Genomic DNA, 72,089 nt, shown 5'->3' with positions numbered 1-72,089 from the left:
GCCTCTGTGGAGAACCCCTCTGTTCGGGTGTCATATTATTTTTGCCTGTAGTTTGTGCGGACTCAAGTGACATTTTAGCAGATCTGATCTCCATTACTGTTGCTGAGGATTCTTTAGATGTTGATCTTGTTTCTTTTATTGTATCTCCGTCTCTACCCTGGCAGTGGAGTACCTCATACAGTTTGGTACTTTGCTGCACAATCCATTCAAGGGACTTTGAACGATCAAACTCGCAAATTAACTGTGATATAATGTCTTTCTGCAAACCATAGAAATAGACAGTTTTAAACTTATTGGAATTGGGATTGAAAGATACATAAAAGCGAGAAAAGGCTCTTTTTAACTCTTGGAGAAATTGTGGAAGTGACGTATTTGGCCCAGCTGTCATCGTATAGGCAGCTTTTTTCACATCCTGCAATGACTGAAATGGAGAAAAATGATGACTAACCTCTTTTTCAATTTCTGCCCATGACATGTTCTCCTGTTCATTCAATCCTCCGATGCTCACTGTGGGAGAATCCAGAGTTAAGTGAAAGTATTGTCTGTATTGTTCCTTGGGTATATTTAGGGCTTTAAATATATCATGCACCACTTCAAGGTGGTCATCTATACAGCACTCGCCTCCTTTTTTGAACGGTTTGATCAGGGCCTTGATTGCCTTCATTATCTTGATAGGGCTACTCGGTGCTATGTTTGGAGTTGCATTACTTTGTGGTTCAACCCTTGTCTCAGGTGTATGGGATTGGTGATAAACCCCAATGGGTGAGTCAAACCCCCCAAAGGCACAGCAACCAAGTCCAGGCACTGGCACAGCCAACGGGACACTATTTCCCCAGCGTAGAAATAGAGTTAAGCTCAATCCCATTGAATGTGGTGCCCTGTTGCTTGTCCTGAGACCTGAACTCGCATATCTGCTGTTCCAAATCTTTGAACATTTTAAGGAGCCGGTCTGCCTCCTTATATAGGTAAGTGTTTTCATCACCCAATTTATTAATGACATTCTGCATATCACTCATCTGTATTTGGCATTCATTAAACTCTTTGTCCAGCTTGTCCCTTTCTTGAAACATTTTAGCTATCTCTTGTTCAACAGCCTGGAGCTCACCTTCTTTCTCTAGAATCTCTCTTTGTAATGCTTGCATCTCTAAAATAGCCTCCTCTTTGTCTTATCTAATGTGGCTTACCAACCCTTTCAGGTGTTTTAATTATTTTTCATTGTCCTCAAATTGTTTTCTTCTTTGAGACAATTGAGTGTCAAATTCTTTACATTTTGATTGCATGTCTTTTTGACACACCTACAGTTCTGCTCTTAACTTTTTCTCCTGTTCACTAGCTCCATCTAATTCGACTTTTAGTCTGCTAATTAGCTTAGCATCATTTTTTTGCATTCACAGAGACCTATTTAAAATGAACCAGGTTTCGGCACATAGCCGTAATAAACAGTATTTCTCTGAATGTTTGTCAGCAGCATTAAATAATCTCAGAAGGCAGACCTGATTTATGCTGCCCTCGACAAAAATACTGTCCAGTGGTTCTTTCTGAACCTCCCCACAGATACGGTCATGCCATTCTATGGCATCTTTTGATGACCATGTTCCATGTGCATATAATTTTGCCTCTAAGTATTTCACCAATTCTGGGAATGTGTCATCAATTTGAGACATCCTGAGATTCACTTTCAGTGTCACACTGCTCTCACAAAGTTAGTTCCCTTTGATGCACATATGGCGGTGTTGGACACACTTGCCAAACCCAGTAGTAGCTCTACAGTCTGTTCGTACAAGGCCAACACACCATTTTGTTGGAGGTTTTGTCTTTTGGGGCAATTTCTGGATTTGGCAGTATTTTCTTACTGTAGTAATTTGGTGGTAATCTGGCCTTATCATTAGAGATAGTTCAGTATTACCCTATTTTGGTGATAATATAGTGTTAGCTTATTTTTTGTGTTATTTCTAGAATTACCTTATATTTGTGGTATAGTGGTGAGCATGGCCCTCATTACGACCCTGGCGGAAAGTGACTGACCGGACCGTCACAGCGTAAATAGCGTTTCCGCCATTGCACGAAGGAGCAAAGTGCGGCCCATTCCGACCCATCGGGAACGAGCACCACGGCATGGCGGAAGTGCAAAGTCCGCGATGGCGGAAATGACCCCAAAACGGCCCACACTGCCGCCGTACGGCGCCCTAGGTGCAATACCGCCACCCATCACAGCGGACACCGCAGTGTGCGCCTACCGGAAAGTACGGTGACCGTAAATATACGGAAACGGAAGTAAAAACATGGGCCCGGAAGGGGAAACATCCCGCCGTACACCTATAAAACCACAAAAACCACACAACCACTAAAAACACTACCCTGAGACACACCCCAACCCGTCATCCACCCTAGCGAAACCAAGAAAAATGGGAAAAGTAGCGAAGAAAGCGTGCGACCGCAAGCGGCAGGTCCACTTCTCCCGTGAGGAACTCACCGTGCTAACAGAGACCCTCCAGGAGAATGCTGCAGTCGTCTTCTCCACGCAAATGACCAGGACGGCACTTGCGAACAAGAAGGCCATATGGGCTCTGGTGGCACAGCGGGTAAGTGCGGTGGGGACCGCACCCCGCAACCCACAGCAATGCAGAAAGCGATGGGACGACCTGCGGATACGCGTCCGCAGCATACTCTCTGCCAACCGCAACATTGCCACAGCCACCGGGGGAGGTCCTGAATCACCCATCAAGTTGACCCCCTGGGAAGAAATCTGTGCCTCCACCATCGGAATGGAGAGCATAGAGGGAGTCGGAGGGATGGAGAAAGGAGTGCAGACATCCGAAGATTCAGGTAGGTGGGCCAGATAAAACAATGCCAAATCCACAATGTCCAATCATGTGAAGTGCCATGTGTCCACATAGTGCAACAGAAACACATGTCCAGGAGAACGTCCACACACATCGGCCTGATAGCGCACTTTAAAACTCACAATAAATACATAAATAATTAAAAACCCCTAAAAGACCCACTACACGTGCAGCAGGCACACCCTAACTGCAGGCTGCCAAACAACTGCACCCTCACTCCACACACAAATGAAAGCACCTCCAAGGCCCCGACCCAAATCATCCTCAGGTACCACCCCAATGCATGTGATACAATGCCATTCCAATACCCACAGACCCATTAATAACCCTCGCCCTCCTTTACTCCACCACAGGGTCCGATCCAAACGACGAGCATCAGGACACCCCTACCAGCACACCTGCAAAGAGGGCCAAGACCAACGGCCAAAGACCCTCCACCTCAGCTGCACGCATCAAGACACGGCAGCAGCACAAATCAGGTGGCAGCACAGAGGAGGGAACATCAACAGGCACCCCAGCAGCCAGCATGCCCACAACACCACCACCACCGGTCCCCCCAATGGATGCCACAGAAGGCACTGCCTCTGGTGGCAGCAGCACCATAGGTGACACCCCATTGATGGCAGCATGCTCCGACACAGAAGACGGGGATGTCGAAGTCAGATCCATCCATGACCTGTCCCAATCCCCCTGTCTGTCCCATCCCGTACAACATGAGGATACCACGCAGGGGCACCCACAAGACGACGACTGGCCATCCCCCACAAGCCCTGTGGCAAGGCAACATGAGGTCAACAGCCCCTCTGTGACACCCCCGCAAATGGCCATGGCCCAGCAGAGGCAACAGTCCCTCGACCAGTTAATCGTGCAACAGCAGCAACTGGCCACGCTCCTCAAGGACCATGCCGATGAATGTGGGGGCACTAAGGCAGACATAGAAACATCAACTGAGACACTTAGGGCAGAAATGTAGAGAAGTACAGAGACACTAAGGGCACAAATGGAGAGTAGCACCGAGAGCCTGAGAGTCCAAATGGAGAGTAGCACCGAGAGCCTGAGAGTCCAAATGGAGAGAAGCACCGAGAACCTGAGAGTCCAAATGGAGAGAAGCACAGAGAGCCTGAGGGGGGAACTGCATGCGACGTCCAAAGACGTATGTGCCGAACTTGCCGCAGTGCGCCGTGTGCTCACTGAGCTCTCACAAACCCTTAGGGACATGCATGGACGTGAGCAGGCAGAGACATCATCCGTTGCAAGTTCCGTCCAGGGCAGCCCCCAACGTAGATCTGGGAGGAACCTGCGCTCCACAGGCAGGGGTGCCCCTGATACCCGCAGAGGGGGCTTGCAATAGCGACAGCCCACTGACAATGAGCATCTTTGGACACTGGTGTTCGGGGGGGAGGTAGGAGGGTGGAGGGGGTGCGTTGGGCTCACTTGGGTGGCGGGTCGATAGGGTGTTCAACATGATATCACATATGCAATTAACAGTGCACGATCAACCAATGAGATGTGTGGACAATGATCTTTGTGTACTAGGCCATCATAGGCGTACAGTCCATATTGTGCATGTACCAGACACACACAGTGCCACGAGTCCCGTGTCCATGTATCAGCCACCAGGCGTGAGTGCTAGAAGCATGCATCAATGAGATGCTGACGAATGTCACGGCCCTCCGGTGCCTCGCAGACTCCTTGAGGTGCTGCCACATCCCCACCCTCATCATGACCATCATCAGGTGCCTGCAGTTCTGCGTCAGGGGGCATGGGCACATTTCTACGTATGCACATGTTGTGGAGCATGACACATGCCATGACCATCTTTGCAACCTTCTCATGGCGGTACAGGAGTGCCCCGCCAGACCTGCTGAGGCAGCGGAAACGAGTCTTCAGTAGGCCGAATGCCTGTTCAATGACTACACGGGTACGTGAGTGGGCATGGTTGTAGTCCTCCTCATGCTGGTCCCGTGGGTTCCGGACTGGTGTGAGGAGCCATCTCTTCAGTGGATACCCAGCATCACCTGTATGTGGACGATAAACGTATGATGTGGAATGCCATTGCTACGTACGCACCCCCCCCCCCCTTCCTGCCAGGTCATTGCCGCATCACATACCCCACATCATCATGCATGAAATGAGACTCACCGAGTAGCCAGGATCTGTTCCCTGCGTGTCGCTCCATGTAGCGTGGTATAGTAGAGTTCCTCAAGACCATAGAATCATGGGTTGATCCAGGGAATCTGGCACAACAATGTGTAATGATCCTGTTGGAGTCACACACCATTTGTACATTCAGGGAATGGAATTGTTTTCGGTTGCGGTACTGGGCCTCCATGGCATGTGGGACGACCAATTCCACATGGGTGCAGTCGATGGCACCAATGCAACCCGGTATGCCGGCAAGTGCATGGAATCCCACTTCTGTGTTGGTAATTTCCTGCTCCGAGCGTGGTAGAGAGATGTAGTCGTCTGCGTGCTGCAGGAGGGCATCGAGCACTTGCAATTGTGTCAGTGAGAACAGTGGCTGAGAAATGCCATGCAACTGTCCGACTGTGTGCTGGTAGGTGCCTGTGGCCAGGAAGTGGAGTACAGACACCACCTTCAGTAGGGGTGGGATGGCGGTTGGGCTATCTATCATGCTGACAAGGTCAGCCTGTGTCATGTCCACAATGGCGGCTATGGTGTCCCGGTCCAAACGGTAGAGGGTGTGGATCTGCTCATCAGTGAGGTTGAACGGATGTGCTCGGAGGCGTGGGATTGCGGCCTGCCTGCGTGGTGGTAGTGGCTGTGCTGGCGGCCCTTGCTGGCCCTGCCTTGGCCTCCTCCTCCTCCTGCGTCTCCTCCGTGCGGCCGGTTGTAGTTGGTGTTCGTCTTCTTCTTGGAGTTGGAGTACTTGCAGTGCTATCAGGTCCCCCAGGGCCAACATCGCGAGTCCTGCCGGTAGCATTTTCGGAGTGGGTGTGGTTGTGGGAGGAGACTGGGTGTGCAATTTATGTGTTTTCAGGCTGTATGGCCTCCACCTGTGGTGATTCATTCCACCTGTGCAAGCTGCTCTCCCCTCTGGCCGGGCACGTCCCGCACACGACGCTGCAATTCGAGGAATGGCATCTTGCTATTGCAATCATGTATTTGTACCCGATGGCCGTGTAACATTTGTTGATATGTACATTCGGCTATGGTCCCATTGTTTCACATACAATCTTTGCAGTCGCGAACAGACTTGTGATGGGTCAGTGGAACGTAGTACTCGAGTAACGGTGGGCCCTCATGCATCACTGTACCGAGTTGCAACGACGGGCGGGGCGTCCCATTTGTGGGTGAAGGCAGTTGCCATTTTCACACACAGCCGCACTAGTTGGATTAATTTGTGATTTCAAACGGCCACAGATGCCTTTTCGACATGATGTTGCAAATGAGGAATTCGAAGGGCGGCGCTTTCGGTTTTCAGCTAGCGGCGAGGAGATGCCCACAGGTCTGACTGCAAATATAACGTTCTATTGTTCAATGTCCTTGAGACAGGGGCCATGGCGAGGAAGCAATGATTGATATGAATAGTTTGGGATGCGCAATAGCGACGTGGGCGATGAGGCCGGACGTTCCCAAATACATGTTACTTCACAACACTGGAATTACGGGCTGGGGCACTGTGGATTTTGCAGGCTGCATAACGCACTGACTCAATGGATATTTCTAATGTTATGTGAGTAAATATTCAGGCGTTTTTATACCGGGATGAGGGAATGATGAATGGATGCATGGGCAGGTGATTTGATACAGAGTTTGCCATGTACAGGGCTTCTTGGAATCTATCCGCCTCCCCTGCGCTATGTGATGCAGGGCTGCCATAGTGGGACCATCGTCTATCTGGCCTTGTTGAGCCCTCCCTGTCTCGACGCGCCTTCAGACACTTGTGTCCATGCACGTTAACATTCCCATCTGATGGATTCTGTTTTGACAGACGCATGCACAGGTACACTCGTTTGTGATGGTGTTTACACCTCGATATAGATGGTTATGAGTCGCAAGTGGTTTTGGGGTGGTGATGATCCTTTGGAGTGGGCTAGCATGCATATGGCTGTGGATTTAGTGTGATCATTGAAGTGAGTTGTTCGAATGTAGTTCTGATGGCCATTCTGTTCTTTTTCTTTTCTTTTGGTTGACAGGTATCTCATCCCCTTTTGCCACTGCCATCTGTATGCCAATCCTGCAGATGGCTTTTACTCCCGACACCTGCTGCTTCGTGTTAATCAGTGGAGCAGCATTACGATCTTATGGGACGATCGCCAATGGGCCACATGCCCTTACGCAGTACTAGTGGCTCGGAGCAACATTTCGGCCTTTCAGCTGGACTAGTGCCTCCCCATTGGGACGGCCCTGCGGTTCTGTGCGCTTCCATGTTGCCTTTTCGTACGTGAATGTGGCTCTGTGTACCATGATGGAACAGGGCGTCACACAAGTAGTAGCTGGTCATTCCTTGCGGATGCAGCCCACAATGGTGATATGTGTTTTGGAGTTCATGGCCTAATGGCTGTATGGGCTTGGTGATTTTGTTGTGCATTAAATTTCTATTCTGATATGGGCCGTGTAGCGTTCTTCTTTGCGAGTGATGTAGCATATTCCTATTTGGGGAGCGATGTATTGTGAGGAGATCTGCATTGGGTTCCAGCTTCGGAGTTTAGTTGCGTGGTACTGTGCTGGGCGCTTTTGCCTACGAAGCCCAGTGAGGTCAGGGATGGGGGCTGCCAATGTGACTGTTTGAATGTTGTCATGCTCAGGGGCGGGGGATTGGGTTTTGTGTAACAGATGCCGGTCAGCCAGGTGGACTGGTGGAATGATGTGATTTTCGGAATATTGCTGGTCCCAGGTGCCTGTGTTTGCGTGCGTTTCTGGGGGGGGGGACTGTGGTCATGTCCATTGGAATGGCTTCTGTATTCGTGCCATCTGTGCCCTGCAGCTCCCATTGCCCCCTCTTGTGATTCTTTTGTTCGTTGGCATGCATGGGTGACTTGTACATTTCACTGGTTGCATTGTGACTTCATTGCACCTACGGGGAGTTGTACTTTGTGGGCAGGGAGCGGTGTACAGGCACTCAGTGGGGCCGTTTACGGTTGATTCGCGATGCCGTACTTCTCACCATGGCGGAATGGTACTTTCCGCCATGCTTGATGGCGTTAGGTACATGTCCGCTAGGGTCGGAATTCGCGTACCCTTGCGCCATGGTGGTATTTACGGTTTGGCATGGCGCGCGCGTGCGTACTTGGTGCAGTTAGCGTTGGCGTTCACTACGGTGTCGCTAATGGCTTCATACTTTGCGGTGACGGGTCATAGTCGCACCGAGCGCTATTCGATGGCGGTATTGCATTTCCGCCATCGTTTTCCGATTTCCGCCAGGGTCGTAATGAGGCCCCATGTCTTTTATACTATCACCCCATCATAGAACAAACTTTCCCTCATTACAATTGTGACCCACTTTTGGATGCCTACAGGTACTCCTTGGACCTAGTACCTTTAGGGAACCCAGTGAGTTTATTCAGAATGCCACATATTGCATGTAACTTGTGTTACTGACTTATTTACATTCAGTAACCTATGTGCTCTGAAGCACTGCCTTCTCTTCACAGCATGCAGAGACAAGCGCATGCAAAACACATACATACACCTTCGTACCTTGCAGATATATATATATATGTGTCGTGCATTTGTTTTTTGCACGATGCATTTGTTTTTTTTTACTCTGTATTAACATTAAAAGACATCAGTAATTGTTTCACTGTGTCTGCAGTGTTTCTTCAGACCCCCTACTGAACCTGGCATTTGTTTTTCTGTGCCTGCGGGAGTGCGATTCGCTTTTTCCTCCTTTTCTGCCATATATATATATATATATATATATATATATATATATATATATGCACTTTCTTGTTTACTACTTTAGCTTTGTTGGCAAAATGACAAATGCTTTAACGCTCTGTTATAAACATCAAACCCTTATAATTTCCCTTTCCCTTGAAAAATTACCAACAGATGCATGAAATGAAGCACAAAGGAAAAACCCAATCTACTTTCAGTACTCGATGTATTACACAATCATAATAACATGGTCACAGCATCAAGCCTAAAAAAGATAATAGAATAAAAGCAACAGAAACAAGCACATCGCAAATGCAACTATGCAGAGAGAAATCTGACACGTTTTATTTTTAACCCTGACTCGCAACACCATCTGGCATCCATATTTCTCTGCACCCCTAACTTGAAAAATAACTCACCCAGACATGCGAAGTCTGAATTTCTTGCTGCCAGGACCTCATCAGCGAGGCCTCACAGCTCACAGGCACAGAGTTCGGAACTCCTCTGGTTCCAATGCCAGCAACCCGTCCCTTTCTTTTTTTTTGGGCTGCCAGCTGTTTACAAAGCTGCATTCACCGAGCCCCCATCCAAGGAGACAGCGGCAGCATCCGAATCCCTGGATGGACTGTTTGCATTCAGATCCCAAACAGCTCTGCCTACTTTCCCCAGTCCAGCTGATTATAAAAACTCTCCCTTTCTGTCACTCTTAGGACAGCCTTGCATGACGTGAGCTCTTCCACCCCTTCATTTACAAATCAAATTACAAGGATGTCCTGCACTAATTCCTCACCTGTTAGAACAATGAAGGCTTCAGTGTAAAATTGTTTCATCTAGTTCCTGCTGGTCCATATTTCTCCTCTCCATGGAACTACACTAAAATGGCATGAATCTCAAACTGTGATTAATGAACTGCATTATATGTTAGAGGAACAGTTAATGGGTTAGTGGGACAAATTAGTATAGGATTAGTTAATTATATATTTCCAATGCAGTTCCACACAGATATGAAATCACCCAACCTGCACCTATGCACCCTTTCAGCATTTTAAAATGACAGCATATTGTGCTAACTGTTTCTAAAATGCCTACTATGATCAGTCCTGCTAGTCATATTTCTATTTTCATCAAGTTTGTGTTCAAGTACTCCTTTTACGCATGGAGCGCGGTGCGGAGTCCAGCTGCAGAGTCCCAGGGCCTCATTACACGGTAGGCGGTAACCATGGTGCTATTAGCGCCATGGTTGCCGCTGGTATTTTACTGTGTCCGCCTTGGTGGATGGCGGAATTACCGCCCTACTTCAAGCTGAGCGGGGGCGGTAATTTCTCATTCACCAAGGCACTTCCGCATTCACATTTTTGCCCCCATAAGGCATAATGGGAATGGGGAAGGCACTAATTACGGTACCACAAATTGTGGTACCGTAATTAGCACCAAGGTCCCGCAAAGGGAACTCGTAGTAAGGCAGTAAGGGTTTACCAGTACCAGAGTCCTTGCTGGTACCGGTAAACCCTTACCGCCTACTGTCTAATGAGGCCCCCAGTCTTTCCCAGTCTCTTGGATTCACTCGTGGTGAGAGGAGCTGTACTACGTTCAGTCCTGCTAGTCCTGTTTCTATTTTCATCAACTTTGTGTTCAAATACTCCTTTTACGCATGGAGCGCGGCGCGGAGTCCAGGTGCAGAGTGCCAGCTGTCCCATTCCGCTCCTCCGCCCTTTGCCCTTTTTGCCTTTGCCTTGCCCTTGCCCTGCCTTCCTTCTGCTCTCGTTTATTGTGTAAATGACCCTAACCGCAGAAGGCCCCCAGACTCGAAGGAAAACGCTGCAGCACCAGCGGATTATTAACCCGTGGACTGCGATGAAAGGCACCGAAGGGTCCAAGGTAAGCAAGTGTGCAATTCTACCTCCACTTGTTCTCCCATCTCCCACGCAATCATCAGTAATCCCTGATATTCACGAAACACACGAAACACACGCCGGGTTGCCACATTGCCCCGGCAAATCGGTGTTGTTTGTTTTTGGATAATATATAATAATAATAACTGGCTCTAACACTGTGTCAGAACATGAAATTGAAACTGAAATTGACACTGAATGTGCGGTTAACCAACTGGTTAAACAAATCCATCAAAGGCAGTTTGGGTCGGTCAAAGACGGATCTTTGATGAACTTGGGCCCCGGTGCTGCATCAGCAACTCTGTCATCCTCATCCCCTGTGCCTACAAAACACCACCACAACCCTAGTAATGACTTAACGCACCAACCTGCACTGTTTCCTTTGATTGAGTCTTTGTCAAGCACGACGATTTTCTCAGCCTCTACGTCCGATCCAGGTATCCAGTGTTGCATTGTGAATGCTGAACCGACCTTTGATTTGTCATCATCTCAAGAACATGTGACGTTGGGAACAACCACAGGTCCTGACCATTCCACTCATACTACAAACTCTTTATTTTTGTTCAATGATGCCAAGCTAATGTGTATTCCAAGTACAGAGGCACAAAACTCCACTAATGAATTAATGGCAAATTGGAACTTTGAATGCGCTCTTATTCAACACCATATCAACCCTCTGCAGATTCCAACAAAGCAGGGGGCAGCGATCCAAAGTTTCACCAGTGTCGAGTTGCTTCAGCTTGTCGACGTAATGGAAACCAGAAACCTCAGTGGAAATGGGACCCAAGCATTAGAGGTGGCAGAACTGCGTCTCACAGAAATTTCCGAAATGACCTCTGACAATGCAAAATTAATGACTGCTCAAACTAGCATACACAGCCCTGATCCATGTCCTGGCAATGCAGATTTAAGCTCAATTGCTAGAGCACAACGATTACAGCGTGTAGTTGAGGTAAAGTCACAATTAATTCACTCAACGAAAAAAGAACCAGTATCTCGGTCAACACATTTAAGCATTCCACATGCTAAAACAAAAAGCTCTCTGGCGGAGGCACAGGCCCCCCTCCAAGCTAGAAATCTCTCTCTAACACCTTCACAGTTTGATCTAAATTGTACGCATTCTTCATCAATTGAAAATGAATCCATAGCTCCTCCTGTCCCGCAACTGAGTATTTTCGTAGAAGCACTAACCAGCTTCACAAGCAGCTTCTAGCAGCTTCTTCAATTGCACTTGTTCCTTTCACTAAATTGTATGAATCTCTAAATGGCACAATTAGTGACCAAAGTGCAATGTTGTCTAATCTAGTGCAAAAAATTGAAAAACCTGAACTTTTTACGGCAGTTCTGCAAGCGAAAATTGAAAGGGATGCAGATATTTCAACTAGTTGGCAGGATCGTTTAAGTGACTTGGCTGCTCGGCATCACTGCCGAAATGACACCTTAATTGAAGGTCTCCTAGAGACTGTGCATTGGATGCGAAAAAATGTTAGTCACGATGATAAGAAGGGAACACTCCAATTCGCTCCTGTCAACGATGAGGGAGGGTCTACCAGCATCCTGCCACACCCCAGTGTCATCAGACTCGGAAGCTTGCAGCCCCAGTCCTCTTCAATTGAATCTGTAACATCCCATGATGTTCCGCATTCTATTTGGAACTTGGCTGCTTCATCTAGCGACAAAGCTTCACGGACGACAACCAAGAGTTGTTTGTCTCCAAGTTCTACTGCGACAGGCAAATTGATGCATCCTAACACCACCTTGGCATATGTTCAAGTACTGCCAAACAAGCCTAGTTCTAATCAGCTTTTTGCACACGATGAAACCGGTGATAAACATAGTAACCCAAAAAACTTGATTAATATTTTTAGTGGCCCCGCAAAACTATTGTAACAATTGAAAATTCATCAACACTGCAACAGGTTGACAAAAAGGCACCAAAGCAAGGACCAAAAAACTTCAAAAGAATGCCCGTCAAAATGTGAAAAAATGTATAAGAAACATCACTACTCCAAGAAAAACTGGCCTGTTTGATCGTAAAACAGGCTCAACACAGAAGGTTCCAGATTCAGCACTAGTGCCAAACCTGGCCAAAGAAAATTGTTATCAACAAAACAAGCAATCTGCAAAACGTCGTCGTCTAGAGTCGGACAAAAATGATTTCTAGTTCCAATGCTGTAGAACTTGTCAACTTATGCAATCTGTCAACTTATTCAATTGAAATAGATGACACACTTGCATCTTCTATAAATAACCATGAATCTCGAAATTTAGAATCACAAGACGAAAAGCTCAAGAATGCAAAGGTTTCTTCAGCAAACAATCAAAGTAGTGATGTTCCAAAAAAAGGAAATGGCAAAGCTCTGTCGGCTCAATCCTTAACTTTAAGTTCCAAAGTCAATCCAAAACTAACCTTGAATCAGCGGAAAAATGAAGTACAGTATCGATCTAGAGTACACTGCAACGAAAGTTTAAATAAAAACATATGCCCATGGAAACTCTGTTTACAAAATATTCAGACTGATGAAAGTGAGGTCAATTTAAACAGAGCAAACATTTTGAAACTATTCGCTTGCATACCTCAACTACGATCAATATCTTCTGATGATATAAAAATCATGGAGTATCCAAAAGAGAATACTTCCGACCAGGTACTGCTTTATATCATTTCTTCTGCAATAAAAATATGTTACTGCAAGCTATTGAAGAGCTACTTGTCTTCGGATTCCATATCACCTTGGAACCTGAGTCAATAACTCATAATGATCAACTTCCTCTTCATGAAAGAAATGATGCAGAAGTAAATGAACATCGATGTGCTACACTGTGAAAATCATTGACCTTTCCCCAGGAATCTCGAAAAAGGATTTGGAAATCAAGAGAAAGTGGCAGGAATAAGAAATGGCAATCAATCTTCCTATGGAAATCGCCACTAACCATGACTGACGCGGACCACCACTGAACAGATAGTGTTGTCATGGAACACACGTGGATTTACACATTTGTTCAATAATTTAACGGAACCGATAGATGGTGTTCTTGCAATTTGTTTGCAAGAAACTTGGTTGCATGATCCACCGACACGCAATGGTTTCACAACGTTCCTAAACCCTGCAGGAAAAAACGCCAGAGGTCGTCCATTCTCAGGTTTAATCATCTTATTGAAAATTCATAACTGGCTGACTCCTATAGCTTCATTCAATCCAAATCCGTTTGTACAAAGAATTGTTTTGCAAATCGATTCCCCTAATACGACCATGAAATTCCATCTACTATTGGTCAACAGATATTGGAATCCTGTAATGATTACATCAAAGACCTTCATTAATGCAGTAACAAATTTAATTGATGAATCTACATTGTCCTATACCAAATTATCGGTACTACAGCTGGTTTAAATACAACTCTGAAAACAACACAAATGTACAGTTACCTGAGACTGCAGTAGCTCTAAGAGGACAATCTTGGTCACAAGCTCTCACACTACGGAACTGCTATATGGTCAATGGAAACTCCAACGGTGACCAGCCTTTCAATTAAACGTGGAGAGGACTGCACAGTAGTAAAACCTTGGACTACATTTGGGCATCACGAAATGTCTTTGAAAGAGTGGTTTCACTTCATGTAATTTCGATGGAAAATAGCAACCATGATTTGCTACGTCTTGTTTGCAAATTTGAAGGAGGCAAACTTACTGATAGACACAATGTCCAACTATCAACAAATGCAGGAGGAAACCGCCTGACAAAAAACTGCATTTTAATTCAAAAACTGCGCTTTGGCCTTATCCAATCGAATAATCTTGAATATTCACCCATGCTAATAGATTTCATGACAACACGGGTAAACTCTATATTAATTGGGCATACTCCCAAGAATTTGTTTAGCTATGAAATTGCACAGGCAAAATAGGCACTAAGAAAAGACCTGCGATCGATATAGAATATAAAGTGCCTTCCGGACATTACATCAAGAAAAGTCAGAGAAAGACGCCAGGTATACCGACACTGGCTCAGATCTCATGCCGTGATAATCGCACAAAATCGCTCAGAAATTATGCTTAAGTTGTTGATCACCAAAAATACGTGTGACATCTGGGCAATCTTAAACAACGGAACCTCAAAATCTATACACTTCACTCCAAATGAAATTCCTAGCAGGACCTGGGTTGAATATTTTACAACAGCATATGAAAATCTAAATCATAAAGTTCTGGAAAAAGTACAACATTCTGCAAAAGCATGGGATATAACTCCATCAAGCAAAGACATTGAATTAGCTATACAAAAACTAAAAAGCTCGAGAGCAGCGGGCCCAGACCTAATTTCTAACATCATGTTAAACAAACACAAAGAAAAATGGGCCAAATTTATTGAATGTCTATTTAAGAAAGTGTGCAAAAGCATGACTACTCCATCCTCATGGTCAAAAGCAATTGTAGTACCGATCTACAAAAAGGGGCTTAGAGACGATCCTGCTAACTATCGTCCTATAGCCCTACTTGATACCATTGGAAAAATCTTTGGTTCTTATCTTCGACAGAATTTGGTTGCATGGGCAGTTGAAGCAAGGCTAACAGACTCTCGACAAACTGGTTTCACAGCAAAAGTAGGTGTGGAAGTAAATCTTACCCTACTAAACATCTTAAAATTAAACGCCCTAGAGTCAAAGACAAAAATATTCTTTTCATTTGTTGACCTGCGCCAGGCGTTTGATGCTATAAATCGTGAAAAACTATGGGCAAAACTATTATTACGGAATTGCCCTGCTAAACTCCTAGAACCAATCAAAGCCCTGCATACAAACACAACTATTCAAATAAGAGTGAATCATCAAGGTGACTTCACTCTGCCTCTGCCCATATCTACGTTCAAAGGAGTCAAACAAGGCTGCCCCTTGGCCGCAGATCTTTTCAAACTATTTATAGTGGACTTTCACTGCGTTCCCCCGAAGATAAATGGTACTTTAATCAATTGTCTTATTTATGCAGATGATATAGTGTTGATTGACCAAACTCCGATTGGTCTACAACTTCTTTTGAATCGTCTCAACGACTATCTTCACACGAATGAGCTGACTCTAAATACTGAAAAAAACAAAGATCATATGTATTGGAACAGGATTCTCAAATAAAGACAAAAAATTCAAACGGACAATTGAAAATAATTGTTTAAGCACCGTAAAATCTATCAGATATCCGGGAATAATCTTCAATGATTCGATTTATGAAACAGCATGGATAAACAATCTCACGAATAGAACGACCAAATTGGGCTTACAAGGAGCGAAGATTAACAAAGACTATGCGAAATTCTCTATTGCACCAATTATGATGTTTTATCTTCAGAAATGTGTCCCCACAATTGTATTTGGCGCAGAATCAGGCTGGAATCTTGATCACCGCCTTTGGCAACGATTAGAAGGCAACTTTTGGAGACGAGCTCTGAGGCTACCTCAATGCATCTCAATGGTTGCGTTGAGACATGAACTGGCAATACATTTTCTCCACATGACAATCATATGGAAATCATTATCCACCCTAAGGAAAAATTTTCTTGGCTCTCAAATTTCGGCATATTACATCGTTAAAACTGGAAATGCAAAGGTGCAATCCTCAATATTTCAATCCTGGAAATCAAACTTGGAAGCGATAATGGACTCTGCCAATATAAGTCAAGAAGTGTTACTTGAACGTCCACAATATGCTACAAAAAAGTTGGAATCCTGGGATTGGATTGCAAATAATGAACAACGTCTAACTCTTAAAATCATTCTTCCAGTATCTATAGGATCTTTGAAGCTATACAACCAACCAAAGTACTTATTAAACTGTCTGTCGAGTCATCATAGGAATCCGTTTTTAAGATTCAGGTTAAATGCATTGAACACCAAAGAAATGCTCTGGGCTCGACGAAATAAGGAAACAACTGACAACATATGCAGATTCTGTGAAACAGGAGAAATTGAGTCCTTTAAACATTTAATAACATAGTTTACTGCACTTATTGCTCAGTGTGAACTGCATTTGGGAACTTACAAACCACAAATATACGAAGCAGATGAATGGTGGTAACTTGTCGTAGCCGGGTGAAATATCAAGTTATCATGTAGCTTAATCAACTTTCTTGACATGATTCTGCGAGTTGACCCACCTGAGGCTGCGACACACGATTAAGATTCAAAAAGTGTGAAAAGCTTGTCGAGCATATAGACTGGCAAAACCCTCAAGTGAACAAAACTTGAGATTGTTAGAAAATCAAATTCAAATAAGGATGATAAAACAATGTACCAAAAGTTCGTTATTGATTTACCGAACTGTAGTTTTACAATAAAAAATAAAAAAATAAGAAAATGCTAAAAAGAAAAACATTTTACTAAATCCTTTTAAAAATACTGCTCTTCCAAAAATTAATTCTTACTGGCTTGTTGCTAAAAAGCTGCCCCTAGCACTCATTTCAAACAAAATGTATTTATATACTAACCAATGAAACCCCCACTTTTGCTCTTTTTGACTCTGTACACATGTGCTATTCATGAATATCCGTACAGCACAACAGTGGACCTTCCACAGTTTTTTTTCTAGACGGTGTTGGGTCGCAGGGAGTTTGTTGGAAGGAGATGTACCAGGAATGGTAACATGTGTCAAGCTCACGAGCAACATAGTGAACAGGGCAACCAGTGGGAACACGGAATGCATGGAGTAGGTGTCTATCATGACAGAGTGCAGTAAGTTTCAATCTTGGGATTTTGTTTCTCTCTCTCCGAATTGTCACATTCAGTTGCGACCCCAGTTGTCCAAGGTATAATGGCACAATCAGAATTACGCCCTCTATCAAACAATGTTCTTGTAATGGGATTGGTGTTTTTCTGCTGACCAAGGGGTGAGGTCATGTGGAGTGGTGGTGTTTTATTTTGTGATGAAAAGGTAACTACCAATTCCGTTCAACCAATGTATAGGATTGCTTAGGGCTTAGCCAATCACACTGTTAGGGGAATAATTATTGTTACATGCAATTTGTGGGTATAAAATGTTCAGCTTGTGTGGGCGGTTTTGCGATGGCTTTGTTCAGTGCATTCTCCTGGCAGTGATGTTTAAATAAATAAATAGATTGTTCTTTCCTGCAAGTGGTGCACTCCTTTTCTTGAGTTCTGTGGATTGCTTTTCCATTACTTTTGGATTACTTTGGGAGCTCCCCCATTTCCACACAAGCTTCACGCATGCAAGGGTTTCAATTGACAGAGGGCTTCTAGCACATGAGCCAGGCTATCACTATGCAAGTATAGAGAGGCCATGCGAAGACACGATTGCCTTCAATTTATTTTAAACCAGGTGGTGTGAAGACATACAAATGATGTGGGCATCATGAAATCCCTACCTTCATATTGACCATGAAAATTGGATCACGCACATGGTTCAGTTACACAACCCAATGGCTTCTCTGAAAACCACCGATTTGTGCCCAAACAAATTGTGCACATCATCTTGTGCATCAAACGCAGCTGGTCATGCAATGTTGAGTGACCAAACTTCATATCACAACGGTCAACATGACAATACAAGCACATTCATCCGCTAATTGAGTGTCACTTACCACTGCATGTTTCATGCACATTGCGAAGCTGACAATCCAATGGTTCATATCATGTCATCGTGTCCATGGCACCTGGATCATAACCTGTAATCCAACTTTACTTTGAGCTCTGTGGATGGTCATAAAAGTCTGTGCACAGTTGGACATGTCAACGGCACAAGTATGACTGTAATCCAAACAAACACAATCTATATGCTATGCACTAATAATGGCCCATACGTGTTGATACACCCCAACCTTCAAGCCATGTCCATTCACTCTCAGAATAGTGGCATGCTTTTATTTATTTATTTTTAAATGTTTTATTGTGATTCAGCCAAAACAAAATCAGTTTTTACACACACATAAACACCATCATATCTGAAGAAATTAACATTTTCAAATATTGATCATTTAAAAATCCCATTCATAACATACATGACACCCTTAAATTTGTTAGGAAAAACACACAAAACTAAAAATTAAAAAAAAAACAAAAAAATCAATCATCTTTCATTCATTAGAATCTCTAATAAGTAACAATCCTCTTAATACCACTAAATACAACTTGATACAACTTGCATCCTATTGATTCTTAACGTTTGCTATTAATAAGGACAATGAGAGCAGATAATTCTCTTACTTTGCCACCTCTAGCAAGTACTGCTCTTAGTGGTAAGTTTTAAAATGTTCAGAATTTGTACTACTTCTGCAGTCCAAAACAGTTAATTTCCTGATATTGTTCTTTCCCAAAACAAAAGAGAATCCAGAAAATTGGTGTTGTGAACACATCTTCCCAATTTGAAAATCCTTAGGGCCCGGGTCCCTGGATAGCTGTTCAACACATGCTGGGTTGTATGTTTTAGCTCCAACTCACACTCCTGGCAGGTGTCATTTGGAAAAGCTCATCCATCTCTCACATGTAAGATTTCCAAGCTGGGAAGAAAATTTAATCTAAATCTGAGGAAGCCAGCCCTTGTTTTTGGATCTGGCGACTTCCTCAGATAAGAGGACAGACAGGATCTAGGTTTATCGAAAGCAGAGAGAGAGAATGATAGTTTAAATGCTCTCATCCTCTCGATCGTTCTGATCCAATCCCATCTCTTCATGCTCTCTTTTGTTTTTAGTGGATTTTGCACCAAGATATAAACACCAGAATCAGCTTTAATAAGGATATCAATGCATCTATCCCTGAGTGTATGTAAACATCCATTGTCACCCTGCTGAAGCTGTATGTTCACGTCTTTGTAGAGAGATAGTGGAGGAGGTTCCAGGACAAGTCTGTATACTGATACCCATCTCCATTCCATGCAAACTAAGAGGGATGGAAAGCCCAATTCATACCGAATGGTATTTATCAGAGCTGAATTTGGGAGATTCAACATTCTCTTCCACAATTTTGCCTCAAGTTTATCCCAATCAATTTCAAAACTTTAGGTGTTACATTCCACACCAAAGAGCAGGGAGGGAACAACTTTGCCTAATAGTATTTTGTTAATGAAATGATTGAAAATGTACAGAATTTATTGTGGATTTTAATCATTTGTGAGCCTAAATTCAAAATCTTGATAGCTAGGTTATCAAGCAGAGACCTTTTTGTCAGAAATGCACTAATCTTTGAGACCAAATATGTAATCTCATTTATGATTTATGATTGGGACGGCTTGGTTATCAATCTGCCAAAGGAAGGGCTTGGTTCTTCTCAGGGGCCGTTTAAAAATCACTCTGCTGGATTTTTCTGGATTTATAGACAGATGGTTTAATTTTGCATACTCTGTGATAGCCTTAAGAAGTTGTTGCAAACCAATTTCTGTATAATCCAGGATAGTGATATCATCAGCATAGGCTAACCAATATATTTTTGTCGTTCCCAGTTTGGGACTTGTTAATATTAACTTTTGAAGCCATAGAAAGAGATCTGAAAGGTACATATTAAAAAGAAATGGAGCCACTAGGCGGCCTAGTGGACACCTCTCTTAATCAAAATGTCTTGTGATAAATCACCAGCTTTAGACAATCTGACTCGGAGAGTGGAATTGTGATGGAGTTCTATCAAGATTGCCACAAATTATCAGGCAAGCCCCAGCGCTTCAGTTTACCCCAGAGACGATCTCTGTTAATAGTGTCGAAAGCCTGGGTCAAATCCACCTATGCTCCGAACAAGGGTCTACCGTCTTTCACAAAGCACCCTGAACTGACACAGCTGAGAACCAACCCATTAAGGGAGGTAGATAGTCATCTCCTAAAGCCAGTTTGGAACTTTGAAAAAATCCCTTTAGCTTTGGCTCAGCCTTCCAGATCTCTAAGGACAAGACCGGCAAAAATGTTACCGTCTGCATCCAACAAGGAAACAAGGCAGTAATTAGATGCGGCAAGGCGGTCACCTCGCTTATATATAGGGATTATAATAGAGCTTTTCCAGGAGTCTGGAATAGTTCTTGTCTCTATTATTTTATCGAAGAGGCCTTTAAGCACTCTCGCCTATGTGCCAGGATTTGATTTCATAATCACATTGGTGAGGCCAATGGGACCTGAGGCTCGTGACGCAGATGATTTGATAATTAAATTCATAATCTCCTCTGTGGAAAAACTGTGGGCCCAGGAAGTTTCAATCTCCATCCTGGGTTCGATAATCTTAGGTCAAGCATAGATTTAACCGAAATTGTCAACTGAGGACTGTTCCTGGAATATCGCATCTTGTGATTGATTTGCTATTATATTTATCAATATGTGAATTTTTAAGGCATATGGCCTTTAGCATTAATTCACCGTCTTTCTGGAGCCTCAGGAACCTATAAGACCTCATCCATTTCCTATATGCATTATTGAACATCCTGGTCTCCTCCATTCGCTGATTAGTGCTGATCTTACAATTTATTTTAGGACCCTCAACATTTTTCTTCTCTCTCTCTTTTTTTCAAAGATTAGTAGGTCAAATTGATGTCTGTGAGGTGGCCTGTCTTCCGGGGTACATGAGACAGGGCAATCAAGGCTCCATAGAAATTCCACAAAACGCCCCGGGTCAGATTGAGATAATACGTCTTGATCAGACGCATTTTTTGCAAAATTAATTAAGTTGTCATTTAGCAATTGACCCCCTCTAGTGAACCATACCAACCTGTTATCTGCCGAGTGTAAGGCTAACTTCTGAGTCATGTGTTTGCCCCTGGGTGCCTACATGACCCCAAAGGTCGCCTCCAGCATGGCATAATCGCTGAGGAACCCCTCAATAATTTTGAACTCTGAGAAGCTCACAAACCCCTAGAAACCAAAGCATAGTCAATAATTGAGTGGAGAACCCCCTTCTCCAAGTTGGAGTGGCGGGGACGTCGTCACTAAAATTTCCATTAAGTTCCCATAGTTTCCATTCCTCCATAAACTGACACCAAACATTACCATCCATAATCTTTCGATTGCCTTGGCCTGTAAACAGAGGAAAAGCTGCTAGACAGTAGGAATAGAAGTTGTCCATGAATATTATGTTATCGTTTGGATATCGAGAAGTGAACATAATCAGTAGCTCCCACCAATTCTGTAAAAAGTCAATTGGTGACATAAGTGCAGGATTCCGGTAAATATTTGTAATTAACCAGCCCTTATCGTCATTTCTACCCTTTGATGTAGTTCTAACGGTCAAGATACCAGGAACTTCTTCAGAGAACATAGCTGAACCACCAAATACCGAATTTCTACAAATAATACATAAACCACCAGAAGGCCGCACCACACCTATTCCACTGGCCAACTGGTGGTATGAAGAAAAACCATCCAAATGAAATGCTTATCATAACCATGATTCCTTTTTGAAAAAAAATCAAAGGAGTACAATATATAACATGTCATGACATCATTACAAAATTAATTATAACCACTCGAGTTCCAGGAAAGAGATATTATCGGAGTGCTGGTTAGAGGTTCTGCTCTGCTAACCCACGTTTGAGAAGGATCTGAGAAACTAGCTCAGGGACCATTTCCAGGACTGTCAGTGGTAGAGATGGAGTTTTAGTTTTGACTTGAGATCTAGATGCTGTGACTTTAATTGAGTGAGGGGAGGGGTTAAATCCCTGAGGTCTATCAGATATATTGATATAAAAAAATCCCTCGACATACACTCGGACCTTGCTCCTAAAATGGACTCTAACCCCAATCTGGATCTCAACACGAATTCTGCAGTATCCGTGTTCGGTAAATGTGGGAATCCCACCTGTTCAATGGCTGCTGTAGTGATGTTCTTTAGACGAGGTAAGGCTTTCATCTCGGATAGGATTACCGAATGATTCAAAGGTAGTTTGTCTCCATTATTTGTGGTGGCCCGTGATAAAAAGAGATTCGAGCCTTGGGTTGCCACCTTAAAATTGCCTGCTTTTTGGGACAAAATGTGTTCCATGGAGCTTTGTCTTTGCTTTGTTTTCTGGTCTCTTAATCTTGTTTTGCAAGTTTGATTATCACCAAATATGGTGATATGATCAATGGGAGACTTAATATTGGTTAGACTGGAAATAGACTCAGCTCCTGAGATTGCACATCGTCCATTTTCAGTGTTTGAGTCTTTTTGACACCCACTCACGCAAGGTCCCCTTTATTATTCCAACGCTCTTTAATAGTCACTTTTCAAAAGATGGGGGCTATATTTAAGGGATGTTTATTTGGCACTGTTTGACTCCCTTTTAGAAAGATGGGAGCTATCTTCTGGTGGGGTTTAATTGGCTCTGTTTGGCACCCCACCGTAATTTTTAACATATTCCAGCTCTTTTATGTTTAGTTTAGGAGAACCGGGGTTACCGGAGTCTTTTTATTCTGGGCCTTTCTCCCCTCCATAGTTGATCCTTTCTTCTTCTCTTTGGGGCAGTCCTCCTCCTGTGATCCTTTCAGATTTCGATTGAAGTGATTCATGGCCCCTGATTGATTTTTCTTTTTAGCCTTGAGGCCCCCCCTTTACACTATCTTTGGGGGCCTCTGAGCAATCAGAGACCTTTGGGGGTATGGTGGATTGTTTTCTCCTTTTTATTTTCTTTTTTGACTTTCCATTTTACTTTTTTACTTTGTTGGGTTCTTGTTGATCTTTCGAGGCATCAGGGCCCTGACACCGTCGCTCCTCAAGTGCAATTCCCGGCCCTGGGGTAACCGTTTCTGATTCCGCTATTAGGGCCAACCGCATATATTCTTACAACTTTGAGGCAGAGACGAGGGTGTCTGCCATGCTCCGGTTTACTGGTATTTCCATTGGGCCTAAGGGGCAACAACCACAATGCCCCATGAGCCCTTTTACGTGATGCTTCCGAGAGCTTTAGATTCAACGTGGCCAATCCGACTTTTGCTACCTCCCATTGAGCTGACAACAAATCTATTTAATGAGCTTGGGTCTTAGACAGGAGACAACATTCTGCTAACATTTCTCGTATGGAGTCATTAACTGCAGACATTAAAGCCACCAAAGAGATTTCATTTATTTCCATATCCTTGGTGATCTCGAATACTGATCCTGAGTGTTGATGTACTTCAGATTTAAGGTTCTCAAAAACCTTGACTAGCGAGCTTAGAACAAAGTTTAATGCCACAATCGATGAGGGGTTTTGTACTGGGTCTTGAGATCCTACCTCCCTCACCTCCTCAGATGTTGATCTAGTTGTTATCTGTGTTTTTCTTTCGCGGAAGTCCTTTGCGCCTTGGGAAACTTCCAATAATGGATGTCAGAATTCCCACCGGCCTCTTCTATCAGGTCGATGTTAGATTCTTGCTGGACTCTACCCTCGGCCATAGACTTTCAGTAAGTCAGGGTTAAATGGATCTAGCTCAGTCATGCTCCCCTCCACCGTGAGGTCCTTCAGATTGGCCTTCACTTTCAGAGGGAAGTCATTTAAAATTGTATTTTTGATGGAAGTAGCGTTAAAGTATTATCCAGGTTCAGAGGCAGGCAGACTTTTAAAGATGGAACATTTTGGGTTGATTCACCCAAATCTCTATGCTCAGGAGTTCACATTGGGGCTAGCCCAGACCCCGAGGCCTGTTGGCCATCATTTGGGAAAATACTTTGAATTCCATTCAGACAGACCCTCCCCACAGGGTATGATTTAAATATTGATCTATATTGATCTATCCACCTGTAAGGGATTCAGTTCCTGACCATGCAGCTCCTCCAATTCCGGGGCTCGCATTTTGGACCCTACAGAGCCACTTTGCAGGTTATAGATTTTGGCCATTTGAATCTATCCCAGTGGATGGGCAATCCAGACAAAAAGACGTCCGTGCTACTCCTCCTGTTCCTCCAAGTGCTAAAATGGCCTTATTCGGGTCAAACGCAACAAGCCTGCAGTCCCTGATGGCCCATCAGTCAAAAAATACCAAGTGCACTATTCGGGTCAAAGGTGGCAAGCCCACAGTTCCCAATAGAACACCGATCCAATAAAGACAGAGAGGAAATCAAAAATAGGTCAAGAATAGCTTTTGGAGGCTGCGCAGCTGGGTTCGTTCCAAGAGGTCATGGGCAGCATGGCCACCATCCCCGCCCGGGGGAAAGGACTAGCGTTGTACTTATAAAAGTCAAAGACATGCAGAAATCAGACCTGGATCGGAAGGGCAGCCTTCAGCAGGGTAATCAGGGATCAGAAAAAAATATATATAAGTCACACGAAGGAAGGAGAAGGAAAAAGGCACTGAGATGGAAGAATACTCCAATTAGCCGTACAGCGTTTCCCTATCTGCGCGGGCACACTACAAAATACAAGCGTTCGCAGTTTCGTAGAAACCGGTTTTCATGCTGAGAAGCACAGTAGCACAAAGTAATTGTTTACCTTCACGGGGACCGTACCCAGCAGAATGAGAGGGGCGTGTGAACCATGTGCACCACCACGGACTGCATCAGACTGCAGCTAATACTCGGCAGCCTTTACTCGGTGGCCCGCTCAACGGCTGCAATAATGTTTTGAAGAAACGCTGTTCCTGGGGGCCTCCTCCTACTGAGTGAACAGCAAACACATCAGAAAGACTCTGGACTGGACTGCTACAGACTGCAGCTAACACTCGGTACCCTTCACTCCACTACAGTAATTTGCATGCTTTATAGTACATAGGAATGTCTGACGTAAAAAAAAAACATAAGATTCATCATACATACACCAGCTATCTATTGCCTCAGTCCAAACTCAGGAAGGTCTACTTCCATCCCCAGTGCGTCATACAAAATTTCACATCTCTTCTCCTATTCTCTCAATCCCATTTCCCACTCAAAGGACTACACAATGGATGCCTTACGGTTCTAGGTCAAAGTTTCGAATACATAGGATCGAATGACCAAAGGGTCGAATCAAAGGACCGAAAACCAAAGGGTCGAATTTGTATTTACATTTTTAAAAAATGTTTTGTTTTGTTTTTTCTTGGGGGGTCTAACCAATCCCCCTTTTTTGTGGTAAAAAACACTTTTTTTTCCAATACGGAAACCCAAAAAAAGATATTAAAAAAAAATGTTTACCCTTTTGTTTTAGGTCGAATTGAGTCGACCCTTTGGCATTCGATCCTTTTGTATTCGGTACTTTAACTAGACACCTTGCCTTACTCAGAATCCTTCTGTCTATCGTCTGAGTAGTGCATAGCAGTTGTTATTCACCAAAAGCCTGGACAGAGATGAGGAAGTGAGGCTGTGGAGGTAATGCCCTGAATTACCTGCCAGTATTCTTCATCACACCTAGTTACTTTCTCATCACAGTCCTGATGTGAGGGATGAACGGGGATGAGGAGCAATGGTTGTGGGGTCAATGGCTGCATTACATTCCCTGCCATGTCCATAAAACCTAGGGCCTCTTTTAATGTGAGGCCACAAATGGTAATGAGAATCTATAGCTGAAACAATGGGCGCATCAAGAATGCGTGCCAGACAATGGTATTCAAACCAGTAGAAGATACCAAGATCAATCTCTCACAGTATACTCTTAATGCATCTGGAATGGATCTTCTAGCAAAAGGATTATCATATGTACCTGTAGCCAAAGCTGACCCCTTTACATGCGAGATGGAGTTGCATAGATTTTTTCGCACCATCTGCTTGAATTTTATTTTCAAAGTATACTTGCCAAGTCATCAATCAGAGTCAAGTGGGGGAGGAGCAAATGTGGAGGGAATCAGGAATATCACAGGTGTAAAAGTGAAATCAAACTTTAATTCACCACCTCACGCATGCCCTCCAGAACTCCTAGCTTTCAAGAATATTGTTATCAAACAAACTTTGGAGGCGATTAAGAAGAACAATTTTCAAAAAGACAATCTAAGTCACATGGAAGGGGGCAGCCTCAAAGAACTATGTAACTAAACAGACATCACCATTAAATTTGCCAGGAAGGGCGGAGGGATTGTGGTGATGGATACACAGAACTATGAGATGAAATGTATGTGCTTACTGCAAGATGAACAATCCTATAATAAATTAGACCAAGATTCAATTCTGCGACTGCAAGAAGAAATCACTAGTCTTATGAAACATGCTAAAAATGAGGAATGGCTAAATCTGGAAGAAGAACGTTTCCTCTGTAAAGTCCATCCTAAAACAGCATCTTATTACACGCTTCCAAAAGTCAATAAACACAAGACACAACCACCAGGGGGGCGCATTGTTTCCAATCATTGTCAGTATCTACAGAATTCTTTTCTGAAACCACTTGTGGTCAATATGCCCTCATATGTGAAAGACTCCACTGACATGATTAAAATTATACAGAATGCAATTGTGGAACCAAACGACATCTTGGTCACTATGGACGTGGAGTCTTTATATATATATCTATTCACCAGAAGGAGAGCCTGGAGGTTCTAGCAAATAATTTAGACCTATGGGACATCCCACATATACCACCGAGGGGATTAATCCTGGAATGTGCTTGATTAGCCACGAGAGAGAACTTTTTTCTCTTTAAACATTAGCTCCACAAACACCAAAACGGAGTGACTATGGGGGCTACCTTTGTGACGGATGTGGCAAATTTATATATGGCTAATTTTGAATAGTTATTTATCTCGGGCAGCAACAATGCTCTTGGATACCAGAATGACTTTGGGGATCACCTGATCACTTGGAAGAGGTACATCAACAATGTTTTTTTCTGATTTGGAGGGGCACGGTCACATCATTAATGAGATTTCACAAATGGGTGAATAAGTTCGATAACAACAAAAAATGTACCATTAAGTGGAGTGTAGACAGAGTGAAATTTCTGGACCTAAGAATGTTCAAGTCCATGGATGGATTGTGGACAACCCTGTATAGAAAACCTACATACTGGAATAGCTTGCTACATTTTGCTAGCTTCTATCCATCAGGACTGAAACTAAAACTGCCCTATGGGCAATTCCTACAGATTCAGAGGAATTGCTCTGAAAAACATAATTTTGTATTACATGCTTGCCAATTGAAAGATAGGCTCATGGACAGGGGTTACCCAAAAAAGATGGTTAGAGACAATTATAAAATGGCCTTGAATACACAGAGTGAGGTCTGTTTGACTCCCGTGAGAAAACAGTGAACAAAAGTCTGATTTGCGTTACAACATTAAATCCTATAAGTAACACCATCAAACAAACAGTCAATAAGAACTGGCATCTGGTGAAACAACAGAGGACCTTACTACACAAACCAATGTTAGCCTTCAAAAGAAATAGCAATCTACAGCAGAAACTGGTCCATACCTATAGAGACATCAATAGGGACCAGGCGGTCTTGAACCAATGGGGCCTTCCGTCGGTCACGGGACATCATAAATGTGGCAACTGTGTGGCGTGTCCATACATGGAAACAAGACATCAGTTTGACCATGGACACATTAAATGGCAATTGAGACGGCATACAAACTGTCTGATAAAGAACGTTGTCTATATCATTTAATGCGCATGTGATCTCATGTGTGTGGGGAAAAAGATCAGACAAATAAGACAACATATATCAGAGCACAGATTGTGCATTAGGAACAGGGTAGCTGACAAACCCCTGGTGGATCACTATGTGAAATTGTGAAACACTGATAAAGATCTAAGGTGGTTTGTTCTACAGAATTTCAAACCACAAGCACGTGGAGGTAATCTGGCCACTCTGCTACGCAAAAAAGAGCAGAAGTGGATTTATTCTCTGGACACGGTGAAACATGGATTAAAGATTTGAGTGGAACGGAACAATCTGATATGTCTACGGTGAAAGCAGGCGATGGACATATCCAGTGGGGTATTCCATATAACCATGCTGCATTCTCACCATGTGATAGGCATGTGTCTCTGCTACATAAGGCTTTCTGTATAGGGACTCATGGTCACTCTGTAATTTACAGTATATTACAATACAAGTAATTATCTCTAAGTTGTCATTAGGGCTCGTTTTTTGCCCATAAGCTCCTTGGGTAGGCAACATTTAGATCCAGCAAGCATGCCCATGGCACTCCTCCATGAGAAAAACATGCCGGAATCCAGCATGTTACAAAGACATGTCGGGACTACATTGCCCAGATGTCCCAGCATTCCATGTGGCGCTCCTATTACATTTAATGCAATTTCAAACGCCACACAGGGAGGTATTTTGTCTTCAAGGAAATGCTAAACTAGGTATGTTTCGATGAATGCAAGAGCTTAAATCAGATCAAGAGAAACAACTAAGGTGGATATAGAGAAGAAACTTGGGGGAGCATGGGACGGAGATGTGAGCCTTGTTTTGTTGTCCTTGAATAATTGGTAACACACCAGCACTTTGTGGGTGGTAGACAAGACACCCGGAGTGAGATCAGATGTGGATGAGAGAGAATAATGTTGGTAAGTGACTGGAGAGAGTAATGCCGGATGAGGCCATTTGAATCAGTTATAATGCTTTAGGCATACATACTACTGATGGGAAACGTATGTCATACTACGGGCATGCACCTTGCTGCTGTCCATATTGGTAGGCGAAGAATACAGGATTAATGTATTTCCGTAGGCATTCTGCCACTGGAGCATCAGCAGAACACTGGGATTCTGCACCCCGGTTGTTTCTGGCAAACTACACAGTAATGAATGTGAAAAGTGCAGCAGTAAACAAATCCTTCAGGATAACTGCACTAAGCATGTACATTTTTGAAACAATACTCTCATAGTGGCTGGATACTAACTATATCCCGCTTGGGTATGTTGTTTCAGGTGAGAATCTGCCTGATAGAGAGAGAACGATTCCCTGAATTCTGCGGTAAAGGATTACAACATATGAGTGTCGTATGTCTTTGGAACACCCCAAGCTTGTGTGTGAAGAAGTCAGTGGTAAGCCATCTGTTGGGATATTAATACTAGGATGGATAGAACATGGGTGGTAATTAGGTTTTATTTTTTTATTTTTGTAGATTATGTTTCCAACTCCATATTAGAAGTGTGGCACAACAAGCAATCAACTTCCGTCCTGAAGAAGGCTGTAGTTGGAAGCCCGCCGATTCCAACTGATACGTGTGTCAACAACAACTACTTATTGCAGAAGAAATAGGCACACCATTACACATAATGCAGAAAAACCTTGTGAACTGTTGCTATATGGTCTTATTTGTCACATGACCATTAGAAAACATACTGTGGAGTAGCGCATTATGTATATGTATGAGTGAGTATGTATGATGGAGTAGATTGAATGGAGTATCAGTTATTAGGTATATATGCATTTTTGATCATTCTGAGCCTATGTGGTTGAGTACCAACAAATGATTGCCTATATGTAAATAAATTGATATATTTTCTGTAAACAAGATTTAACTGTTTCTTGTCATCCTTAACCTCACTGGTCCATTTGTTGTATTTACCTTTAGTTGAACTGGTGGACCGTGAGGATACCAGGTACCCTTGATTTTGTGATTGAGGAGGCCAAGAGGGCCACCATTAATGGGAGAGGAATAGAAAGGAGAAAGAGCTAAGACCGTATGGGGGTCCATATGTCTGGTGAGAGAACAACAAAGAGGATGTTGGTGAGAGTCTGTCTGGAGGAAGCACTGATGTAGGTATCAGCAATAGGGAGACCAGGGTTGGAGACCAGGATGTCCCTCTTGAACATCTTCCTTCCAGACTTAGTGAGAGGGATAGGATAAGACATAGAGTAGCAGCTAGAGAAGATGGGAGAGACAGAGAGCACCATAGAAGGTGCAAAGGAGGAAAGTGGCAGGAGAAGGGCATGAGAGAAGAGCGAGTGAGATGCACAGCCCAACATCACACAATGCAGGATGCGCAGTGGGGGGTGGGCACTGGGGTCACAATCAAAGGGGGAAGACACAGGAGGAGAAAACAAGTGACTCACAACAGTAAAACCGTCACCCCTTTTCGGGTGTGGGTCCTAGAGAGTGGGAGAGATCCTAATCGGACATGGTTAACAGTACAAAAACACCAAGATTCAAGGGGAAAAAAGGCCTCATTTTTAAACACAGCAGCAATGTAAGACGTCCAGATTCAACGTTCCTAAAAGGGGGGGAAGGCCTCGTTTTTAAACACAGCAGCAATATAAAACACCAGATTCAACTTTCCTGATTAGTCGCAGCAGGTTGACAGCTGCAGGCTTTTTGCTTCCCCGGCAGATACCAACTGGAGCTGCTTCTCTCGTTCTGCCCTTAGCCTGAAGGACATTCCCCGCAATGGGCTGTCTAGGCAGGGATTGCCTGGTGACAATGCCTTTGAGGGCCTGCAGGCCATTGGGAGTGCGGTGGGTGGAAGGAGGGAGGGCACGGAATGCAAACAAGGAAGCAGTGTCAGGGGAGAGTAAGGAGGCCACTCTGTGCTTCAACATTAGTAAATTAAGCATATTAGGCCAGGACCAAGGTGCATAGGAAGGCACGACTCACCCGGGAACCTCGATGGAAATGGTGCTCGAGTTTGCCACACACAGGACCCACACCAGATGAGGGGGCCTACGGGCCAATGGGAGCATGGTGGGCAGGAGGGCATGAACAGAAACAAGGAAGTGGGGGCAGGAGAGGGTGAGGAGGCCCACACATGCTGCAGCTCTAGTAAATTAAGAAAATGATTCAAGGACCAAGGTGCCTAAGAAGGTCCACCTCACCTGGGCACCTCAATTTTAGACTGCTTTCGTCATTGGACGTGGCAGGAAAGGTGCTTGCCACTATGATATCAAGGGAGTTGCAAAAATTACTCGACAAGAACAAAATGATTTGTCCATTCCAGATAGGCTTCTGTCCAGGCTCCTCACCGACCCATGCCATTTTGACTCTTAATGCACTAATTCACACTGCAATGCAGAGAAATAGTCCCCCTATTTAAATGCTGTTGTTGTTTTCAAAAGCGCTTTTGACACCTTTAATGAAGACTTCTGTGGGACAAACTGAAAAGTTGGAATCTGGACGATGCCCTATTGGGTTATATTATTCAATTACACAAGGCGACAAGAGTTCAGGTAAGGTTGAACAGCATGGGAACATGCATTCGAGATGTTCTCACTGCAGTTTCACTTAAGCAGGGGTGCATGTTGGCCCGATGCTTTTCATCCTGTTCCTTGTGGACCTACGAGAGAGATTGGGAAACATCAAAAACAGACAACGCCCATGTGGGATGGCCGTCGTACGCCGCCGATTTTGGCCTACTGGACCACACCTTTGTGGGACTTAGGAGATCTGTCATGGAGATGTTTGCATATGCTAGAGATAATGGGCTCAAGGTAAACCTTGAAAATCGTAATTGGTGTGTTTTGGTTCTAGGAAGACTGCCTTTCGATCCTTACATCTTAGTGAAGGACATATTGAACAAGTTAGGATGCACAATTACCTAGGCTATCTGGTGGGTAGCAAGGCCAAACAAAATGCAGGCTTAATAGCAGGCAGATAAGCTAGAGCCATATCAGTAGGATGATTAAAGGTTTTGCAGAGCATTTCTATGGATATTCGTTAAAAGGCCTAATGCTGGCTTATAAACAGTCAATGGTACCTGCCATCCTGTATGGCATGGAAGCTGGCTTCTTAACAGAGATAAAATAGTTGAATGTGTTGGAAGCGAAAATCTGGCATTGGGTCGTGGGCAGGGAGTCCCAGTAGAGGCCATTAGGTTAGAATTGGGGCTGGTGTCCCTGGTGGACACACTGATGAGCAGTCATGGGGATTTATTTATTAAAGCTGTAAAGAATCCTCAATGTCCCATTTTTTGATCTATTAGGGAGCAGTATGATGACCACTAGGACAAGTGCTTTGGTAGAATATTCATTTAAAGGTATTTAACAAGATTGGATGGACTCCTGACTGGAGGGAGGAATGTGTTACACTAAAGAAAGCCTTTCACAAAACAACTAGAGCTATGGAACTGGAACAGAAATCATTGTCATCTGGCTAGCCTACCGACTATGAGTGAGTATTTAAAGAATACTTGTACTTACGACCGCAGAAATACCTATTATTGTGTCCATCTCCGTCTCTCAGGAAGTTTATTCTGCTGATGAGACTGCCCACTCTGTCCGTGACTGGTCCATGGATAGGTATGGGGCGAGACCTTAGATTTTGTACACTCTGTAAGGTTGAGCATATATCTGGGACAAACAAACCTGTGCTTACCCTTTGTCTAAAATTAGGAAGTCAATATGTATATATATAATTTAGGGAAATGTGTGTATGATGTCGGGAGGATTAAGGAGGTTAGATGCCTTAGTGGGGAATCCACCTCATTGGACATTGTCTTTGTTAATCTTTGGAGAAGGATTGAACTTGGTTTAGTTAGTAGTAGTTATAGGGGGGGCCGCTGTTCTCCAATGTTACATTTTTGACATGTGGGAATGCTCCATGGTTGTCCTTATTCCGCCCCTTTTTGATATGGGTTTGATTTCTTTTTGATATGCACTTGTTTCTATATCAAATTTTATATCGATTTGATATCTGTTTTATATAAACTGATATATAAAGTGTGTTTCTGTACTTTGATACGGTTTGATTTATTTTAATTTGCTTATTTATTCCACGCCGAAGCCCGCAGGCTTCAGGGCACGTACAAAGAGACACAGAGAAACAAAAAGAACAGGACAGCAAATCATAATTACGGTAGACTAACCGTTTACTTTAGTCATTCTTTGTCACGATGGGTAGGTCATTTATTTAAACAGAAATGTTTTCAGTTTCTTACTGAATGTCAGGTAGTTGGATTCTAGTCTTAGGGAGTTGGGTAGTTCATTCCACTTAGTTTTCGCCTTTGTAGCGAAAGAACAACCAAGTCTGTTTGCTTTTTTTGCGTGTCTAATTTTCTCCAGCCCTTGGGCTTTAGATCTTAGGTCGCGACATGGTTCATATATGGTTACTGGTTTTTTCAGATAGGCTGGAGCAGAACTGTAGAGGCAATGGTGGACAATGGTCATTACTTTAAAGGTAATACTTTCCTCCAGGGCTAACCAGTGGAGGGACTTTCTATCCCCAGTGATGTGTTCCCTTCTTGTTTTCTTTGCGATAGTCCTTACAACGTTATTCTGTATAATCTGGAATTGTGTGATGCATCTCTTATTAGCTCCAACCAGAAGGGCATTACCATAATCCAATCTGAATACGATATTTGCTCTAGCAATGATGGTACAGTTTTCAGTGCTCAGTACCGGTCTAATACGTTTGAATAGCCTCTGGTGGTATTGACCATTTTTCTTTAAATATGCTACTTGAGTGTCTGTCCCAAGGGTTGCCTGCAGGTAGGCACCCAATGTTTTGACTTTGTCAGAAACCAGTACATTTGTGTTTTTAATATTGAAGAAAGCATAGTTGGAGTCAAGTTTGGCCCTGGCCTGGCATGATCCAACTATCATGAGCTCTGTCTTGCTTGCGTTTAAGCAGTGCCAGTTTATCTTCATCCAAGCCTCGATTGAATTATCGATGTTAGCAATTCTGCTGTTATCTGTGGTATGCCATCCATTCAGTTCAATTACTAAAGAAACCTAACAGCCACACATTAGCATTTTCGATAGCGTTCTTGAGATCAATGCGCAAAGAAACATACTTTTTGATATTTAATGGATACTCTACAGATAAAAGAATGTTTGCTTAAACATAGACACACTCAGAGAACATTTCATGGTGTGTATGCCAGCGATACATGTCCCAAACCCCTACCCAGAAATCTGCCGGTTAGCCTTGTGGTGAACACCGATCCTCAGGCCCGGGCTGGAACACACTGGATAGCTTTGTGGCTGGAGGGAGATGTGCTAACAGTGTTTGACAACTTGGCGCACTTTCCGCACCCCATATACCCTGAAGTATTCATGGACTATATAAAAAGCGTTGCAAAGTATTTACGCTATATTACTGTACGGTTTCAAGACTATAAAGCTGTGATCTGTGGTCAGCACTGTATAATCTTTATCAGCCAAACGTCTTAATGTAAATCGCTGGCGGCTGTTTTGAAAATGTATTCAAGCAATTGTATGAAAAATGACCAAATGGTGACCAGATTTGTTAATAAGATTTTATCTAATGTGTATAGATCTTGCAAAATGATTGCAGTGTGTCAAAAATGTAAATGTGGATCGTCTATACAATGATACATGTAGCAATAAAATAGTTTTAAAAATCAACATGCATTGTACGTTATTATGCATACTAAATAATATAACATAATAAACAACCAGTCATGTTTATGAATTGAAAACTTTTATTAATAAAACAATATATTTAATACTGAAAGAAAAAAAAAAGGTTATAGCAGAATATAGCGGACAAGAATCATACACATTAAACAAGCAATGTCCCGCAAGATTCAGATAGTCATATAGGCATGCCATGGCCCTGGCATGGTCTAGATGTTTCAGAGGCACGCATGCCGGAGGTGGATAAAAAATCCATAAGCCAGCTGGTATTCCCATCCTATTCAGGGCTGGGTGAGTGGGGCTGCTTATTGGTGTGCTTATTGGGCTATGTTGTTGGCGAGGAGTTGCGTGAACCTCCATTTTTAGCCGCTCCAGAAGGCGTTGCTGGGTGACATTACCCACCACCAAAGTCAGAATATTTAAATCGGCCACCGCTGGCATAAACTGGTTCCAGCTGATGGGTTCATTTATTTTTCAGTTGGGTTTCGGCTTGTAACACCTCCCACTAGATTGTGCAAGTTTGACCCCCTTAATACCCTGCCTTTATAAATAAACTTCCCTCTATCGTTCCATGTGGCCACATCGTTTGCAAGTTGCATGTTATGTAGAAATGGTTCCGCATTAGGTTTATAGGGCTGTCTAATAGTGTTTACCACATCAGCCACAACCGGATCTATCCCCGGTTGTTCCCCCGAACCACTAGATTCTTCGGGCAGCATGTACTTAGTTTGTTTTTCTCTGCATCGCATGGTCGGGCATGGTTTAAGTGTGTTGAATATTCAAGTATAATGCCACTTTATCATGCACAGATAAAGCAGATCTGTTTAAATCATCCTTAATGTGCTAGTTGAGATGCATGGTAGCAACTTTGTGTATATCCTAATCCGACGGGGGGGGTGGGATTCGTCACTTTTAGGGCGAATTTCCCTTACCTTTTGAGACCCCCAGCAACTTTGCTGGATTTCTATGACTTTAATTTTTACCTGGAAAGATTGTGAGCCTTTTTGTCCACTCGTTCATGTATTTTGATGTGTGTTTTACTTTTGTGTTTGGGTATGGAGTTTTAGACAACTCCACAGGCATCATCTTTTTTTTGTGTGTCACACACCACCCTCAGTGCAGTGGTACAGAGATACTTCCCAAAGTTTAAATACCTTCTCTGGGACAGACTACTGTCTCCCAGAGCATGTAAAGTTAAATTGACTTTGCTAGTCTTTTTAAATTGCTAGATCCAACAAACACTGCCTTAAGGCAGAGTGCTGGAGGGAACACCTAGTATTCCTTAGGTATTCCCTATGCCTAGAAAACTCATGTAGCCCTCAAAAGCTACCCTTTCCTCTCAGAATGGCTGGTGGCAGTGGTATTGCCATGAATTCCCCGACCGTGACCCATTTGAATGCTCCGGTAGCTGAAATCCACCAGAGCCATGTTTTTTCAAGATGGCGTCTGAGGACCCTCTGTAAAGACAGGTTCCAATCGATGTTTTTCACCATTTCTTTTTAGAAAGGTCCTTCTAGTGTTTGTCTCTGCATGGCACACCAGGTTTGGTCCCTTTGTTTGTTTGCCTTTGGCAGGCATCTGTACTGAAGCCCTCCTATTGCACCTGAGTGTCTGGGGTTGACAAAATGTGAGGGAGGTGCCAGTAACTCCATGTGCTTAGTCTCCTAGGAGACCTGAATGCACTCTTCGTGATTGGCTGGCTGACTGTCCGGCAAGGACAGCCACCCTGCTGGGTGAGTGACAGCTAGGCTGGAATGATTGGGAGAAAACTGTTTAAAAGCAGGTCTCTGGGACTTAGAAGGCAGAGTCAATCACTGGAATGAAAGAACCGAAGATGAGCTGAAGGAAGATGACTGCAGCAACTCCTGGACCATTGGTTTGCCCAGCGAAGCCCTGTTGCAGGTCTGAATTGCCTGAAACTTCCTCAACAGAGAAGCCCTTCAAGGATGACCTCTTCCCTTGAGCTGGTGGGAACAACCAACTCGCAAGCCACCTGCACACCGTCTCCATACTGGTTGAATTTTCTTCGGAGTGCCATTGAAAACCGAATAGCCAGTGAGAGGGATACCAGTTTGTGGACTTTAAGGCACTCACCCCTAAAACCAACATTTGGCCAAGCTTGTAGTCCCGTCCAGTGCAGTGCAGGAACCTCCCAATGCCCTCCCTCTTGTCCCCACGACTGAGGCCTAGGAACAGCAAGATCTGCAGGAACTGCCTGGAACAACTGCCTCAGCTACAGATTTTCTTCATTAAAAAGGTACTGTGCAAACGCGGTTGAGGAATCCTCTCTGCCGTGGTGAAAGTTCATGAAACTTTGCCATTTTGGAGTCTTAATCACTCCTAATCCAACCTATAACACTTTTTCGTGCAAACTACTTCTAAGAACATTGGCAAAGACTTAACTGATTACTACCAGAACTGTGCTATCCTATCCAAGACACTGATCCATTGACTTTGGACTTTTGAATTGAACTGCCTCTTGTAGAGAACTGAAACTATTTTCCCTGCCTAAGAAAGTAATTGTGTCTGGTTCTTATAACCTTTGTCTTTTTACTCCCTTTTGAAGTTACTGAAGTGCCGTTTTGCTCCCACTTCAGGGGAGCCTAACTTGTTCAGAAACATATTGGTTTAGTGCTGTAGTGTATTATAGTGTGATATTGAGCTGCTTATTACTAGTGGGATGTTTTCTAACTAACTGTGTAAATAAATTAATATTATTTTACCAAGAAACCTTGAGTAACTGTTTGTTTGAACCACTGTGATTGCAAGTCATTTGGGTAACACCTTGTACTTCTCACATCCCTCTTGAAATAAGCCTGGCTGCTCAGCCATGCTACCACAAAACTGTGCAGTACAGACTTATACCAAAGGTGAGATTGTGCTTACACCTGTAGTCTTAATTGTGTGTATTGTTCCCAAATGGTACTGCATGTAATTCTGCCTAACAGTTAGGTTTTCTATCTGACGCTTGACCACCAGATACATTTTATGGGTGTGTTCCATTATTAACCCTGAGTAAGCTGGTGATTAACGGTAAGGCTATGCCAATGAGCGATCCTATGAACCCTCTGGATTGCGAGACCATTTTTCTTTTAGCCCTTAGCGATATTTACTTATTGCATAGTTTCTTGATGACCTCCTTTTTCTTTTTCATCACACTTATTTGATGGTGTGTTAGGGGGACATGTCCCTTTAATGTGTTCTGCAATAGCAGTCACCAAGTCGTTGGAGGCTGCGGCTAGAATGGCCTTGTGTTGTTGAGAGGTGGCATATACAAGCATTTTCAACAGTGCAATGTTTCTTCGAATGAGTGTTGACATGGTGAACGTGAGACAGGGTGCTGACGCAATATTGTGCTTAAAGTTATTTTTTATATGTCTTTCTCGGGATATAAATAGCGAGCAAATCTGGCGGAAATATATTGGTGCACAATCTATAATCCTCTATAGTGGTTGTTTTTAAATCAACCAGGAGATATCCGTAGGGCTCACTGGTCGCGTCTTCAAAATCTTCCATGAAAAAATGCATTTTGGTTGGATACATCTGGCGGACTATCAAGGCTTGTTGCTGTTTATCCCGGGTTTTTTTAAATAACACTATATCCTAGCGTTTTGTGTTATCAATCTGTTATTTTTCCCCTTGTTAAATAAGTTTTGCATGATAGAACATATGCTCAGCTTGCGGTGATGAAAATATTGAATAAAGTCTTTTTCTAGTTCCGCATTCTGACCCCTCTCTTGGTCATCAAATCGTCCACAATAATAATATTCACCATGCTCTGCGGTAATAAACGATCATTGTTGAGACTCTCGGGCATACCTTTTACAAAGCAAAGTTGAATTAAGTGAGGATTCGGGCATATTTTTGTCAGCTAGAATGTTCCTTTTCGTGAGGATTTTATTTTGTAGTAGTTCAATTTTTGAGTTTAACGCATTTTGGATGGTGGTGCACAATTCTTTGCTAGAGTTGGCTGGGGTGGTGGTTGGAGTTGGAATGTTCCTTCATCCTTTAAACACGCTTCAATTATTCCAATTCTAAAGAAACCCACTGCTGACCCCTTGCTTGTTTCTAATTGCAATCGTATTTCTGCATTGCCTTATCTCTCTGAACTACTTGATTGTCTGGTGTATTCTCAAGTGTCTACTTTTCTTTCTAATTATTCTATTCTTCCTGAAATTACAGGGACAACACTCTTCACAAGTCAGGTTGACAGCAGTAGTTTATTTAGGAAGGTCCTTGCAGCAAACCCCCAGCACTCGGCCACTGCCTTGATCTTCACCAACTGCTTTTTCTAAATGTAAATTCCCATCTGGAGTGCACTGCCGTATTTCACTGGGGGGTTCCATTGGAACACAGCAGCTGCACCCAGAGGCGAGCACAATACTACACATCTTCCTCCCTCAATTATAATGGAATTATACAACATTTTCCAATAATCTACTATGTACAACGAAAATAGAAAACACTTCTCAAAACAGCACAATATGTACGTATGACATTTTGTTTTGGGAAAGGAGGATGGTGTGTAGCAGTTTTGGAGAAACAAACATTTAACACACTCTTGATCTGCGCCACTCTGGACAAGTTCCACACCTGCACTATCACAGCTCCCTTCATCACTTCCATCATCTGTATCAGATGAGAATACAGTACGTTTTCTTTCTTTTTATTGACACATTTTCTTATGCAAACCCAATCACCTGCTGATACTCCGTACTCCACCTCCCTGATTTTTGAGTCACCCTCTTCACCCATTCACTTTTCATCTCATCCACTCTCGACCTCAACTCCTCCACAACACAGTCACTATCACATGCCCTACCCAAACAGGGAGGTGACACCTTTGTGTTGAGTTTTCTTCCCCTCATTAATTCAAAAGAGTTCACACCTGTGGATGCATGGGGTGCCAATCACAAAGTGTATAACCTATCCCTCACAGCAACCTTTTTTGTCTCTCCAACATGCACCCGCCATCCATCTCTGAAGTCCCATTTTCTTCACCATGTTGAACATAATTGCTTTTTTATATTTTTTTATCTCTAATCTTTGCCTGACTGTTCTATTGCTCTGCTGTCACAACCCCTAGGTGGTCCCTGTGGTAGCGCTGGCACCGCAGACCCAGCGTAGTCTTTTCCACATGAACGGGCCACGCAAAAAAGTGCCATCACATTTCTAGTAGCGGCAGTTTAGTCTTTCACAAGATGGCCACCGTCAGAAAAAAGGGAAGGCTTATAGTCGGTAAACTCCTTGGATCAGGTGCGTTGAAACACTTTGCTATCTTGGTCCACAGTTAAGATGCAAAGTAATTTCTCTGTCTTTCTCCAGCCTTTTATTCCTCCCAGTTCTCCTCGCAATCGCGTAGCATTCTTTTGCTTCCTCCCTTTTATTGCTACTCTGAAGCTTTCTGTCCTTTTCACCGGCTTACCCACTGTACTCTCTTTCCACTACGCCGCTTGTGGCGGACTGTTTCTTTCATCTCAACACATCTAAACCTGCCTGTGTCACTCTCACTTTCCCTGCAGGGTTACCGGTTCATCCAGGCTGCATTCTCTGTGCACGCTCCGAACCATTGGATTTGCGCAACTCATTCGATGCCTGCACATTCCTAGGTGAGTTACTCCTGATATCCTCCTGCTGACGCGTTGCCATTTTACTGGGGATACGCTTTGTTGGACCTATTCTGCTTGTCCTGGAGCCACTCTATACTTACCTTGCTGTCTCTTACCTCAAACAAAGCTTTTGCTTAGCCTCTGCCTTTGCTTACATCAAGATGAGTATTTCCTTCAGTTTACTGCTTCATGTTCTTTGATTCTACTGGATACTACCCAAGGATAGCTTTTCACTGCCATCTCAGACTGTCTGGTACCCGAGGATCCTACTCCAGTCAAGTCTCCATACCATGAGGGCTTTTGCGCCACAGTGCTTTTGCCTCTACTACAGGACACTTCCCCCCAGGCCGCCACAGTGAACTCCATTTTGCTAAAAGGAAAAGACCTCACAAAAGGAAGACAAATTGTCATCTTCAGGTGAGGATTTTGAGATCTAGTGCTCTCTTTGGTCTTCCACTTACTCGTCTTGCTCCCCTGAAATCTGTTTTTAATGCTTCCATCCATCTTCTTTGCCTTCTTTCCTTTCTTGACTCTATTTCTTCTTCCCTTTCTACTCTTGGCTGGCTATCGTTCCAATCTCAACTTAAATTTTACTTTTTAGTTCTTGTTTTAAAGTCTCTCTATGGTCTTGCACCTAACTATCTCTCCTCCCTGGTTTCATTCTATACTCCTTCCCGATCTCTCCATTCTTCCTCCCAATGTCTTCTCATAGTTCCATGTCCTCCTTGTGCTCAGTCTCACTTTCCGTCCTTTGCCCTCTTGGCTCCCCTACATTTGAATGTTCTTCCTTATTATCTTCGCTCCGTCCCTATCCCTTATTTCATAAGTCGCTGAAGTCCCATTTTCTTCACCATGTTTAGCACAATTGCTTTTTATCAATTTTCTTTTTGGATTGTTCCATTTTGTTCACTGTGCATCGCCTTGGTTAAATTAAGTAAATACAAATAATTGAGGCATCCAATGAAAATTTCTAAGGGCAAAAATTATTTTAAGCGTTGAGCCCTCAATCTTTTCAGAAGACTGATTGCTGGAATCTGCCCACAACTTTGTTTCATAGAGAATTACTGCCGCTAATTGAAGTAAATAGATTTTTGTGAGAGTGCCAGCCAAATGGGACCCTACTTCTTCTGAGAAATTACATATCAACCAAGACAAGGCTATTATTTTGTTCTCAACTTTTACTCATTGAGTAAACCATTTTCGTCTGTAGTTAAATCACAAGCCAAAGTAGCAATAGGAGACACAAACCCACCAGGGAAAACAGTAGTAGCAATGAACAAACCACACACCCGAGTAGCAGAAAGAAATCAACTAATCACAAGGGCCAAATCAAAAAACAATCAACAAACCACAAGCCCAAGGGCATTAATTGGCAAACTCAAGTCGAAGAAATAGTAGGAATCAACAAACTATAAGGCCAATTAGCAGTAAATAATGAACACTCTAGAACCTAATTAGCAGAATGAAATAAACAAACCATAAGCCCCAATGTCAAAAAATATTCAACAAACCACAAGCCTAGTTAGCAGCAAGAATGAACAGCATACAAGGTCAGGTACAAGTAGAAATCAAACTACAAGCCCCGTTTGCAGAAAATAATCCACCATCACACATTGGAGTAGGACCCAACAAACCACAAAGTCAAGTAGTAGTAGGAGCCAACAAACCATACACCCCAGTAGGAGAAACTAATAACTAAACCATTAACCCAATTAACCATATCGCAAGCCAATAGCAGGAGTTGTGCTATATATCCATTGTATAGTAGAGAGAGCAAGACTGCTGCCTTGCTTTAGCCCTCGCTTTGTGGTACATGTTGTGTACTGACCCATGTCTTGGAGTACAGCCTGCAAAATGAAACTTGACCATCCTCAGAACACCATTTTATTTTATATCAATGGAAATTGATGCTGGTTTGAGAATCAGGGGCACTCAGGGGGTCTGTTAACCTTGGGTCGGCTTTACTCTTTGGTACAGCAGAATCCACGGAATACAAGGAATGCTTGGATTCATTGGGTATCACTGCCATTCAGTAAATAGATCCCCTAGAGGATTTCTGATGCAAATTGCAGAAGAAGCTAAACGTTCTCATCTAAATTGTGGGAAAGATCTGAAAGTATATTGGTTCCTAGTCATCACTGTCATCTATGTCAAGTGCACACAAAATCCCAGAGACAAAACCAAGCAATGGTAATGCAAGTCAGTGCACTTTAAAACATAATCTTAATAAACCAGTAACCATATCACTTTGGGCAGACATATGAAAGGAGGCCATGGCAGGGGATTTGGTCTCAGTTCCTCTTCTACATGTGTCATTGTGCTATTTCATAATAAAATGACAGGCAGTAGTATGCGGCATCGTCCTCTGGCTGAACCCCGGTGATTGTCAAATATGCTGTATTTGTGGCGGTATCCGTGGAACCAGAGAACCTAGGCAGGATCTCCACTGGTCTATTGATGAAGTCATAAATTAATATTTTAGGGGCAGTGATAGGTCTCTGCTGGTACCAGGATACGGAATGACCCCGGATGCTGCCGCTGCTTCGGGTGCAGCTGAGTTTAACCGGCTCCCCTGCGGGAATTGATTCTGATGAAGGCTGAGTCAGCAAATACTGAGCACCAGATCCTGGAACACAAGAACAAGAGACCATTTGTGTATAGTGGGAACTATTAGCCACTATGACTTCTTAAAATGTGCATTGTACTTTGTTTCCTGTCTTTTAGAGACAGTGTACCCTTGAATGTGGCCGGGTGAAAATCATCTTTCCTGCATCCCCTGTCCTGCCAATACATCATTTCCACCCTACACCTCATAATCCTAGTGGATGGAACAGATTCTCATAACAACAACTCTTTTTCAAAGGTCATCAAAGAGAGAAATGTGCTTTGAAATGAAGTTTCAAAAGGTGAGACTATTTTGGCCCTCAACCTTCACCCAAATACCGGCTTTCCACTCTAAGGAAGACATTGAAATAAAAAGTCATCTGATTGTCACCACTGACTTGATTCTCAACTTACCAGCAGACCTTTCGGAATCAAGTGTGTGGTAAAAAGAAACTACTTAGTCGACTCCCTCTCGACTTACCTCTGAAAAGCATGCTGAGGATGAGGGGGAGATGAAACCAGAACATGTTGGCGCCCCCACCAGCTCTCTGATGCAAATAGATCTCTGGGTTGAGTCCTCGATTTCGTATATATATATATACCTTTCAGGGCTGGAGAATGCCCTCACTATGCAAATATGCTCAAGGCTCATTGGTTGCTGCTGAACATCCATGCCCTCCTTCCCTGCTGCATTTTTAGATGAATGCCCACACTGATTACATAAACAGAGGGCATTGGCAGTCCCCTCTTTCCAAGACTGCTTTACTTTTAATGTGAAAGTAAAAAGACTTCTCAAAGACACTGAATACTTTTAACAAGTCAATTGTGGAATTTCTCTGCTGCACTTTAGTGATGGGAGAGTATCACAACTTGTAATCAAGCTTTAATGGAACAGCTCCAACACATCTCATAAGGTAGAAGGCACAGTCAGTCCACGGTCACTTCCTCTGCAGATTTCTCATTTAAACAATTTAATGATGATGACAAATTCAACAATATACACATGTCTAAGATATCTGAAATGACATAGCATGGGAATAGGGAAAGGTACAAAAAGACACACAACAAATCATTTACCTAGTGAACCTTACTGGAGCTTCACCTCCGTACCAGAGCCACACAGCAATTCATGATGGGTATTGAAATTAGCATAAAATAAAAAAAACTTGCTGTGATAAAATGGATTCTGCTCTGCACGGGTAGAAGGATGAGTAGCGGTAAATTGTCCCACTTAGCCCTCACACTTCTATCAACCAAATCCCAACGCAATCATAAAAGTAAAATAAATACCTCCTTCTCCTTTTGTGGTAACATTGGCTGAGGAAAAGCTGTGCTCTTAAGAGGGGTGTGAAGGTGAAGCAGTAGTGACCTAAACCACACAGTTTCACAGTCCAAAATAAATGGAATGTCCAATCAAGGTTATATACAATATATATATATTTTAATTAAACACACCATCTGCAATCGAACAAATAGAAAATACTGTACAAAAATCCACCCAGTTGGAAGAGAGAAGATGCAAAAGACTGAGGAAAGTAGCACTCTGAGCATGATTCCAGGTGTGGTGGGTAGGTTTCTAGCCACAGAAAGGATATATCCTTGTTCAAAACAAACACAATCTTGACCTAACCAGTCTCTATGGCCAAAGAGGACCGAGGGAGCAGTTCCGGGTCAACAGTACCTGGATTCAGTTCTTGGTGGGTGGACGTAGCCAGACCCAGTGTCGAACATTGATGCAAGCAAAAGAAGCTCACTTTGGGCATGCTGAATCATGTAGGCCCAAGCAGCAAGTGGTCGTTGAGTAGGGGTGAATGTGGTTGCTCTCTGTAGTAGAAAGGGGGGGTCCTCAGTGATGTAAGTTTGGAGGTCCCAGGATCGATTCCCAGTTTGGCCAGGCTGAGTTGGGATTTAGCCGGGAGGGGTTGATAAGTGATGTTCCAGAGGTTTGAGTCAGATGGCAAAGGTCATCAAAGTGGTGATCTTGGGGGCGTTGATTTGCAGATTGATAAGGCAGTCAATCAAGGGCTAGCTGAGTTGAGCAGTGTTTGCAATCGCTGGTCAGAGTCAGCATGTGACTCACTATTGATTAGAATCAGATCTCTGCATCATGCAGCCGGTTCAGGCTCAACAGGTGACAGGATTGGCTAGGTCACAATGCAGCGTAGAGCTGGTTCGAAGTGCAAGCAATAGTTTGAATAGGCGGAGAAGCGTAAAAAGCCAGTGCCCGTGCCTTCTCTCTCGTTCAAGGTGCAGTTAACACGGGGCAACTAGTTTGGTGCAGTAGAACAGGCATGCTGTGAGGCCCACTCAGGGGGGCTTGCAGACAAGATAGTTCCACTCAGGGTCTGATCTCTCAGCTTTTAGAATATTGGGGTGCAGAGTGGTAAATCCTGGTACACAGCAAAGGTCACTCCCAATGTGCTGTGGGAATGGTTAAGGGACAGATCATTCTCCTGCATTGGAAGGCTTATTCTTCACCTCAGGCTGAGGGCTTTGGAAAGCACAGCTTTCCCGAACAAAGCCCAGTGATTTCTTACAGAATTAATCTGTGGCCTTGAGATGATCCAAGAGGATCTGAGAGAATCTGAAGAAGGGGTGAAGACCTCTTCTTTTAAAGGCACTAGTTCCAGGTGATTAGGAAAAAGTTGTCCTGCATTAGTGGTCAAATTCTGCTCTGGAACGGAGTGGACTTTGTCCATCTGATATTATACCCAAAGTGCTTTGCTCCAGAGGAAGTGGAGGGTACAGAATGTAGATAGAAGGACAGACAGAACAAGATGGTGAAGGTCTCCTTCCATTGACCAGAGTTCTCCTGCCTACTCTAATCCTACCACTGTCCCTTCCCACTAAGAACATAGGCCCTTCAGAGATGAATCACTCTGGTGTAAAGCTACTTCTTTTGAATGGGTGTGCTCCTTTGAAGTCTGGGCCCAGAACAGCTGCCTGCTGAGTGGCTGTCTCTGGTGGAGGGTGCTACCTGCCCTCACAAAGATTTCAAAGAAGGGGCCTGGTCCTCCAGATTCCTTTCCTGCAATTTGGCACTGCCCACCCAGCTGACTAGAATACACATCACCATCCAGAGCAGAGCTGATTCACAAAAGCTGAAACATGGATGATATCAATTTGGATGTGGGGTCCATGATCATAATTAGTACTATGCACCATGCCTTAACTAAGGAATAGCTTTGTTTGGCATTTACCCTGCCATCAGCATGACTTACTTGTGATCATCGTAATTCTGGTACAGGGGGGCATATCTTGACTGCTGCCCCTCCACTGCAGAGACTTGGATGTTACTGCATCTCTTGAGTGGCATCTTGTGATCTGTGAACCTGAAAAATAAAAAGAAGCAGGGCTTGTGCACTCTTGCCGGATTGCTATTCTTCAACGCGCCCAAGCCAAAAAAGGTTGAGACTCACCCTTCTGAGGGTCTGGATGACCCTCCTGGCAAAAGTACTGAATGAGGCCATTTGCACTGGAGTGCTGCGACCCAGGTTTGTGTTGAACGTCCTTGTCCAATCCCAGTAGGGATATGGCCCAATGCAGTAACTTAGGATTCTCTCCCTGTATGGCCATATGCTATCTAAGAGGTATGCGGTCCGTTTGAACAGTGAAGTGAGACACGCAAATTTAGAGTTTCACGTTGCATACCATCCAAACCACCAGAAAGGCCTCTGTCTTAATGGTGGCCCATTTGAGCTCTCGCTTTGTCAAGTGCCTACTTTGGTACGCAAAAGTTTTTTCTGCCTCTTCAGAGTTCAGTTGCTCTAATACTGCACTAATGCCAAATTCACAAGTGTGTGTCTCAATGATAAACTCTTGCCCAAAATCAATGATCTTCAGCTCTGGATGGATGCCTGGCAAGCAGGGCTCCAGGTGAAATTTTTGGGCCGTTGATTCATCCAATGTCACATCATTTATGGGGAGGGCAAAGATCCCATACCCCTTAATAAAAGGCCAGTAACAACCTGTAAGGCCTATAACTGACCTATCTTGAGTCTAGGTGGTGGGGATGACCCAATCCATAACCGCCTCAACTTTGGCTAGGACAGGCTGTTTATTACTGCCACCTATTTGGTGCTCTAAGTAAGTTATAGTATCCTGCACTATCTGAAATGTGCACACCTTGATAGCCAAGCCAGACTTCTGCATGTCTTGAAGCACCTGTTCCAGATAGGTTAGATGGTCTACCCAGTTGCTTCTGAATACCACAACTTTGCCTACTTAGGCAATGCTGAAGCCTTCCAGCTCCGTGTGGACCTTTCTTTAGTCAGACTGGCATAACAGTGAACTAATCATTCCTTTCCACAAAGGAGAATGTGGACATCTTGAATAGTCAGACCAACCTACCAGTACCCTTCCATGAGGTTAAAGGTACTCATGAACTTGGCAGTACCTAACTAGTCAATCAGTTCATCTGCCCAAAGGATGGAGTGTGCATGTGTCTTCGTGACAGAGTTGGGCCTCCTGTAATCCATGGAAAGGCGGACCTAGGTTTTCCCGCTAATGGACGTTTTAGGGACCAGTACCACTGGGCTACGATGCGGCTTCAGGAAGGCTTGCTAACCCCCAAGGCCATTGTTATAGAGACATCCACCTTGGTTGTGTCTTTGACCTTCTCAGAAATCCAGTGGGTCCTATATTTCACTGGCTAACTGTCTCCGGTTTCGATATCATGAAGCGCCAATCAATCTTCCCGGGAGTCGGTGAGAACAGTCCTGCTATCTTATCCAGCAAATTCTTGCAGCCCTGCATTTGCTGTTTGATGAGGTCTGGGGAGATTTGAACTCCCTTTAGAGACCCATCAGTGGGCTTCAGTCTCGTCATCGGTGACCAGAGTCATCCCTAAATCTACCTGGCTGTAATGATGTTTTAGCCGATTGGCCTGGAAGATCTGATGTGTCTGCCTCAGGGTTTTAGTGTCAATGAGGTAGTTACACTCACTTGTCTTTTGGCATGTACTCCGTCATGGTGGTCTTCTGGTCATGCCATTGCTTCACGAGTTCCTGAATTGCCATCAGGTTTTGGGTGCTCTGCTCTCTGTACTTGACCATCTTGGATCGGAGTCCAAGCACATAGGCCATTAGGTCATGGAACAGAGTTTGAGGATTGCCTTTGCGTACTTCCCGCATCAGACTTATCGGACCCCTAATGGGGTGGCCAAACAAGATCTCAAAAGGATTGAACCCAATACTATTCTGTGGTACCTCCCAGTTAGAGAACAGGTGGCAAGTCAGGAGAATATCCCACTTTCTCCTGAGGGGCTCTTCTAAGCCACCTATCATGCCCTTAAGGGTCTTGTTGAACCACTCAATATGGGTAAAAGGCGGTGGATAACTTGAAGGTTGCTACACATTCACTCCACATTGCCTTAATATACACCAATATGAAGTTGGATGCCCTGTCGGAAATGACTTCTTTAGGGAATCCCACACAAGAGAACATCACAATGAGAGTTTTCGTGATCACATGGGCTTTGATGCTCTTCAAAGGTACAGACCTGGTGTACCGGGTGGTGTGATCAACCACAACCACAGTTTAATGGTTAGCCAAGGTAGTGTGTGGCATCCAAAAAACCCACAATGTCCATATCTATCCTCTCCAAAGGCCACCCAAACATAGGCTCCTGAACCTCGATTCCAACACTCCTGCACTCCCTGTGTTCTCATTCTGCTCGATCTCTCCTCTGCCTTTGACACTGTCAACCATGCCATCCTGCTCAACCGTCTCCGTGATAACCTGGGTATCACTGGTCAGGCTCTGGCATGGCTGACCTCTTTCCTCTCCGGTCGACCCTCCCAGGTCCAAATGGGCTCCTTCCTCTCTGACATCTTTTTCTCCACCTGTGGTGTCCCCCAGGGATCCAACCTCTCTCCCTGGCTTTTCAACCAGTATCTGGCACTCCTTGCCCACCGCATCGCCGCTCTCTGCCCCCACTTCCAGTGCTATGCGGACGATACCCAGCTCATTTTCAGGCTACCCTCGGCCTCCTCCCCTCCTTCCCTCATCTCCGACTGTCTGTCTGCTATCCAGGAATGGTGTGCCGCCAATGACCTCTGCCTTAATGCCAGTAAGACTGAGATTCTACTCATCGGCACACCCACTCCCTCCTTCCCTGCAGCTCTCTGGCCGGCCTCCCTTGGCCCCCTTCCTGCCCCTACCTGCAAGGCTAAAAACCTCGGGGTCATCTTCGACTCCACACTCTCCTTCTCTCCTCATATATCTGACGTCTCTAAGAAGTCACACTACCAGCTGCACCTCCTCAGAGGTATTCTTCCCTTCCTCTCCTTCCCCCAGAAGCTCACTGTCTCCCGAGCCCTGGTTCTCTCAAGGCTGGACTACTGTAACAGCCTCTATCTTAATCTGCCTGCCTCCACTCTCCGCCCTCTGCAACTTATCCAGAACAGAACTGCGAGACTTGTCCTTGGCCTCAAGCCCAGGGACCGTATCTCTCCAGGACTGAAATCTCTTCACTGGCTCCCAGTGGCTGCGAGGATTAAGTTCAAAACCCTCTGCATTGTCCACAAGGCCTTCTGGGGCCTGGGGCCTAAATACCTTCAACTCTCTCTTCCTAAATATCTTCCTTCACGAGCCCTTCGCTCATCCGTCTCCAACTCCCTCATGGTCAGCCGCTTCTCGAAGCAACGAGCTGGGGGTAGATCTCTCTCCGCAGCAGGGGCCTCCCTCTGGAACAGCCTTCCTGCCTCCCTGAAACTTGAGGAGAACCATCTCCGGTTCCGGAAGCACCTTAAAACCTTCCTCTTCGCTTCTGCCTTCTCTCTCCCTCTCCCCTGCTAAACCTGCTTAACTTCCCACTGAACTCTGCACTAAACCTGCATCTTGGCCACTCTTAGCGACCTCGGTCCAGGGCCCAGCCACTCTCCACTTGCACTGCCTCCCTGGCTCCCCCTGCACTGTGGGACTGTCACTGTATCCCTACAGCCCCCTTCCCAGCACTTGCTCTGCACTTACCTCGCACTTGCCACCAGCTGGCCCTTTTATTTATTATTTATTATTTTATTACACTACTTACCTTGTATTGCACTTTCCCCCCCACCTCCTCCCCTTGCACTTTCTCCTTTTCCCCTTACCTCTGCACTTGCGCGATCTGAATGACACCTGGCCTAGTAGGATCGTTTGTCTGTCTTCCCCTGTTTCCCTCCGTCCCTGCCTCGTCGCGCCTTGAAACACTTGTGTATAGGCGCGTTACAAATACCATATCATATATCATATCATAGATAGTGTAATTATCGGGCCTTGGTGGTGCTACCAGCTTTGCCGGATTCTGGCCAAGTTTTACAGGACCAGATATATTCTTTTATCTTTGACCCCCCATCTGGGGCCAGTAGAAATGGGCATACATCCTGTTGGTTCTCTTTGTCATTTCTAGATGACCTGCCAATGGAGTATCGTAAGACAAGTATAATAGGAACCTCCCATGGCACTAAGGGACCACCAAACGCGGATTGGCCCCCGCCTCAGAGTTCTTTGGCTCACTGTACAGGAGTCCATTCTCCCAGTAAACTCTGAACATCAGAGAGGCTTTCCCTTGTGTCTGCTTCTCTGCGTGTTCATGCATATCTGCTAAAGTTGGACAGTGCTGGTGCTGTATCTCGCAAAAGTCAGCCTGACTTTGGGCTCCCAGCTAAGGACAAGTGACCTAGCTCTGGGACACCCTTGAGCTCTGAAACTATGTGTCCACCCCAGGTTCTGGTATTATGCCTGTAAGCTACTCTGAGGTCACTGAATCTGATGTCTCTGCATCGGGCACCGCAGTGGCCAATTGACCCGCTCCGGCAGGAGCAGGTATTTGTATTTATTGGTATTTTTACTGTGCTATATGCCAAAGCGGCAGGTGCTTATGTGGTATTGGGAACTGTACTGGGTAGTGCCAATGGTACTCGTATTTCACCATTGTCAGCCGGGAAGAGCCCCTGGGCCAATGGCCAGCATGCAAGGCTGCTTCCCAAGCTGCTTTCTTCGACCGAGATATGACCGCTCCAATAAGTTTGACGTCTGGTTTATTATTTCCTAATAAACAGTCTACAGGAATAGCATCTTTAACACTGATGCAGAGCTGTGAGGTTTCTGCCTTATAAATGAATTGAGCGCTAGCCAATGGGCATAGGGTGAGACCATCGAATCATCTAACTAGCTTGAGAGGACCAGGGAAGATCTGATCCTCACGCACCCTCTGTTGTTGGACAGCAGTGATACTCACACATTATCACATAGTGCTGGGGTTGTGGTCCCATTAATGAAAACGTGTTCCAAGAAGATCTCTCTGTTAGCAGGACTAGATGGGAGACCCAGTACCTTTCCTGCTCAGTGATGCAAGGGTACATTAAGCCAGCCCCAGGCTGAGCGGGTATTCCTTATCTAAGATTCCAACATTTACTATCTCTTCTTCCTCCTCCTCCATCAGAGTAGTGCAAACTACTGCCTGCTTAGCGCCTGCTTAGCTCTACCCTTGCAGGGGATCTCTGTTCTTATGTCTCTAATCTCTGCAGGTACGGCAGCCTTGATGGCTGTGAATGTAGTTGATCCAGTGTTAGGGGCACTCTCACTTCTCCTTTCAGATGGAGCAAACAATCTAGTTGACTGGAATTTCCTGTCACGCTTTTGTGGCTCTTTCTTAGCAAGAGGGTGGGGACCTTTGTCCTTAACCTCTTTTGATTTACTCTCCTCAACCCCGTTGTCATCGGACTTGGATGCACTAACCACAGCAATTTTCCAGACATGAATAGCCACAAACCAGTTAGCTGGCTTGGCAAGCTCCTAATGGTCCATGATTTCTTGTCCACTAAATTCTGGTGTAAATCTATCTTTTTAGGTATGGTCTCACATGCTATCAGATTAAACATGCCCTTAAACATGTCATTTTTGTTACCTGGACCCATTTCAGGGACTGATGCATAAATGCCTCAAAGATTTGACTCCCCATTTTGGTGAGCTCTCTAAAGCTCTTGAGGTTTTGCTCTGGGGTCTTGCAGAACTTTGGGAGGACTGTATCCTTCATCATGACATAGATAGGCCTCTCCTGAGGAGTCAAATGAATAATTACATCAGATCCAAACATCGGTAGATGGCTCATAAGGGCTGCACCCTACAACTTCTCTTCCACCTCCTAGAGTTGTAAAATTAACTCCAGCTTTTCAAATCAGTTGAAAATGTCCTTCTCTCCTCATGTGGTTGGACTAAATTCTTGGGGAGGTGGCAGCTAGCCTTTCCTTTGGAGTCACAGCTGGAGACACTTCCTTCCCCACTAGAGGTTTTTCTGGCCTCCGTCTGGGCCTCAAGCTCCAGCTTGCACATCCTCACGTAGTCCCTTTGCTTCTGTTCTTCTTGATATACCCTCCTTTCTTTTAGGATGTAGAGTATGTCAGTGTCGAGTGCTACTAGAGCCTCTCATGACCTGGACATATAATGGGATCTACCAGATGAGTGTGATTTTCCGGAGACTCAAAACCTTTGGTGCACCACAGTGTCCACTCAGTGAGAGGAATGCTGAGAAGAGCTATTGCTGACCCTCTCTTGGTTTCCATGCCCCTCAGGGGAAACATGGCAAGGTGATACAGCTCAACACTGATTCCCTACACCTGTATCTTTTTTCAAAGGTTTGCAGACTTTTTAGCAGTTTGGCTTTCTTAACCATACTGCCATGAGGGAGACCCCTCTCTCGACAGAAGTCGCGCAAGATGCTTGCTGTCAAGGTCTGCACCGTGCTCATGTTTAGTTCCATGATGGTAAAAGTACCTTGGCAGTAAAAACTAACTTTAACTGCAAACTTTTATTTTGGCTGGCTGAGCTGTAGGTACAGTCTGTTTCAAATCACACAGCTGTCACCAGTGTGACAAATTGGATTCTGCTCGGCAGGAATGCGAGGATGATTAGCGATAAAATACTGCACTCCGCTCTCCCACTACAAACCAAATTTCCAATGCAATCCTAAAGGTATAACAGAGGTGTTTAGAGATATACCTCTTTTGCCTTTTGTTTTAATGTAGGCCGAGGGAATGATCTGCACTTAAGTGGGTTGTGACGGTGATCCAGAAGTGACCCAGACAACACAGTAACACAGTCCAAAATAAATGTAATGTCCATTCAAGGTTCTATAAGCATTATTATACTTTATTAAACACCCCATCAGCAATAAAACAGATAGAAAATGTTGTACGAAAACACATCCCTGAAGGAAGTACAGATATGATGCTACATACTGGGGAAAGCAGCATTCTGAGCAAAGTTCCAGTGGTGGTAATTAAGTTACTAGCCACAGAAAGGATATGTCATGGTAGAAAACAGGTGTGAGTGTGACGTCATCAGTCTCTAGGGTCAAAGTGGACTGAGGGAAAAGTTGAGGGTGAACAGTACCTAGATTCCGTTTTTGGTGGGTTGACAGAGTCAAAATCGGTGTCTAAGGTTCCTGTGAGCAGCTGAAGCTCAGTTCAGAGACCTTGGATTGTGGAGGCCCAAGCAGCAAGTGGGCATCGAGTAGGGGGAGAATTCAGCTGCTCTGTGTAGGAGAAAGGGCAGTTTTCATGGTGCAGTTCAGGGCAGTCCCAGTATTGCTTCACAGTTGGGCCAGGCCAGGTTGGGCTTTAGCAGATGGGAGGGTCGATGAGTGATGTTGCAGTGGTTCAAGTTGGCGGACAATGGTCATCGAAGTGGTGATCTTGAGGGCATTGATGTGCAGTTCTATGAAGCGGCCATTCAAGGGCTAGCTGTGTCGAGCTGTGATTCTAACCTCTGGTCAAAGTCAGCCTAGTAGTTGATGGGCTTGGCTAGGGCATGATGCAGCATCGAGCAGGTATGAAGCGCAAGCTATAGTTTGGATAGGTGGAGGAGTGCAAAACCCTGTGCTGGTGTCTTCCTTCTCATTCAAGATGATGTGAAGACGTAGCAACCAAATCAGTGCAGTAGAAAAGAGAGCCTCGACTAGTCTAGTTCTCCAGCTGCTGTGGGCTAGAGGATAGGATGGTTCTGTTCAGGGTCTGCTCTCAAATCTTTTAGAATATTGTGCTGTATAATGGTAGATTCTGGTCCACAGCAAAGTTCACTCCCATTGTAGCCTGGTAGTGGGTAGGGAACAATTCTTCCTTATGCCCTGCATTGCTCCTTTGTCACCTCAGGCTGATGGCGTTGGATAGTACAACTTTCTCAAAGCATGTCAAGCCAGTTCTTCCTTAATGGATCTGTGTTCTTGAAAGGATCCAAGAAAATTTGAGAGAATATGAAGAAGGGCTGGGGGAACCCCTTCTTGTAAAGGCACAAGCCTGCAGGTGATTGGGCTAAAGCCAGCATGCCTCCCATTTATTTTCTTGAACTGAGTGGGCTTTGCCCTTCTGATGCCACACCCAAAGGGCTTTGTTGCAGAGGAAGTGGAGGGGACAGGAAGGAGAAAGAGGCACAGAGAGAACACGTTGAATGAAGTCTCCTTCCATTGGCCAGAGCACTCCTACCTACTCTAATCCTGCCCCTTTCCCTTCCCACTAAGAACAAAGGCCCTGTACAGATGCAGCACTCTGGTCTGAGGAAACTCCTTTCGAATGGGTGTGCTCCTTTGATACCCAGGCCCAGGACAGCTGCCTGCTCTCTGGTGTAGGGTTTTACCTGCCCTCACAGAGAAATCAAAGAAGAGGCTCGGTCCTCTTGGTACCGGTCCTTGCCATTTGGCCATCTTCTCCCAGCTGACCAGAATACACATCACCTTCCACAGCAGAGCTCACTCGCTGGAGCTGATCCATGTGCGAAATTAATTGGCATATGGTGGCCATGATCATAAGTAGTACCATGCACCATCCCTAACATCATGCATAGCTTTATTTAGAGTTTACCCTGCCACCATAATGAGTAACTCATGGTCATCATAGTTTTTGGTAAAGAGGGATATATCTCAATACAACCCTTGCACTGCAGAGCCATGTCTGTTGTCTGTGGCTGCCAAGGGTGCATCTTGCGACATTTAAACCTGCTCTATACCACAAGTAGGGCAGAAACTGCAGGTCAGGCTACTGATGCAGCGGGGCGCAAGTACACTATGGGCCTCATTACAAGTTTGGAGGTAGCCATGCCCTTAATAAGGGCTTGGCTACCCCCAAACACGGGTCCGGCTCCGGGTCCCATGAAATGGGAATAACCGTGCCATTCTGACCTTGTAATTTCAGCCTGGTAATTTCCTTTGCGCAGGACCCGGAGCCGGTACGTCCCCATTCCCATTTCAGCCCCCATAGGGCTCAATGGGAATGGGGAGGATGGTAGCAGAGGTACTGTTCATAACGGTACTATTGCTACCATCCTGTTCTGCTCGCGGATGCCGCTCTGCATGCCTGGTCTGAACAGGCGTGCAGAGTGGCACCCGCGAGCAGAACTCGTAATGTGGCGGCATGATAACAATGGCGCCGGTAGCACTACCGGCGCCGTAGTTGCCTTACTGCCACAGACGTAAGGAGGCCCAATGATGTTAAAAAAATAGTCATAGGTGCCCCTCTGCAAGAATGAACACATCTAAATGACCTGTTCTTTGTGAAGGTACCCACTTGATAGTCCACAGCCACACTTTAGCTTACTGTACCTTTCAGAGAAGGGAAATGTCCATTTGCATATCAGTCTTTGTCCCGTCCACATGAGCAGTCCAGCACCGAAATGCTATGGCAATTCCCTTCTGAGCAAGAGTACCAAGAGCAACCCCAGACATGTGTTTCAGCCTTGTTGGGTCTCATCAGTGAGGTGGAGCTGTGCCTCTCTCAACACAGTGAGCAAGGGTTCCACGTCTGGAAGACCTCAGGAAACTCAGGGTCCTTTAAACAATCAAAAAATAGTCATAGGTGCCCCTCTGCGAGAACAAAGATGGCTAAATGTCCTGTTCTTTGGGAAGGTACCCACTCGAGCAGCCACACGTTCTTTTTTACACTATGTTGTTGGCATGGAGTTGATGAAAAGGGGAATCCGGTTACCAGATTACACCTTTGGAGATGGAAATAGCTGTATCGTATGTAGAGCATTTTTATTTCTTTTTTAAACAAGGCTGTTGTACTCTTGCTAGATGGCAATTCTTCACACTTGCTAATTTACTTCATGGAGAAACATGACAGTGGTCCTCATTACGAGTCTGGCAGTAGCCGTGCCGGTAAAACCAGCAGGCTGCCGCCGGACCCGTCGGGACTTACCAGCTCCAGACTTGCTGGAATCACCAGAGGTGGTCTGGTAATTTTGGAGCCGGTATTCCGTTACTCCCCATTCCCGTGGAGTCCCATAGGACTCTATGGGAATGGGAAAGTGGAAACACCGGCACCATGCAGTAATGGTGCCGATGTTTCCACATTCATCTGCAGGCGGGTGGCACTACGCCCACCAGGTCAGACTTGGAAACCGTAACGCCACCCGCCTGCAGAACTCGTAGTTAGCCGGTCTGGAAAACGGTGCCGTTACTGATTTACCAGCACCGTTAAATCTGGACCGGCTAACTCATGATGAGGGCCAGTGCCTTAGAAGGCAGTGCAATTACATTCTTAGCCGTATTAAGACTGTCAGCTCCCAGGGCTGCACAAACCAACCACATGTGAGGGTGTTTGAATGTGCTTGGCTGTTGCAAGCTATCAGTCTTGGGGAGATAAAGCTATGTATAAAATATCATTGCCCTGTAGGATAATGGCAATTTTCTACATTGAGCAAAAAGCAAATATATTAGCTACCAAGTGTACCATGATGTATTGCTGTGTGGCTCTGTTCTGGAGGTGAATCTTCAGTGATGGCGACTAGGAAGTGTGATTCTCATTAGCCGTGCCACAAGTAAATAAACTTTTCTGACAAGTGTATCACTTTACCATTACAAGTGCTGGAATTGTCTCATTAAAAAGAGTACAGCAGTTAATTTGAAACATGGCTTCAAGTGCAAACGTTATTATCGTAATTATTTACAATTCCTGCCCGCACACTAAGATCTTAAGGCCTCATGCCTCACCATCCAGTAACCCCATGTATGCACACTCAGCGCCATTGCCTCAATGCTTTGAGTTTCCTTTACTGATGGCCGCCCTCATCCTCGGCACAGGAGTACCTTCGATGGCTGATTCAGTTACCATAGTGCTTTGGAGTAAACAAAGCTCCTGAATGGTTGCCCCACTACACTTGTAGCCAATGGCAAGCAGGTAGGCGAGGAAAGTTGGCCCCCAGCAAATGCCCACACAAAAGGCCCAGTCCAAGCCTGTCTGAGCATGGAGGAGCTGCCCCTGGTCAATATACTCTGAAACCTTCCAAACTCTAGACTCCAAAGATGGCCAATTCTAACTGGTAAGCAACTTCAGAGCATAACGCTCGATCCTCCTTGCCTGATCACTTAATCAGCTTTATTTCTTTCTTCTTTCACTGCTGCTTCTTCATCTACTACTAGCCACATCCCCACTATGCTATGCTTCCCTGTAATTACCTGTGCATTACTGTGTTTAGATCTGTGTATCCACCTTAAATCTTGACCTGGGTACCTTAAGTGCCACGCTTACACATAAGAAAGAAATCCTCATAACCCAATGTTACCTCCTGTATACTAAGATGAGGCTTTGTTAGTCTGTTTAACCATACCTGCTTGACTTAAATGCTGCCTGATGTAGCCCCCTGTAACTAGGAGGTGAGGCTTTGCCAGTCTGTGTAACCATACCTGCTTGAAAAATGCTGCCTTATGTAGCCCCTGTAACTGGAGGTGAGGTTTTGCCAGTGCGTGCAACCATACCTGGTTGACTTAAATGCTGCCTGATGTAGCCCCCTGTAACTGGAGGTGAGGCTTTGCAAGTCTGCGTAACCATACCTGCTTGACTTAAATGCTGCCTGATGTAGGCCCTTGTGACATGAGGTGAGGTTTTGCCAGTCGTTGTAACCTTACCATTTTATGTCTGTAACCATTTGTTCTATCATGCACTTCGTAATATCATGCACAACGTACCATGTACTTTCTGTAACTAGTGCCAAGATGGCCGAGGGCTTTGTGCGCTGAAATAAATGCAAAATAAATAAATAAATAAACTTGCCAAGAAAACGGGAGTGTCCTAAACCTGCACACTACTTGGTACAAATTTAAATCTGCTACTGCCCATGCCAAGATCAGAATTGGCCTACAGTGATGTGTTGTGGCCTATATTTAAGTAGTGCTTATAAAGGTCATGAATGAGAGCATGATATCATAGCATGTGTGTACGTATGTCTTAGTAACTAATCGTGCTTCTATGTTGTAAGCCATCCTTCAGTCGCCTTCAATCTCTGCAAACAGGGCAGACATTCCTATTTTCCCCTTATCCCTACACGCTAAAATAAAGCAAAATAAATGTATGTTTTGTGACACATCAAAACACCATTTTTTCTATGTACTGCCAACATCAGAATAAGGCACTCCAGACACTTTTTGGTGACGGTATGGCTTGGGTATTGCAGTACCAAATGCCAATTCAGAACTCCTCTGTTGCACCTTGACTCTGATGATGGTATGGGCCTCGACACATGTCTTCAAGATATCGGGCCTCATTACAACTCTGGCGGTAGCCGTGCCATTAAAAACGGCACGGCTGCCGCCGGAGTTGCATTTTTTCTGGCACCCATGAATGGGCAAGAACCGGGTAATGCGGAGCTCGGCGAACCTGGTAATTGCCCATTTGCGGGTGCCGGAATCAAGGGCCTCCTCATCCCCATTCTGCCCCTTAGGGCTGAATGGGGATGGGGAGGTCAGATGCACCGGCACATTCAGAGTTTTGCCGATGCATCCAACGTGCTCTGCTCGCGGGTGCCGTTACATCCGCCAGGAAAAAACTGGTTGGAGAAACGGCACCCGCGAACAGAGCACGTAGTATTTCGGCCCGGGAACTACGGTACCGCCATGCTTACCGGTACCGTAGTTCCCGGACTGCCATGGTTGTAATGAGGCCCATCATCTCTACACAGATGTTATTTACCTATAGTGTCCGCATCATTGTGCCTCATTACGAGTATGGCGGTGTGGGAAAATTCAGTGGTAACATGGCAGTAATGCCATTACCGCCATGTTACAGCCAGATTCCCACACCTCCATACTAAGAGTTTGGCAGAGAGGTGGCGGATTTACCTTCAGCAAAGAGATGGTGGAACATTCACCACCTTTCATCCAGGAAAAAAATAAAATAAATAAGCAGAATTACCACCGGCAGAATTTACACTGGTGGTAATTCTGCTGAAATCTCCATTGAAATGTATGGACTCCAATTAATGGGACTAACGACACCTATCGCCACTTGTAAAAGAGCAGTAATTACCATGGTCCACGTGACAGTAATGGTACGCTTTGTGGTACCTCGGAAGACTTACCACTGAGATACCACCAAACTCATTTTGAGGCAATTGGGCCTCATTCCAACCCAGCTGGTAACCTGGCGGTAAACCCAGATCACGAGTGCCGGAGTGACGGTGTTAATCCTCATTCATGGAGTCCCATAAGGCAATACTGGTGTTGGTAATAACGGCTTTTTTGCTGGATTTTAGTTGGAGGTAACTTAGGTGCCCCACAGGCAAACCCATAGTCAACCGGCACTTTTTTACCGCACTGGCCGATTTAGAATATGGCCAATTGGGCCTCATTCTAACATTGCCGGTATTCTGGCGGAAAAGCGTTCCAGGATAGCGGCAAATGTTACAGTTTCGGGCACTCGGTCTGGCGGCTTTGCCCCCGGATCACGAGTGATGGTGTTAATCATCATTCATGGAGTCCCATAGGGCAATACTCGTTTCAGTGATAATGGCTTTTTTTTTGCTGGCTTCTCGCAGGAGGTAACTCAGGTGCTCCACCGGCAAACCCATTGTCAGCCGGCAAAATTTTACCAGACTGACCGACGTATCATGGCAGAAGAGGTTCCGGAATACTGGCAAATGTTGCAGTTTACGGAACTCGGTCTGGCGCCATTGCCCACGGTGAGTGACAGAGTTAAACCCCATTTATGGAGTCCCATCAAACTCCAATGAGGGAATTTTCTGTCATTAGCTGGAGGTAACTCAGGTGCCCCACAGACAGAGCTGTAGTTGGCAGGTCCGGTAAAGTGATATGTCATTTATAACGCTATGATAAAGAAGTGTTTCAAGGCGTGACAAGACAAAGGAGGGAAGACAGAGGGAGGACAAGATAAGAGATCTTACTAGGCCTTGTGACATTCAGATCGTGCAAGTGCGACAATGCAAGGTGTGGGCGAAGGGAGAGGGAGAAGTGCCGGTGAAGGGAGGAGGCAAGTGCAGTCAGGTAGCATTGCTCAGAGTAAGTGCAGGCAGGGCAGCATTGCTCAGAGTAAGTGCAAAGGAGACAGGGAACAGTAGAGGTTGCAGTTACAGCACATAAGTGTGTGATAGGCCAGGAGGCAGTGCAAGTGAGACTGATCGGGGAGAGCCTCGTACCCAGTGAGACTATGCGGGTAGCAAGCAACTAGTCAGAACAGCAAGCAGGTAGATCAGCAGGGAGGGAGAGAGAGAAAGCAGAGGAGAAAAGAAGGTGCCACTATACATCAATACTGGCACTTTTGTACCAGATCGGCCGACCTGTAATGAGGCCCACTGCCTTTATTTTACTCCAAAATTCTGAGAATAGTGAAAATGGTGTAAAAAAGCAGCCTTTCAAAAATGTTCGAAAAATGTCAGTTGCAATATAGTCCTGCGGCATCGTACAACCACAGTACAAACCGCCTTTCAGGTATGACGCTCTACATTGCAGGGATAATGTACCTCCAATCGCTTTCAACAGTGCCATCATTCTGCGTGCATTTAATCACACCCCCCACCCTCAGAATATGACACCATTGATTTCCAGATTGTGCAGCAAAAAAGGAAATATTATAGCACAAACATGTTCATTTATTCTTAGGAAACATTGTTATTGGTAACTATTAGTCTTACAGAATATCATTGCTAATGCCCTTATTGTGCTCATGGAATGGGAATAATCTCTCCTCTCGTGGAAGGGGTCCCCTCATATTAATGATCTGTGGTTCTTGGGGACACTGGTGGAGCTGTCACTGGGTTTCAGAAATTGGAGTGGATTTATCGATTAGGCTAATTACAATAAGTGGCCGGTGGCTAAATTGTTGTGTTGTATGTCTTGTTATTGGTAATTGAAAAATGTTGCGGCACACTCCAAAACTGCAAATATTGTGTGTGCATAATCAGTATACGCTGGATGTACTGCAAAGTGCCGAGGACGAGTATGCTCGTCCTCTTTGCATAGACTTGCATAATAGCCGGGCACTTAAGGGTTAAAGCGACAGCAGAGGCAGATACCGAGCACTTAAGGGTTAAAGCGACTGCAGAGGCAGATAGCGGCCCAAGAATGGGCCTACAGCGTTCATGGCAACTACGCATACGTTCAAGATGTGAGCATCTTCGCTCTGCGCAACAATGATGGACACACGCATGTTGCTCCTTTTCACTGGAAATTAGAATAAGGGGGAATATACGAGATGGCTGTTACATTGCGCAACAAAACTCTTCTTCAAACACTAGTATCAGAATCAATCCCTCGTGGGACAGGCGCGTGAAAAGATCAGCATAGGCACGAAAAGAAGACACCATTTGCAGGCGAGCTAGCTCAGCGAGTTAAGCGCTCGCTGCGCACAACTGTGAATGATTTGCTTGTCGCAGGGTTGCATCGGTGCTAGGTTGTGTCAGCCTTTCACCCTTCCATAGCCGATGAAATGAGCACCAATTTCAATAGGCTAATATGAAAATGCACTATGAAAAGTGTTTTTAAAAGAGTATTATTAGTAGTATTAATATTAGTGTGCCATGGGCTGTAGGAAGCATTGTGGCACAGATGCAGAGATACCAGAACTGCTCAGTGGTGGTCCTGTAGGAGACACATAATGAAGGCCCCACGCAGCTTCAGGGAGTCTGCAGGGTCCGTCGTCATGAGTGAGCAGCCAGGCGGGCAGTGTTTGTACTCACTTCCCCACATCAATGTGTCACTGTGCGAATCCAGCTGTGGTCAAATGTCAGGCAGTAGTAAACAGCGTCGTCCTACGCCAGGACCCCAGTGATGGTCAGGTAGGCGGTCCTGGTGGTGGTGTCATAGGACCCCGAGAATCGAGGCGGGGTACCTGACACTCTGGTATCAAAGCTATGCATTAAAATGCTGGGAAGACTGCCACGTTTCTGCTGATACCAGGACACATAATAGCTGTTAATGATATCACCGTTCCTCGTGCAGGAGAGTTTGGCGGTCTGCCCCGTGGCAACCGGCTCGGCGTGTGGTTGGGTCAACACGTATAGACTTTGAGAACCTGGAAGGGAAGGGAGATGAGGTTAACCTCGAGCTGAGGAGCGAGGGTCATTTTTCACATTCCGTGCAGCGAATGCCAACAGCGATACAAATACTTGCAATACAGTCTTTCGGAATTCTATTTTACCAGCACAGAGGGTGCAGAGCACGAGAAGGAGAGAAGTCCAGGGCATGGCGCTCGTGTTAGTCAGACTCTTCTCTCTGAGGAGGAGATCAGGTCTCTGAGTGGGGATTTGCAGGTCCTCTTTTAAAGCCCAGCCTCCCCCCGCCACTCCGACATTTCATTGGCTGAGCATCTTTAGGCTCCTCCTCAAATGTTAGCATCTTTTCATCTTAGCCAAACACTTACAGGCTCATTTTACAAGAGCCAACATCTGCATGCAGGTGGCCCTCACTTTAACCAGGTGCATGCTATGCTGTCCTCTGCATGCAACGTTAACAGTCCACGAGGTGGAGTGGACAAGAAAAGAGGAAACTCGAGGCAAGCCGGCTTTTAATCTTCCCTTTTCCTCTCCGTCTCGTGGAAAGGCAAATTATTATTTATTTATTGTGTTATAGTTTAACATAAACGTTACACATATAAAATAACATAATACCGAAATAAAACGTATTACATTATGCTTATACGTCTCATAACAGTACAAACACAATAAAACATTCGCTCTCATGGACATCATGCAGCATAAGATCACTACAACGAAAACAAAAAAGCATACATACAATAAAAAATGATAATAATGTTATTAATGATAAACATCAATACAATCAGACGTAAAGAGGTGCTCGTAGATTGTCTACCTGTCCTTCTGCAGTCAAAATTCAGCCTCTTCAGCACATTCTGCCCAGTAAGGCAGGGAATAGGAGATAGGCAGTAACATAATACAACAATCACGGTACTTGCGCCTGATTTCATTCGCGCGTTGTTTTATATTTGAACTGATTGATTACTTTCATACATGCCTAATGTTCACTCATTCCCACTCAAGAGCACGTCCACCACCCCTCACTCATTCCAGCTCAAGAGCACGTCCACCACCCCTCTCTTCGTCCGACATCTGGCTTAGCCTCCCCTCCACTATCTTCCATACTCTGAACAAAGACATATGTAGCCCCCCCCCCCCACTTAAGGAGTTAACGCATCACTTCCAAAAAAATATTCCTCTTGAATGGATTCTAAATGGTGGGTACTCACATAAACCGCCCCCATCATAGGACATTCTGTCATAACATGTTTAGCGGTTTCAATATTTGACTTAGCATGACATAGCGGACAGGAGTGGTCGTCCTCTCTCATTGAGAGGGAGGGGCCTAAAACACTCAACACAAGCAGGCCATTAATATGCAGAAGCAATATGAACCCCCTTAATCTGCTGGATGGACATAGCCTTAGATATGGTAGGGCATGTTTATGGATCATGTCTGATTTGCTGGCCCGTAGGGATGCTCTCTTGCAGAAAAATCATTTTCTTCACACCTCTGTCCCGTTTTTAGTACACAAACAAATATTACATGTATATCTCGCAGGAGACCAATCTAATTTAAATCGCAATATATTCTGCTTAACAGCAAGTCTTAGGTCTAGGACATTCGCCATGATTTTAAAAATGTTACATACCTTTATTTGGGCATTACAATAGCTTGTGCTTTTCGAAGTCACATTGTAATAATAATAATATGGCATTTTAATAGCGCCACAAACCCTCAGGAATCTGAGGGCTGCTTATTATTAACCACGGTGTGTGGTGCTCATTTATCGAGCTCGGAAGGATGAAAGGCTGAGTTCGGGCCGCGGGATTCGAACCTGCGTTAGCAGGCTCTGCACGAATGTCAAAGCGAGCGCTCTACTGCTCTGCCACTTGACCGGCTTATAATGCTACGATCACACATCTCCCTCTAGTGGTAGAATTTTGTAACAATGTGTATAATTCGATGTTTGTGTTTGTAAGGCCAGATATAAACATTTTGAAACGTGTTACAAGGGAGGGTTCTGGCGCCGATTTAGGTCTGGCCTCGTATCTTTCAGGTGAATATAATGAGAGCTCCAGCAAAGATCAATAGCAACTTTCACACTAATGGCTACGGCGGATCTCCACAAGCATGTCTGCTCTTCCAAAATTAATGCTGCTCCCTCTGGAAGCCGGCTGGTCAGGTACAACAATCACCCCACTCAAGAGGGGCATAGGTTTGTGTACTTTGGAAAGTTAACTCTAATTAGGGTGACCAGATTTTCAACATAAAAAACAGCACCGTCGACAGACATAGATGTAGGGCTAAAAACAACACGCATCAATAATGCATACCCCTGACAAAGTGGCATCGTAGTTCTTTTTTAGCCCTACGCCTGTATAAAAAAAAGGTTCTGATTTTTACAGTAAATATAAGCACACTAATTCTAATGGAGCCTTTATTCTGATTGATATTAGAGGCCTTTCTAGGTGCTCATTTGCAAAGCGTTTTCTGTGGCGCAGTCGGTTAATCCAGTGGCAAGGTTGTGGGTTCGAGCCCATAGAGATCTCTTAAGATGCACTTCAACACTCTGTTCCTTTCACATTTATTTTGCTGCTGATTGTGAGATGGAAATACCTTCCTGCGGTTAGCTGGGATGGTGACAGTGCTCAACCTCATTTTACCAAAAATCGGGAAGGGTTTTTAAATTAAAGCAACTCTCGCTATGGGCGACAGACGGTCAAATTCCGGAACGTTCCAGACAAAACCGCGACGTCTGGTCAACCTAACTCTAATGGATTACATCTTGTTTTTGTTAAGGATTTCAATCAGGCACACACCCGGGTCTCGCCTAGCATGTAATGCACAAATTAAATACTTATTTATTATGTCTATAGGTTCAGTATTCTGAATGATACACCACTGATATCACACTCATCTCAAAATACCCCCCAGGTCACACTGGACCAGGAATCAGGCTAGTTGGTAAAAGTAAATATTTATTTATTTATTTAAAACTCAAACCAAACACAATTTTAATATAGATATATGAGGCAGCAATCACTAAGTGGTGACAATACAATTTAGAAAATAAGTAAAGCAATTTAATTCACTTATAGTAAGGCAGAATAGAAAACACAGGAAAAAGAACAGTTTTGGTTTGTGAGCAGATAGCGTTTAGGTTAATATTTCCCCCTGCAAAGTTCTTAAGGTCAAATGAGCAATCTTACACAGATCTAAGTAAGAAGCAGGTTTTCAGGAATGAAAGACAATGTCTAGAGTTTGAATGCAATCTTCTACCCCCCCAAACAAGAGAGAAAAGCGCTTTTGGAAACTGAGACTTTTTAAAATGACAGGTGAAAATGGCTTTGTGAAACAAGGAAAAGTTGTGCAAATATGCTTAAATTGAGAAAAAATTCTTAGGAAAGCAACACTAAATAGGTCCTAACAAACATGAGCTACAAGATAAACAACAGTGCACACTTTGGGTCGGAATGGGAGTGTAGAAATACTTGGAAGAGGAAAAAGACAAGTGGGAAGCTTTTGAAAACGTACATTCGCGGCAAAATTTCACTATCCGATTTTTGAAATAATTGGGTAAATACACTGTTTCGCAATGCGATTTTTGGTTGTGGATGTAGCTAAGGGCCTTAGGTATCAGTGGGAGTTGAAATTATGTTTCTATCTATAACATTGAAGAAGTTATGGATTTTTTAGTAAGAGGCATTTTTGAAAAATAGAACATACAAAAGCAGAAATTCGGTTTTAAAAATGACAAATTGGTTTTATTACACTATATTATTGACTATGTAAAAGAGAATGCCACCTGTGAATCTTCAGTTACGCACGGCCAATTGTAACTCTTCAAGTATGATACTCTGGTTTCCTTTTTGTATGGGAATTACTTTAATTAATCCAAATCACTAATGGGTTACGGTTTAATGAAACAAAATGGGAAAAATCAGCACAAGAATGGTTCTGACAATATTAGGGTTCTGAAGTTAAAGGCGGGATAGGTTGAGATTAGGATAAGACAAGGCAATATACTATGGGTGACTATTCTTCCTTTTGATACTTACAGTCCCTTGTAATTAAGATTGGACCGTCAGAGCTCTGGTCATCGGATCCGGTCTACCGGCAGCAGGGCACTTCTGGAGGGATCAGTAGCTGGCCGGTTCTGGTCAATTTGGACGTCACCTCAACTGGATTTGGATTGGATTGGCCCTTCTGGTCACTGGACACAGCAGATTAGTGTGATGGGGAGTTTCAGCAGGCAAAAGTGAATGGTAGCAAGCCAGTCTGGATAAGAATTAAATTCCCTTAAATTTGGGATGGTTGAATTTGGGCCTAGCTAAAAAGAGTTCAGCATTGTTGAGGCCTGGATTCTGCAAAGAAGTCTGGAATCAGCTGCAAGATGAAGAGTTCTGGAACAAAGCGCTGCACGGAAATCAGGATGTGTTCAGGAAGCAGTCTGTCTATGTGTGGTGAAGTTCCTATATTTATCCTACCAAATGACATCACAAAGTGTATGGTATGGGCAGAATTTCAAACCACACCCCCACGGCTGCGAGTGGCCAAAGGCACTTGCCTTGTTCTGGTTGGCAGTCAGAACAGAGCTGTCATCTTTATGGTGGGATTTAGGAATTCCCACATTGATTTTGACCAAAACTTAACTTTTGCACAAATGTACTTTTCTAAAAGTATGTCCCCATATAAAATCAAACATATACATTGCATATTTGATTGGTTATTTCCCATCAGTGTGAGAGCTGTCTTTGTAATTCTATGGAATGTTATCAATTTTAATCATAACAGTTTGGACTAATAATTTCTGCTTCAGTACATATCTGGGTGATTATCACTAGAGCATGAATATACAACATTAGACTTGCAGCATTAATAGTTTTGCTACAATTAGGGTTTTCCTGTAACTTTTATTCCTTATGTAGTACAGGGTTCATTAATGTCTTCAAAGCAGGGGCCTAACATTAGATTAACATCTACCAATTTTTAGATTTATCCTTCTTCAGGTTGCACAGTTAAAGAGTTTCAAACTTAATCACAAATAAGGATTTAAACACCAAAAGTTCAGGGCAGTTTTTTTTTTCTTTGTAACTTTCCTTTCAACAGGCAAAGCTGTCACATTCCTTTGATCAGGGAGGTGTGTCCTCTTCCTGGAGAGGGAAGCTTCCCTGTAGAAATCAGTAGGCAGCCTGACATTGTCCTTGGCTCACCAGAGACGAAAATCTGATGGGCTCTTTATTGTCAATATGTGGGAACCACCAGCATCCATTAAGGCTTCCTGTAGCAAGGGAGTGCCAACTGAAGTGTCATCTTTCACAGGCTGGGCTCTTGTCAAGTCAGAATTAAGTATTTACCTAACTCCAAACTGGGTTACATTAAAATTCACTTTAAAGTCTTTCCTTTAAAACATATAAAAATAAGCACAGTTTATAAGGGATTTGGACATTTAAAAGAATTAAGCCCTTCAACATGCTGTTAAATAGGCACATTTTCCAATTTACTCATGGAAAATAAACACTTTTAAACTGGGTTTTTACATCTAATTTTCCCATGCAGCACACACACATTCAACTCAGCATTATTCTGTCTTTGTGTCTTTGAGTGCTGGAAATTATCTGCAATCTGGAAGTAAGTATTCAGCTTATGCTAGGAGTTTTCTCGGCACAGCTGAAATTGATATGTTGCAATTTTCATCCGCATTTTTCCAGTGTAACTGAAAACAAATTGTTGCTGGACTGGTGTTTCATAAATACATTTCTTAGCTGCTGTCAGTCAGTGAGGCCCAGTTTCTTCTGACTGCACTGGATGATCTGTGGTTTCAGCACACTTTTCATTTCAATGGTTCATTTGGAAAATGACTGCATTTAGCACCAAAACAGCACTTTGAAGGTTGCAATTGGTTGTGAAAGCTTCATTTTAAAAGGCATTTTTGGTTTTTAGCCCACTTCTGTGGCCTTGCTTCATGTGACATGTACAGCACTCACCAGCATTCTCGTGTAGCGAGTTCTGTTTTTACTCCAACTTTGACTGTGTGTGGCAGGGTGGTGCAGCCTTTTTGTGACGGTGAACGATGCGCAGTTTTGCAGATTTGGCGCGCACAGGGGTTAGCACATCCATTTTTGGCTGCTTTTTCCCCCATTGGCAAAGGGGTACAGTGGGGTGCATTGGCATGGGTAAAAATATCCCACAAAACCCCCCGACTTTGGCGTGACTACCAGTCGTGGGGAAGTCGGGCACATGGCATTTTTCCTTCGGTCCATGTGACGGAATCCGGTTGCTTCTCCTGTCAGCGATTGAGGCGACACACTCTCCTCGCCGGTTCTGGTTGGAAGTGTGGAGCGACACTCCTGATCTCTTGGGTTTTTCCTCCCGGTTCTCGAGGAGGTCCTCCTTGGTGATTAGGTGGATTTAGTTCCAGTACTAGAAAACAGAACATAGCACAGTTATGAAAATGTCCCCACTACTGTTCCCCGGGTGATTTCAGCAGTGGGACAGATGCATGCATTTAATAACAATTGACAATATTACCCACATATATTCAATGATAATCTTAACAATTTACTTGCACGTAATCAATAATATTTAATAATTTTTCTAGATGTCTGAATTTTCCCCCTCTGGGTTTCCGGTAGGCTCTTCTATTTGCTGCAAAGTATGTCTGGGATGGCAACTCTTTAGCTGTCCTCCCCTTCTATCAAATTTCCCTTGGGGATGCAGATTCTGTAGGTGAGGCCTGGGATGGTGACCTCTCCTCCATTTCTGAAATTCCATTTCCTACCGTAGCGCTAGGCTGACAGAATGGCTTCCTTTAGGATTGCCGGGACCCTGAGATGTACGCTCCAGTTGGGACTGGGCTTTGCAATAACCGGGGTCCAAATTAATTTCGAGTTGGTTGAGGAGGTGACTGCCCATATAAACGGTGGAAGGAACACCTCGCACAACCCAACAACTATGTACTATGCTTTTCTCATCTCTAGAGATTTTGATTATGCCACTGCTAATCAGAAGATGTTTGGAACAGGGAGTTTCCAGGCCCCATACCCATGAACCAAGGGGCTCAATGGCGGGCAAGTTCTGGACTTTTGGGAGCTTCCTGAATAATACTTCGCTGATGAACTGACTACTGCAACCAGGACCCCAGAGGTGCAGGAGCCCTCCTGCTGCAGGAACAGTGGCCCAGCCTTTCTGCATTGTCCTCTAGGACTAAGGTAGGCACTCTGCCTATTTATCCACTATTTTCCAGCATTCCGCAGTTTGTCATCTTTGGCAACAAAATCTGCTGAATTTACAACTACGATTGCAAGCGTTACCTAGAAATGCCCCTCCACTGCATTTACGAGCATTGTAGCGCTATATAAGCCCCTCTTGGAGCCACCATTGGAACACACGAGGTGTTCCCTACCCAAGTTGGCCGCCGGACCCAGCTCTACCTTCCTTCCTCCACATGACTTGCTTGCATGATAAGATTGGCTCACTCCTACTTTTTCAAGCCAATCATGCGCCAGCAGGCAAACGCCGGCCCTCTCCCAAAGAATCCTCTCCATAAGGATCAACGCCTGTCCAGAGCCTGGTGACTTCTGCAACCAGGACCCCGGAGGTGCAGGAGCCCTCCCGCTGCAGGAGCAGTGGGCCAGCCTCTCTGCATAGTCCCCTAGGACTAAGGTAGGAACTCTGCCTAATTATCCACTATTTTCCAGCATTCCGCGGCTTGTCATCTTTGGCAATGAAATCCGCTGAATTTACAACTACAATTGCAAGCATTACCTAGAAATGCCCCTCTGCTGTATTTACAAGCATTATAGCGATATCTAAGGCCCTCTTGAAGCCACCATTGGAACACATGAGGTGTTCCCTACCCAAGATGGCCGCCGGACCCAGCTCTACCTTCCTTCCTCCACATGACTTGCTCGCATGATATGATTGGCTCACTCCTACTTTTTCAAGCCAATCACACGCCGGCAGGCGAATGCCAGCCCTCTCCCAAAGGATCCTCTCCATAAGGATCAACGCTTGTCCACAGCCTGTCACAAGACGACCGAGGCCGGGGCCAGGACCCCTGCATGACCGCGTCTGGACCCTTTCATGCTGCTGCATATCCGCCGGTAAGATAACCGCCCCTTTCTATGCACCTGAAGCAATGAGTAGCATGCTCAACTTACTACCGCCGATAACGTCGCTATACAGCACCACTTAAATATCACTGTGATAAGTCACAATTTGACTCGAACTCCCTGTGTCTCTCTGCACACCTCTTTATGACCAAGGTGGTCACAACTGCCTGTATCAAGAATCGGCACCAATACCACTTGTTGACTCGCTGAGCGTCTCTCCCCCAAGCTGGTCCCAATCTACTGTACACCACCACCAAGTGCCCATGCAGCTCCCGCATCCCAAAAGCATGATTCTCTAATCCAGGTATTTGATTGACTCTAGTCTGCACAAGTATTGCATATAAATTGCAGCCGGGATGGGTCTACCCTGCATCTAAATGATAGCATTCTGCTCTTTAATATGCCTAGACGTCATTGTATTGTATCATAGAAGGTATTGCACCTAGATGCCACTACCGTTCACTTACACTGAATTTCTCGGTTTTGTTTTTAATTAGTATTGCACTGCGCCAGATAACATTACTTTGCATTTAGGCAGTATTGTTCTGTATCTAGGTGATTATTGCTCTGTACCTAGATGATATTTAATCCAGATGTTACCACCTGACCTAATCTCTCATCCCGACCGCTTAGACAAATGCTGATAACTTTGTGATTACCTATCTAATTGAATCCATTAGCTAATACTGCTATCTAACATTGCCAGATTGCCTTCACCTAGATTAGAGCCACCCTTACCACCTCTCCAACCCATACCCTGGCCTCTTCCCCGGAATGCGATAGTTACTGTTGCTAAAACTTGCTGCTATTACCCAAAATACACTACACCTAGCCATTCCAACCAAGCTAAACACACCTCACATTAGCCAAGCGAACCAAGTTCCAAATCCCCAGGTGCCATCCCACCTAACACCAGTATCAAACTAACCAACTACATCCATGAATGCTAACGTTTCTAATGACCATCATGTTCCCTTTTTGCATAATGCCCCAGTCCGTGCCCTGCACAGGAGGTCACTTCACCATGTACAAAGACGGCCTTGCACGACTAGGTTGCCAGCGCCACCGCCCTATCCCACGCCCCACCCCTTTCCTTCCATCCCTCCCATCATTCTCTAACATTAGTGCATCCAATATTATATTTAACACGAACACCAATTACCCAGATGTGTCATCTACTCCCGTCCCTATCTTCTCACCAGCCCCCCTAACATCAAAAGTAACTACATAACTACACCCTGCAAGAGCCTCACCAGACTTAACAGACTCAGAACTAGAACCAGACCCTACCACTTTGTGCCCAAAACCACCAAAACTAGCGACATCTGTACAAAAATGAAACACACACTCTCCAATAGACATCTCATAGACCCCCCACACTGAACAAACCAAGCCAAGTAGAAGAACCAAAAATAAGACCCAGCCTCCCAATCTAACACCAAACTCTCCACCAGCATCCACCCCGAGCATTAAAGGAGTACTCATCAATGCTTGTTTTCTTGTTGCACACGCCATAGAAATCCACAACCTCATTATAGACCAAGATCTTGACATTCTAGCAGTCACTGAGACCTGGTCACCGTGCCACTTGACCCCACCTGTCTATCGCTATCCCTGCTGGGTACACTGTCATTAGATCAGATAGGAACAACACCGAAGGAGGGGGAGTCGCCTTAATAGCTAGAACTACACTGCAACTTAGAGCTTGCCCACTGGAACAAATGCAGGGCTATGAACTTTTGCTAGCCAAATTCTCCCCCAACCCTAAAACCACCACCAACCTCATAGTAGTCTACAGATCACCAAGCAAAATTAGCCACCCTAACCTGGACATCCCCTTATTGATC

This window comes from Ambystoma mexicanum, chromosome 10 (genome assembly GCF_040938575.1).
Source record: "Ambystoma mexicanum isolate Mex_15411 chromosome 10, UKY_AmexF1_1, whole genome shotgun sequence".
Lineage (NCBI taxonomy): Eukaryota > Metazoa > Chordata > Amphibia > Caudata > Ambystomatidae > Ambystoma > Ambystoma mexicanum.
The sequence above is the reverse complement of the archived record's forward strand: the minus strand, read 5'-3'. Positions refer to the sequence as shown.